At 36.4% G+C, this 72,089-nt stretch overlaps 2 protein-coding genes across 7 annotated transcripts; both read left to right on the top strand.

Moving 5' to 3' along the window:
- Positions 1 to 23,867: 23,867 nt before the first annotated feature.
- On the top strand, positions 23,868 to 42,810 carry LOC131165613 (large ribosomal subunit protein uL5c). The gene is made up of 3 exons (XM_058123556.1): positions 23,868 to 24,388; positions 25,222 to 25,422; positions 42,236 to 42,810. The coding sequence occupies exons 1-3, from the start codon at positions 24,134 to 24,136 to the stop codon at positions 42,575 to 42,577; spliced, it is 798 nt and encodes a 265-aa protein (XP_057979539.1). The 5' UTR covers positions 23,868 to 24,133; the 3' UTR covers positions 42,578 to 42,810.
- Positions 42,811 to 51,707: 8,897 nt separating this feature from the next.
- On the top strand, positions 51,708 to 68,791 carry LOC131165611 (sphingoid long-chain bases kinase 2, mitochondrial). 6 transcript variants are annotated; one of them, XM_058123551.1, is made up of 13 exons: positions 51,708 to 52,166; positions 52,270 to 52,346; positions 53,459 to 53,512; positions 53,618 to 53,677; positions 61,371 to 61,448; positions 61,568 to 61,614; positions 61,726 to 61,766; positions 61,905 to 61,989; positions 62,083 to 62,197; positions 62,556 to 62,678; positions 62,805 to 62,905; positions 68,116 to 68,273; positions 68,385 to 68,791. In XM_058123551.1, exons 1-12 carry the CDS (start codon positions 52,007 to 52,009, stop codon positions 68,243 to 68,245), a joined length of 1,071 nt encoding a protein of 356 aa, XP_057979534.1. In that variant the 5' UTR covers positions 51,708 to 52,006; the 3' UTR covers positions 68,246 to 68,273; positions 68,385 to 68,791. The 6 variants fall into 6 exon arrangements, with proteins under 6 accessions (XP_057979534.1, XP_057979533.1, XP_057979536.1 ...); XM_058123550.1 differs by having other exon boundaries at positions 51,732 to 52,166; positions 68,116 to 68,791; XM_058123553.1 differs by lacking the exon at positions 61,371 to 61,448 and having other exon boundaries at positions 51,751 to 52,166.
- Positions 68,792 to 72,089: the final 3,298 nt, after the last annotated feature.

Here is a 72,089-nt window from a genome sequence, read left to right as displayed (position 1 = left end):
GGTTTCTGTCAACCGTGCCTGGAGGGATTGCAGACTCCCCAGAAGACTGGGTTAAGGTGGCTGGTTTGATGAGGTAGTCACCAGCTCCGTGCCTAGGAGAGGTTGTAGTTTGGCCGAACTGAGGATTGGTAGAGTTATAGTTGACTTACCTGGTAGGCCAACTAGGATTAAGTCCCATCTACGGGCCACACAACCCTGTCATGAGGGGTTAAATCATGACGTACAATTTTTTAGGGTAAACATCTTAGTTATGTATATGTATATAGATTTACAAAATATCAGCAGATATAGTATGATATTAGAAGTATGAAAAAGTAGAAAACTCAGATATTACAGTTATATTTTAAACTAAGATAGATGCAAATTACACTGTGTATTGATTTACTAGCTTTTTCAGTTTCAGATATTATCAGTATAGTATTTACGAAACTCAGTCACCACACACTAGTAATAGCATATTTCCTCTTACTAAGTGTTGTCTCATCCCAGTGATTTAACATTTTTCAGGTGATCCAGTTAAGCAAGCAGATCAGGCTCGCAGATAGAGAGATCTTTTGTACTGCCTTATTTATAGGGTAAGTGCATTCAGGGGATTGTAGAGTAGATGATACTGGGGGTGATGTGTAAATACGTATGTATGGTTTGGAAACATTGAATTCTTGTATTGTAAATATAGGTATATGACTTTATGTTTTTTGCTACTTAGGTGTGTCAATTTGTACACAAGGATACCTTAGTGCCCATCGAGGGCCTAAGATGTTATAGCAGGTATTAGAGGGGTATCAGAGTAATTTATACATATAAAAAAAATGGTGTAATTTTTGGGTTGTACATCTCTATTGTGCTAAATACTTGAAAAAATATTTGATGAGACATTTAATTAGGATTTTTGAAGCTACTTTGATTTTTGCTCTATTGATTAAAATATCTTGAATCAAAGGTACCACTCTCACATACTCATATACACATCTTTGAGAATTGATATATATAACCTAACCAATCTCACTTGAGCCTTATATCCATATCATTTGTGAGTGCATATATTTGGATCATACTATTGTACAAATTTGCTTAGTGTAAGAAGCACTTTTCATTGTACGAAAAACTTATTTGATTGTATTCTAGGCGTGGCCTGAGGTGGGTATTCTCCGCCCCCTAAGGAGTGTTTGGGCCTTCTCCACCCCGTAAAGAGAGTTTGTAAAGGTTGGGGTCAGCCCTACTAATTTGACCCGGGGTATTCTCTTGCCTAGTAAGGAAAGGATGGTTGTAACCAGTGCCGCTCCACCTAATAAGTAAGCATTAGTGATAATCCTCAGGCTTGCAAGCTGAGGCGGGGACGTAGACACGTTTACCGAACCCCGATAACATATTCGGTGTCACTTTTACTTTTTGTGCTTTATATTCTGCTTCTTGCTTGATTTAATTCCTTTCCTGAATATACTACATATCTGATTGACACAAAATTGTAATTTGTTGAGAGATACTGGAACTATATTGCTTGTGCTGAGAATTGATTGATTTATCATTTCTGTAATTTCATATGTGTTTAGACTGTCCCTAGGTTGTGTATTACTGCTGTTGGCTTAATTAAACCTAGGAAGAAATTTTAAATTTCTAATTCACCCCCTCTTGGGAACACACCAATTCCAACATTTTATTTCTAAGAGATTTACCAAAGAAGCTATATATCTTAGAAGATTAATGGAAAAGTTTAGGGAAAAGAAAAAAAGAATTGCGTATGGTATTTATTGACTTAGAGAAAGCATATGATAAGGTACCTAGGGAAGTTCTATTGTGGGTTTTAGAAAAAAAAATGTGTATGTAATAGGTATACTGATGTCATTAAGGATACGTAAGATGGAGTAATGACTAGTTGTAATGACCCGAAGAATAATGGTATTTAAATAATAAAGAGGGTGGGAAATGGAAACAGAAATAGAAGGAGGCAGCAGACTTCGTCGACGAACACTTCGCGTTCGTCGACGACATTGCACTTTGGGAGTAATAACCAAGGAATTTAGATCAAGGACTCATTGACGAATACAGAGGATTTGTCGACGAGGATAACATAGGATCTCGTCGACGAGGGTGAGCTTCATCAACAAGGGTGAGCTTCATCGACGAGAAGATACCGAGAAGGGTTTTTGGGCAACTCCGAATTTTGTTGACGAATGGGAGAGTTCATCGACGAGGAGCCTTCTTGACCTCGTCGACAAGGTGATGTGGCTCGTCGACGAAGGCTAATGTATAAATAGCCCAAACTTCATTTTTAAGCATAATTTTTGGCGCAGAACTCTCTCTCTCTCCTCCCTTCGGTTCTCCACCCTTCACTCTTCGATTTCGGGTCAAATTTCTACCGGTTCGAGGATTTAAAGCCACCACGACGCTCCTGGCGAAGTTCTCTGCATATCTGCCGGAGTGGATCGTCGGTGGAACTCCGTTCATCCCTGAGTTGAGGTAAGGCTTTTTATTCAAAATTTGGTCTTTCCAAAGTTGAAGGAAATGATATACTCGAATAAATATCGAAATTTAGTTCTCCAAGTTATTGTTTTTAGCGAGTTAAACGGGGAACCCTACGAGTGCAAGACTAAAAATTTTAGGGGGTTTCTTTCAGTGTCAGGTAAGGGAATAAACTAAAATAGTTATTTTCCATGCAAATTATTATTATTATTTATTAGTAAATTAATTTTCAGGAAAGTATGTATTATATCTGTATATTACGAAATAAATGCACATTAATGTATATATATGTATGAGATGCCAGAAATTATGATTTTAGAATATAATGTATGGTTTTATACAGCAAATGTGTGACATGAATATTACTTTACGTGAAAAGTACTATGATATGACAATGTTATGAGTGAAGCATGTTTTCAAGAATATGAAATAATACAGTACAAAATGATGTTGAAAATACATGATAATTGATTTATTCTTCAGAATGATATGTATGAGATATTCAATGCAAGGCCGTGATTGATAGCTGGCGCAAGGCCGTGTTTTACGTATGATTTCAACACGAGGCCGTATTTATTAAATGTTCAGCACGAGGCCGTATTTATGAAATGTTCGGTGTAAGGCTGTATTTATGAAATGTTCGGCGCGAGGCTGTATTTATAAAATGTTTGGCGTGAGGCCGTGTTTATGAAATTATAGATAATGCTATCAATCCATTTATGTTAAACGCTATATTATCATGTATTATATGTTATCAGAACCTGAAGGTTAGTTTAGTTCAGTTTAGGAGCATGGTACTGTAGCTTATAGATTAAATATCCATGTTCAAATTGGTGCTAACCACCCCACGAGGGGGTGGGAGATGGATAGTCGATGTGGCTTTCAGTGTAGAGTTGTAGATGTCCACTTAGAAGTCCGGACCAAGGTATAGTGAGCCCATCGTACTTACAGACATCTTTTACTCGACAGTGGTCGACTAGCCATTGTCGGGTCTCGCCTTCGGGCTGCACAACCCGTCATGGGGGGTAATACATGACATCAACTAGTTATTCATCCTGGGTATGTTTTCAGTATTATTAGCTATACCAGACAGTTATGATTAGTATAATTTATTAGAAATATGAAAGTATACGTTTTTGCAGTTATTAAATGATGAATGATTTCTAGTATGAAGATTGTACTGTATATCTATATTATCATTAAGTATTCATGTTGGCACACAACTGTATTTAGTTTATTTTCCCTTACTAAGAAGTGTCTCACCCTCGAACATTAAATAATTTTTAGGAAACACGGAGAGACCAGCGGGTCAGGGCCACCGCTGAATGAGTTGAGCTTCCCTGCTAGAATGGTAAGTTCTGATATAAGATCAGGAGATTTTTGTTGTAAGATCCTAAGTTTATTTTGATATTTTGGAGATTGTATATATTTAAACACAGTATTGTGGAGATGTAGTAGACTCTGGTATTATGTAATTTATGGTTGATGAATGTGATTTACATTTACTGCTGCCTAGGTTCCGTTGTTTATGACAGGTGTCCCCGCTACTCACGGGTTCAGGCTGATTGTTTTATTTATTATGTTTTATTATATATTAAGATAAGTAGGTCATTACACTAGTGTAAAGACTATAGATGGAGAAACTAGAGAATTTATCAATCACTATTAGTGTATATCAAGGATTTGCTTAGAGCCCTTATCTTTTTGCTTTAGTGATGGACCAATTAATTAAGAGCATCCAAAATGAGGCTCCATGGTGTATGTTGTTTGCAAATGATATTGTATTGACGGATGAAACTAAGGGTGGAGTAGAGACTAAACTAGAATTATAAAGAAAAATTTTAAAATTTAAAGGCTTTAGGATAAGTAGAAATAAGACAAAATATATAAAATATAATTTCAGTAATAGTAGAAGGAATATTGGATACAAATTGAAACTTGATGATGAAGAAATAAATAGCACTTGTAGATTTTGATACCTTGGATCTATTATGAAAGTTGAAGGAGAAATTGAAGATGATGTAATCCATAGAGTTAAAGCTTGTTGGGTAAAATGGAGAAGTACTTCAAGTATACTTTGGGATCGTAAAATATCCTTAAAATTAAAAGGAAAGTTTTATAGGATGACTATAAGACCAGATATATTATATGGATCAGAATGTTGGGCAACAAAGAAACAAAATATCCAAAGAGTAAAAGGTGTAGTGATCCGAAGAATAATGGTATTTAAATAATAAAGAGGGAGGGAAATGGAAACAGAAATAGAAACAAAAGGAGGCAATGGGCTTCGTCGACGAATGCTTCGCATTCATTGACGATGTTGCACTTTGGGTGTAATAACCCAGGAATTTAATCAAGGACTCATCGACGAATACAGGGGATTTGTCGACGAGGATAACATAGGGTCTCATCGACGAAGGTATGTTTCGTCGACGAGAAGATACCGAGAGGCTGTTTTCTAAATTATGAAATTCATCAACGAGGATATGGTGTTCATCGACGAACCTTCTTCATGACCTTGTCGATGAGATGACGTAGCTCGTCGACGAAGGTAGCAGTATAAATAGTGTTAAACTCAATTTTATCGCAGAAAATTCACCAAAATTCTTTCCTTTCTTCTCCTCTACGGCTTTGCCTCCATTTCTCCTTCATTTCGGCCTCGTCGACTGCCAGATCGACGATCTAAGGCCACCACAACGCTCCTAGGGAAGTTCTTCCTAAGTCTGTCGGAGCGGATCATCGGTGGGACGAAGTTGGATTTTATCCCATATTCAAGGTAAGGTCTTTTTGTCAAAATTTGGTTTTTCAGCAGTTGTAAAAAATGCTGTAGACGTAGAAATAGTGACATTTTGTTCTAGAATATATGATTTTCAGGGTGTTGAGTGGGAAGCGCTGCGGTTGTAGGACCCGATGCCGTAGGGGATTTTAGCAAAATCAGATAAGGAAAATATGTTATGTTAAGCAATTCTATTATGATTCTGTACAAATTATATGTTTTAACAAATTATTATTCAGACCATATATACAGTTTTCGGAGCTTGATAATATTGATGTTTAGTTGTGTGGCATGAGTTTAATATTAGATCAGCACAGGGTTAATAAAATTTTCAGAATACCATGATTTTCAGTATATGTACAGAAACTTGTATTTTACAGTATTCTCTGAATATTATGATTACGAATCATAGAACCATAACATTCAGTTACTAGAGTTAATCAGATACTTCAGTTATTTAGGTATACAGATATTTCAGATATTCAGTTATTACAGTTTATTCAAATTGATTTATATAATGTTATGGTTATTTCAGTTGTTACAAAATCATATTAAAAGTAGTATTTTAGAAATATCAATTATTTATACATCGTATCAAACCTTGATGGACTATATTTAGCCAGCATAACACGGTACCGTAGCTATATTCAGTTCAGAGTGCAACCTCTATTCAGATAATAGGTGGTATTCAAAAGTCGATTACGCCTATGTTGTGGATAGGCTCCCCATCAGATATGGGTTGAGGGGGCCGATCTGACTGTCAGAGTTCAGTTGACTTACCCTGGTCGGCCAGCCAGGTTAGGTCCCGCCTTCGGGCCGCACAACCCTGTCATTAGGGGTTAAATCATGACTTTCAGTTATCCATCCAGGGAATTTTCTCAGTTATTATACATATACGTATGATCAGCTTTACAGAAAATAGTCTTACTTATAGATATTAGCAGTATTACGGAAATAATATTTAGGAAAATCAATTTATGTTAAGCATCCTAGGTATGATTTATTTTGCAGCAGGTTTATAGGTTTTATTCAATTGTGTTATTTCTGGTATTTTTCTAAATCAAAATTTTCAAGCATGTAGCTCACTTGCCACACACGAGCAATAGCATATTTCGTCTTACTGAGTGTCATCTCATCCTATTAAATTAATATTTTTCAGGTAATCCAGCTAGGCGAGTAGAACAGGCTCGCAGGTAGAGGGGCTACAGTGCTACCCTGCCAGTAGGGTGAGTGTATTTGGGAAAAAGGGGTATTTTTGTGTAGCCCCAGTTCAGTTATGTATTTATATTTTGGGAGTATTTAGCACTCTGGTATTGTATTGTACATGTATATGGTTGTGGATACTCGACTTTAGTTTCTCGCTGCTTAGGTTGATGGTTTTATATTAATTAGAAAATAACGGAGCAGTGGAATTCCATAGTATTTATTAGTAAAAGAAAAATTAGCAGGTCGTTACAAAAAGTTGTCGAGAAGAGAATGTTTAAATGGATGAGTGATATAACACTGAAAGATAAATTAAGGAATGAATATATTCACGGTAAGTTAGTTGTAATTCCTATAAAATATAAGATAAGGGAGAGACAACTCAGATAATTTTGACACTTGCAACGTACGCCACATAATGTGTTAGTGAGGAAGATTGAGTTTGTTACTGTAATGCGTCAATGAGGAAAAGTGAGTTAGTTACTGTGAAGAGCAGTAGAAGGGTAGTGATAGACTTTAAATAACTTAAAATGAGGTAATAAGTAAGAATTTAATAACTCTGAATTTGTCAAAAGAAATAATCCACGATCACATGTATTGGCGAAAAAGAATTCATATAGCCAACCCCATTTTGTGGGACTTAAGACTTGATTTTATTGTTGTTGTTGTATATAGTAAGTAGGTATAAATAAAATGAAATTATTGAAAAAATAAATTGAAATATAAGGACAACAATGTTTTAACCAAGTGATTCCCTTGATTTTTCATGGCATCCTCATAAGAAGTTCTTTACCTAAGTGCTACTACCCAAATGACCTTTCCTCCAGAAATCCCTGCACAAAGTATTATTCCAGATTAGCTAAAAACCCTTGCTATGACCCACCTCAGACCATATGCTAGTCGGATAAGCCACCACCTTACCTTTCCATCTTATCCCTTCTTAAACCCATATATCATCAATCCCTCGTATTTTGACATTAATACTATATGGTATAGTATCATTATGATTTCAGTACAAAATATAGGTTGTTATCAAGTTATTATTCAAATTATATATATGGTTTTCAGAGCTTGATTATAATAATATTTATTAGTGTGGCTTGAGTTGATTAAAGTACAGTACCGTATTTATACAAACTATGAATACCATGTTTACAGTTTATGAATAGAAATACCATGATATTTACATGCTTATAGAATAAAGGACTTTCAGTATACAGTATACTCAGAAAAATGTATTTCCAATAATTTCAGAATAATCAGTTTTTCAGTACCATAACGCCTCGATATTCAGTTATACAGAAATCAAATTTTCGGTCAGTTAATTTAGAATTTTAGATAAATTCTATGGGGTTATGGTTATTTCAGAAATCATGGTAAAACAGTATGTTAAAGATATCAGCTACCTATATAGCATCAGACCCTGATGGATCAAATTCAGCAGAGCACGGTACCGCAACTACAAACATTCAGTTCAGAGTGCAACCACTTTACTCAAATAGTAAGTGGTATGAGGTCGATCGTGCCCACATCGGGACAAACTCTCCATCAGATATGGATTGAGGGGGCCAATTATACTGTCAGAGTTTAATTAACTTACCCTGGTCAGCCAGCCAGGATAGGTCCCGCCTTCGGGTCGCACAACCCTGTCATGAGGGGTTAAATCATGACATACATCCATCTAGGGAAATTTTCTCAGATATTATAAGTATAAGTAGATTTCCAGAAATAGTAGCAGTATTATGAAAAGAAAATTTATATAGTTTTAATATATGTTATTTATACCAGCATTTACAATTTTAGTTATCCATGATATTATTTTTAAATCAAATTATTTATACAAAAATATAACTCAGTAGTCACACACTAGTAATAACATGTTTCGTCTTAGTGAGCGTCGTCTCACCCCAGTGTTGAATTACTTTTCAGGTGAAGTAATTAGGCGAGCAAATCAAGCTCGTAGGTAGAAGGGCTGTTAGTTTGCCCTAATAAGGGTGAGTAGTATTTTTGGGTAGTATTTTTGTATGCCTTGACTTTAGTAGGGAATAGTTTTGAGGAGAACAGTGATTTATGTATAATTTATGGGATATTTAGACGCTCTGGTATTGTAATTTATGTGGTTATGTTTATGTATGTAGCTTTCCGCTGTTTAAGTTAATATTTGATATTAAAATAGGGGAAAAGATTTTATTTTATTAGCAGGTCGTTACAATTTGGTATCAGAGCCTAGGCTGCTAGGTTCTATAGACTTTAGAGTACAACAGAAGCAATACCAGAGTATAGGGAAGAATTTGAGGTTTGTTCTGTAGTCAGGGTCAAGATTTTCCGTGGTGGTTTCTGTATTTTTCCTGGGGTGACGATTTCAAGAAAACCATAGTAAACTATCGTCGGGTCGTGTGTCTAGGTGGCAGAACTGGATTTTGAGTTAAGATTGGGGAGGGTAGTTAATTATAAATATTGGATTTGAGTAGAATAAAATAGATTAGGTATGTGCAGGAGATAAGATTCTTAAAGTGTGTTCTTTATTTTCAGGATAAACCTAGGAAGTAGTGGCACGAATGCTGGAGGAGACAAGCCGGGACCTTCTAGCATGGGTGCCAATACTGATGTCGTTCTGCGCAACGTCACCCAACAGGTGATGGCCAGGAGCTCTGGGGAGCGTGGCTATTCGATAGAGCAGTTTACGCGGATGAAGCCCCCATCTTTTACTGGAGGAGATGACCCGATTGTAGCTGAAAATTGGGTCAAAGATATTGAAGAGACATTGGTTGTGCTTCCTTGTACAAATGAATAGAAAGTCGTATTTGTGACACTTAAACCGATAGAGGAGGCGAAACGCTGGTCGAGATCAGCGCGACTGATAGAGGAGCAGAGGCTGGTTCCACTACCAGTGACATGGGACCGATTCAAGGAGCTGTTCTTCGAGTAATAGTTTTCTTCTGTCGTTCGGAGCGCGAAGGCAATAGAGTTTATGCATCTGGTACAGGGGCATATAACCGTATCTCAGTACTCGGCTCGGTATATCGAGTTGTCACATTTTGCCCCACATCTAGCACTGGATGAAGAGAAAAAGGTAAGGAAGTTTGAAGAGGGACTAAGGTAGAACTTGTTTGAGCAGGTGATTGGTTTTAGAGCTCAGATATTTACGGAGGTTGTGGATAGAGCTGCGATCATTGAGAGTGGTATTCAGAGGGGTTTAGAAGCTCAGAGTCAGAGGAAAAGGCCTGTGCCTTAGGGTTTTCAAGCTGGCTCTAGTAGGGGTTCATGGAGAGAAGGCCGTGATAGAGGAGATCAAAGGTAGAAGACTGGACTTCAAGAATACTAGGGTATGCAGACCTTTCCATTGTGCCAGACATGCGCGAGACGTCATTTGGGGGAGTGCCTGGCAGGGAGAGGTGTATGTTACCGTTGTGGGAGACCCGGCCATATGGCACGTGCATGCCCAAGGCCGCAGGACCAGGTTCCAGCTCCTAGGCCATATTGGGGAGGATATCAGACACCTCGTGGAGGCCAGCAAAGGAATGTAGCCCCATCACGAGTTTACGCTCTAACGCCGGTTGATGCTTAGGTTGCCGTGGATGTGGTGATAGGTACTTTAATATTTTATCATATCCAGTTATTATTTTATTTGACTTAGGTGCTACACATTCATTTGTCTCTGCATCCTACGTTAAATTATCTATAAGTGAGACTCAATTGTTAGATATGGAATTGTTAGTAGCTACACCGCCAGGGTTAGTGATACGGTGTCAGAGGGTGCTTAGAGGTTATCCAATAGAAATTCGGGGGAGAGTGCTACCAGCAGACCTGATTGTGTTTGAGATGTGTGGGTTTGATGTAATACTGGGTATGGTTGGAAATTAATCATGCCAGTATTGATTGTTCTCAAAAGGAAGTAATTTTCATACCCCCTGGTGAGTAAGAATTCAGGTTTGTTGGCTCTCGTGTACGTGTTCCATTGCAGATAGTATCAGCTATACAAGAGAGCAGACTACTTCGAGATGGAAATCAGGGGCTTGTGGCTTTTGTAAAGGAAGTGTTAGAGAATGAATCGAAGCTCGATAGTACCTCGATCGTACAAGAATTTCCATATGTTTTTCTAGAGGAGCTACCAGGGTTGCCTCCCAAACGCGAGGTAGATTTTTCCATAGATTTACCTCCAAGGACAGCACCGATCTCTAAGGTTCCCTACCATATAACTCCAATTGAATTAGGAGAGTTGAAGGATCAGTTGCAAGACGTGCTGAATAGGGGTTTTATACGACCCAGTGTATCGCTATGGGGAGCTCCAGTATTGTTTGTAAAGAAGAAAGACAGGTCATTGAGGATGTGTATTGATTACAGAGAAATCAACAAGGTTACTATTAAGAATAAATATCCTCTACCCCATATAGACGATTTGTTTTATCAACTCCAGGGTACACGAGTATATTCTAAGATCGATCTCAGATCAGGGTATCATCAAGTGAGAGTAAAGGCAGAGGACGTTGCAAAGACAGCCTTTAGGACCAGGTACGAGCACTATGAATTTCTCGTTATGCCTTTTGGTCTGACGAATGTCCCAACTATGTTCATGGACTTGATGAATAAAGTTTTTCACTAGTATCTAGATCAATTTGTAGTGGTTTTTATTAATGATATACTGGTATACTCGAAGAATTCTTAGGATCATGAGGGGCATTTGAGGCAGGTATTACAGACACTCACAGAAGAGAAGTTTTATGCCAAGTTTAGTAAGTGTGAGTTCTGGCTTGAGAAGGTTGCATATTTGGGCCATGTGATCTCAGGAGATGGTATTTCAGTAGATCCTAGCAAGATTGATGCGGTGGTGAATTGGGCCAGGCCGAGGAATGTGTAGGAAGTCAAGAGTTTCTTGGGGCTGGTAGGTTATTATCGTCGATTCGTTGAGGGATTTTCAGCTTTATTAGGACCTCTCACGCGTTTGACCAGGAAAAAATGCCAGATTTGTGTGGGATGAAGAATGCAAGTAGAACTTTATGGAATTAAAGCAGCGGCTCGTCACTGCACCAGTCTTGACGATTCCATCTGGAGGTGATGGTTATATTATCTACAGTGACGCATCTTTGAAAGGGCTCGATTGTGTACTGATGCAGCATGGTAGGGTGGTAGCCTATGCGTCCAGGCAGTTGAAAGAATATGAAAAGAACTACCCTACTCACGATCTGGAATTGGCTGCGGTTGTGCACGCATTGAAGATCTGGAGAGATTACTTATATGGTGAGAGGTGTGAGATATTTTCTGATCACAAGAGTCTAAAGTATTTCTTCACACAAAAAGAGTTGAATAGTCGTCAAAGGAGATGGTAAGAACTTATTAAGGATTACGATTGCATCATCAGTTGCCACCCAAGTAAAGCAAATGTGGTAGTTGATGCTTTGAGCCGTAAATCAGAGGGTACAATGCAGTTAGCAGTAGCAATTCAGCACCCGATTCAAATGGACTTGGAAAGGCTTGGTGTGGAGTTAGTTGAAGATGATCCTCAGATGTTTATTTCCAGTATGGTATACAACCTATATTGTATAAAAGAATTAAAGCTACTCAGAGAAATGATCCCGAATTAGTGGAGGTGGTAGCCAGAGTTCAGGATGGTTAGGAAGAGGAATTCAGCATTTTCGATGATGGGGCTCTCAGATTTCGCAGCACCAGATTATGCGTGCCTGTGGATGATAGCATCAGGAGAACAATTCTAGAAGAGGCACACAGATCTCTATACATAGTTCATTCTAGCAGTACGAAAATGTATAGGGATCTACGGGAGTATTTCTGGTGGAGCGGCATGAAAAGGGAAATAGCTGAATTTGTGCAGTAGTATTTGATGTGCCAGCACGTTAAAGCTGAGCACCAGAGGCCGGCTGGTCAGTTGCAGCCACTTTTCATTCCTGAGTGGAAGTGAGACCACGTGTCCATAGATTTTGTCACCAGAATGCCTTTTGGGTGATTGTTGATAGGCTGACAAAGACAGCTCATTTTCTGCCCATTAGAGTTAGCTATCCTATGAACAGGTTAGCGGAGATTTACATACAGAAGATTGTTTGACCCCATGGAGTGCCGGTATCCATAGTCTCAGACCGTGATCCACATTTTACATTGCCGTTCTAGAGGAGCTTGCAGGAGGCATTGGGGACTCAGTTAGCATTCAGCACCGCTTTCCATCCTCATACAGACGGTCAGATAGAGAGAACGATTCAGGTACTTGAGGATATGTTGCGGGCGTGTATATTGGATTTTGGGGGTAGCTGGACTCAGTGTATGTCATTGGTGGAATTTGCCTACAACAATAGCTATCAAGCTAGCATAGGCATGGCTCCTTATTAAGCACTTTATGGTAGGAAGTGTCGTTCCCCCTTATACTGGAGTGAGCTAGGTGAGAGGCGAGTTTTAGGACCAGAGATAGTCCAGCAGACGTACGATAAAGTTCAACTCATTCAAGATAGAATCAGTGCAGCACAGAGTCGGCAAAAAAGCTACGCGAATACTCGCCACCGGGAACTGGAATTTGAAGTGGGTGATCATATATTTTTGAAGATAGCACCACTGAAGGGTATCATGAGATTTGGAAAGAAGGATAAGTTGAGCCCTAGGTTTATTGGCCCCTTTGAGATACTTGAGAAAGTTGGGTCAGTGACCTATCGGTTAGCTCTACCACCATATTTATTCAAGATTCATGATGTGTTTCATGTCTCCATGTTAAGGAAATACGTCCCAGATCCTTCCCATATCATTAGCTATGCAAAATTGGAACTCAGTGGTGATCTAGCATACGAAGAAGCTCCGGTGCAAATCCTAGATAGAAAAGAACAGGAATTGCGTAGCAAAAGAATACCATTAGTAAAAGTCTTGTGGATGAATCACACGATAGAGGAAGCTTCGTGGGAACTTGAAGATGAAATCAGACAGAAATATCCCCATTTATTTAGTGAACATAGCGGTGATATATAGATTAGGGTAGTAGTAATTTTATTTTGTTTAGTATAGTGTAATTGTAATATAGTGTATAGGATAGGTAATATTTTAGTTCTGGGGGAAATTTTCTTTTATAGTTGTAATCTCCCAAAACTACCTATGTAACCACGGTATTCCTCCGCCATAAGTGAGGGCAGGTAATAAAATAAGTAAATTATTTTGTCTTTAAAGGATGATGAGTTATATGAATAGTAAATTTCGATGACGAAATTTTATAAGGAGGGGAGAATGTAACGACTCGAAAAATAATGGTATTTAAATAATAAAAGGGAGGAAAATGGAAACAGAAATAGAAGGAGGTAGCAGACTTCGTCGCCGACGTTGCATTTTGGATATAATAACCCAAGAATTTTCCTAAGGCCTCGTCGACGAACACAGGGGATTCGTCGACGAACACAGGGGATTCGTCGACGAGGGTACAAGTGGGTCTCGTCGACGAGGACATGTTTCGTCGATGAGAAGATACCGAGAGGTTGTTTTCTAAGCTCTGAATTTCATCGATGAGAAGGGGGTATTCGTCAACGAACATCCTTCATGACCTCGTCGACGAGATGACATGGCTCGTCGACGAAGGCTACAGTATAAATAGTGTGAAACACAGTTTTTATGCAGAAAAGTCTCCAGAAACTCTCTCTCTCTCTCTATCTCTCTCCCCCCTACGGTATCTCCTCCATCTCTCTTCGATTTTGGCCTCGTCATTCACCGGAACAATGATCTGTGGCCACCATGACGCTTCTGGCGAAGTTCTCTCCAAGTTTACCAAGGCGGATCCAATAGAAATTCAGGGTAAGGCCTTTTATTCTGTTTTTGGCCTTCTGCCAGTTGTAAGAAATGATGGAGACAAAGAAATAATGAGATTCTATTCTGACGAATGTTGTTTTCAGGGTGTTGAATAGGAAGTCGTATGGGTGTTGGACCAGTATACAATAGGGGCTTTCCAGTAGTTAGGTAAGGGGAACATGTTATGCTAGCAAACTTCATTATGATTTCAGTACAAATATAGGTTGTTATCAAGTTATTATTCAAATCATATATACGGTTTTCAAAGCTTGATTATAATAATATTTATTAGTGTGGCTTGAGTTGATTAGAGTACAGTACCATATTTATACAAACTATGAATATCATGTTTACAATTTATGAATAGAAATACCATGATATTTACATGCTTATAGAATAAAGGACTTTCAGAATAATCAGTTTTTCAGTACCATAACGCCCCGATATTTAGTTATACAGATAACAGTTCAGTTATATAGAAATCAGATTTTCAATCAGTTAATTTAGAATTTCAGATAAATTCTATGAGGTTATGGTTATTTCAGAAATCATGGTAAAACAGTATGTTAAAGATATCAGCTACCTATATAGTATTAGACCTTGATGGATCAAATTCAGCAAAGCACAGTACCGTAGCTACAGACATTCAGTTCAGAGTACAACCACTTTACTCAGACAATAAGTGGTATGAGGTCGATCGTGCCCACGTCGAGATAGGCTCTCCATTAGATATGGATTGAGGGGGTTGATTAGACTGTCGGAGTTTAGTTGACTTACCCTAGTCGGCCAGCTAGGATAGGTCCCGCCTTCAGGCCATATAACCCTCTCATGAGGGGTTAAATCATGACATACAGTCATCCACGAAAATTTTCTCAGATATTATAAGTATAAGTAGATTTTCAGAAATAGTAGTAGTATTATGAAAAGTAAATTTATATAGTTTTAATGTATGTTATTTATACCAGCATTTACAATTTCAGTTATCCATGATATTATTTTTAAATCAGATTATTTATACAGAAATATAACTCAGTAGCCACACACTAGTAATAGCATGTTTCGTCTTACTGAGTATCGTCTCACCCAAGTGTTGAATTATTTTTCAAGTGAAACAGCTAGGCGAGCGGATCAGGCTCACAGGTAGAAGGGCTGTTAGTCTGCCCTATTAAAGGTGAGTAGTATTTTTTAGTAGTATTTTTGTATGCCCTTACTTCAGTAGGGAATAATTTTGAGGAGAACAGTGATTTATGTATAATTTATGGGATATTTAGATGCTCTCGTTGTGACGATTCGAATAATAATGATATTTAAATAATAAATAGGAAGGGAAATGGAAACAGTAATAGAAGGAGGCAGCAGACTTCGTCGATGACATTGCACTTTGGGATTATTAATCGAGGGAATTCATCAGGTTCTCGTCGACGAACACAGGGGATTCATCGACGAGGGTACAAGAGGGCCTCTTCGATGAAGACAAGTTTCGTTGACGAAAATATACCGAGAGAGGATTTTGGAGAAATTTAAAATTCATCTATGAAGGTGTAGGTTCGTCGACGAACTTTCTACAGGACTCATTGATGAGGTGACGTGTTTCGTCGACAAATCTAGCCCTATAAATAGTAAAACTAGGATTTTTAATGCAGATATTTCGAAAAAACTCACTCTCTCTCTCCCTACTGTTTTTCTCTCCTCTCTCTTCGATTTCGGCTCCGTCGTTCATTGAATCGATGATCTGAGGCCACCACGACGCTCCTGGGGAAGTTCTCTCCAAATCTACCAGAGCGGATCGTTGGTGGAAGCAAGTTGGAATTCATCCCTGAGTTAAGGTAAGGTTTTTTGTTCGAAATATGGTCTTTCCATAGTTGAAGGAAATGATGTACTCGAATAAATACTGAAGTTTAGTTCTGTGAGTTATCATTTTCAGGGTACTGCTTAGGGTTTCCTACGGGTGTAAGACCAGTATTATAGAGGGGCTTTTCAATTGCCAGGTAAGGGGATAAATTAAAACAGTTACCTTTCGTTGAAATTATTATTATTTAATAGTAGAATAATTTTCAGAAAGCATGCGACTATATATGAATATAATTGAGAAAATGTAAGTTTGATAAAATATTGCAATTGTACAGGAAATGTGTTTTTAGAACAGAATTTATGGTTTCATTTAATTCGTGTGGTATGAATATTATTTTATGTATATATTATACCATGTTAAGTTAGACTTACAATATAAAGTATGTTGATAGATATTTTCAAGAATAACATGATAAACACAGTAAATTATGATTTCAGAATATATGATATGTTCGGCGCAAGGTCGTAATTGATGATTGGCGTGAGGCCGTATTTACTCATGTTATTCAGCGCGAGGCCGTATTTATTCATGTTTTCGGCGCGAGGCCGTAATTATTATGTTGATATAAGATTCAGAAAATCCTATTATTTGATTTATGATAAATAGTATATGTTTATGTACTATATGTTATCCAAACCCGGATGTTAGTTTAGTTCAGTTTCAAAAGTACGGTACCATAGCCTATAGATCAGATATTTATGATCAGATTGGTGCTAACCACCCCACGAGGGGTGGGGATGGATAGTCAATGTGACTTTCAGTGTAGAGTGTAGACGTCCACCTAGTAGTCCGGACCAGGGTGCGGCTAGGCCCATCGTACTTACATACATTTTTGAATTGGCAGTGATCGACTAGCCATTGTCAGGTCCCACCTTCGGGCTGCACAACCCGTCATGTGGGATAATACATAACATCAACTAGCTATACATCCTGGGCAGTTTTCAGTATTATAGATTATATCAGATAACATATGATTAGTATGATTACTTGAAAGTATGGAATTATATGTTTATTTAATCATATTATGATTTATGTTTATGGTATGTGAAATATATGGTATATGTATTACAACATTAAATATTCTTGTTGCCACACAACTGATTTTAATTTATCTACCCTTACTGAGAGGTGTCTCACCCCGCATAATAAATGATTTTTTTCAGGAAACCCGGAGGAACTGGTGGGTCAGGGTCACCGTTGAGTGAGTTGAGCTTCCCTACTAGAAGGGTAAGTTCTGATCTAGGATCAGGATATTTTTGTTGTGAGATCCTAGATTTATTTTGGTATTTTTGGGAGATTGTATATAAGCACAGGTATTTGGTAATGTAGCTAACTCTGGTGTTTGGATTTTATGATTACGAAAATGTGATTTAAATTTACTACTGCTTAGGTTTTCGCTGTGTTTGACAAGTGTCTCCGAAACCCACAGGTTCGAGTTGACCATTTTATTTATTATGTTTCACTTTATATTAAGATAAGCAGGTCGTTACACTGGTATTGTAATTTATGTGGTTATGTTTATGTATGTGGCTTTCCGCTGTTTAGGTTAATGTTTGATATTAAAATAGGGGAAAAGATTTTATTTTATTAGCATGTCGTTACACTTACAATGGTTCGACCCACTCCCCATATGGAGAAAGAAGCTGACCAATCTCATGGGAAATCACAATCTTTGGATACTTGATCCTCAAATCACATCAACAGTCTACAGTGTCTTTATCCTTCATAGACCATATTTCTACAATCCAGCCAGGAATCTTCCATGGTCACAAAACTGTGCATACGAATGGGACACTCTTTATGATTTTCCTAGCTCATGGCCAAATTACAAGTTTCCTTTGCTAAAGTTCCTTTGTGAGATGAATGATTTCAAGTTTTGCACCGAGATCCTTCATGCTATTCCAGATATCATACCTCCACCCAAGCCACCATCCTACAAAGATCTTTTGCAGGACTCTTAGGATCTAATGGAAACTGATGACCCCTTCATCACACCCACTTATTACCACCATGTTCAAGGAGAGATAACTGATGAAGACTATGTCAACTTGAATTTGTCTCCTTCTCATCACATGTAGCACGCCACTATAGCTTGTCACCGTAGCACGTCAACTGTAGCTAGTCACTGTAGCAGTCACTGTAGCTTGTCACTATAGCACGTCAATTGTAGCTTGTCACTATTGCACGTTAGCTATTGTTTGTCTTTGTGACAGACAGTTGTTCATATGCTTTTTAGCTTTGTTCATCTATAAAAGGGGCCATCTTCCCATTTGTAAGGCAGAACATGTTTGTAGAAAATAAAAATCCTCTGAGTGTGTGTTTCTTTATGGCTTTCTAAATCTCCTCTTTCCCTAAAACTATTTGTTCGAAGAGCTTTTGTGTCTCACCTCTATGAACTTGTAATTTTGTTTTGGCTTTCAAGTATGCTCTGTGCTTACCTCTAAGGAGGATCCTACACATCAGAAAGATTGTACGATCCCTATTGATCCCCTTTGAGAAACATTGGATGTTGACCCAAGGTCTTCGTTTGAATCCATTTGAAGGATAGTTTTGGAGAAAGGGCTCTTGACAATGTTTATCTAAGAGGGATCAAGGGGCCTCCAACTTTGTGTGGTATCAAAGCCAAGTTCTTGCTTGTAGTACAGGAAATTTAGATCAAAGAGGCGATTACAAAAGAACGAGGTACAAATAGTATATAGGGAAATTTTTAACCATGGACTCTCTTTCACAAAGCTCTGAGATAACCCCAGTAAGACTTTCTTCTTCCATATCTCTTCCTTTTATTAAAAAAACTACCTTTTCCAAGATAACTAACCTTGTTGAATATTCTTATATTCCTAGTTCAGCCCAGATTTAGGAAACTTCACTTCCTCTTGTAAATCCCTATAATATTTTCCGAAGAAAAAATTCCCTTGCCAATCAAGTTCATACTCTTCTTATATCACATAACAGACCCCATGTTAAAGAATATGTCCAAGCCACTGTTCTTGATAAATGTCTCATTCTAGCTTCTTCCAAAGAACAATATGTTGATCTTGAGCTTGATCAAGACCTGATCAACCATTGGATCGGGGAAGGTTACACTCATCTTCATTTTGGAGCAGTACGACTTCTTCTCACTCTTCATTGCAGAAAGAGACTTCCTGCTACAGTCAGGATTACCCTTCTTAATACCACTTACACTCAGTATGAGCATGCGACTATTGGTACTTCCCTTACCACACTTCAAGCCGGTAGTGTTTGCCTCAATTTCTTCCCAAATTTCAATCTTCCTCTAAGAGATAAAAATATGAGGAATTGCATCAAGGTCCAGCTACAAATCACAGGTGCTTCGCAAGTAGCCGTTTCACACATGGCTACTCTTCATCATCAATTAATATACAGACTCCAAAATCATGCTGTTGATCTTCCCCTACCAGGACAATTTGAAGATACAATACTTATTACTGCTTTAAGAGAAGAAGATGTGCCTACCATTCTTCAGATTCCAAGAAAAATTCCTAGAAAAGAACTGAAATAGCTTATTCCTTTAGAATGGATCACCAGTTATGAACAACTTCATTAACAAACAATGCCAGTCCATTTATTAGATTCTAAGTTTGAAAGGCTCCCAGATGGGACTGTGAAAACAGTCTTCAAGTCAGTAGAGGTTGCTTCCTATAGCACTCCACCAGTTTTTCAATCCTTAATGATAAAACCTATCACTTTTGAAGGAGATATTTCTTTAAGCGGCGTTGAGACAGATTGAACACCTGTCTATACTAACAAGATTGAGGGACATTTTATCTGGGACGTAGACCCTTCTATATATGATCTAGATTGTGATTGCCATAAATCCTCACACAAGTATGAAACCCGAGCCTCTTGCGGACCTTCTACTTCTTACAGAAGGCCTAATGACCCGGATAGCCCCTAGATAGGACTTCGAAGTCCATCTACTAAGCCTAAACCTCTCTGGATTTATGAAAGAGCTTTTGAAATTTTTAAGAAAGAAGGCTTGCTTTCTCCAAAACAAGATTCGGTCCCAAACTCCAAGTTCAATCAAAACCCTTGTTCTAAATCCCAGCCTATTCCTTGCCTCATGACTTCCCCTTATGATAAGCATTTCCCACCTTTGAAACCAAGAACACACCTAGAGTCTAACCTTCACTCTAGGCCGTTTATCCAACCCACTAAGGTCCAACTAGATGGCTCTATAAAGTTACCTTCATAGGCAAAACAAGTCTTAAACTTGTAGACCCAGAATGTCAGATCTCATAATACAACTCTATCTGCTATCGACCACAAAATTGATAAGCCTATCTCTCATGGTACACTAATTGACCAACGCATTGGTCACACTGATTCTAGACTTGATGCTATGTATTCAGATCTAAAAAGAAAGATTGATTGTCTTGATACCTAACTCCATCACTACATCAGTTCAGGATACTATGGATCAAAGTTTGATGAAAAGGAGGCAGAAATCAAAAGGCTCAAAGCACATTTATCTCGAATGGAACAAGACATCCACCCATCACCTTCTCCACCTGCATATATCTCTAAAGCTTTTCCCTATACTCCCTCATATTCCCTTTTTACATCACTGTCTCCACCATCTTCATCTTCCTATTTACTAGACTATTCCAAACACTTCAAGTCAACTATTGAATTCTTCAGAAAGCATTCTCTCATCTAACCAAAGCCTACACCATCAAAACCACCAGCCTTGGTTAATCCTTCCTCTTATAAACCCATTCACATTCATCAAAAGCTCAAATCACATTTTATACCACCTGACCAGCCACTATTATTGCTTGCTGATAAAGTTCTTTTCATCCCTGAAATATCCTTTAATGATGATGATAGTAATGCTTCTGATGAAACATTGTCAGCCGTAGAAAATCTGCCAACCTCTGATTAAGAGATTACAGACCTTACACAAATGCTTATGGCTACTCCTTCTGACCCAGGATCATTTAGACACAAGAATTTGATGAAGAAACTGACACCAAAACTCCTATTGTGGAAGAACCTATAGAAGCTGATTCAACCACTAGGCAATCTATTCCACAAAACCCCACAAATGGTTCCTGGTTCTCTTTTGAAGGCCTCTCTCCAACTAAATGGAGAGATCGAATTGGAGAATTTGGTGCATGGATTGATCTTCAACTTTCTAAACCAGGAAATAATCTGGAAACAATACTTGTTGAGTTTGTATCTAGATTTACCATATCATTAAGAGATTGGTTTCAAAGCCTTGGACATTATAGATAGCTCCAATTTATAAAATCTCAGACTCCTTCTCATGCTTTGGGAACTCTATATCGAGAATTTATTGGAGATCCAGATGCTTATGCTAATGAAGTGAGACAAGAATATTTCGAAATGAGATGCTACTCATTAAAAAGGAAAGTTCTTGATCTTAATTTTCACTATCAAAGAATGTCCAGACGATATTATCTTCTTGGAGGGTTTAATGATGAAAATCTCAGACAGGTTTACATCAATTCTTTACCAGAAAACATTCAGCCTGAACTCCAAAGAAAAATCTCCTCTCTCGGATGATCACTTAAGGAAATTTCTATTGGAGAGATTCATCAGCTGGCCCTAGCCTCTTTAGAGAAGCTATGTGATACGCATCAACTCTTCTTAAAAATGATGAAACAAAATCATATGTTCACTAAATAGTGTAAAAAGCCATATTTGCAGATCAAATGCAAAAAGAAAGATTGCATATGCAGTCCAAAGAAGAAGAAGCATTTCGAGGAATATCATAGTTTTGATAAATCAAAGAATTCCAGAAAGAATTTGGAAAATAAAAAAGATTCAGATTTTTCAAAAAGAGATCCAAGCAGGGACACCATAAATCCCCTCGATGCTTTATTTGTAAAAGGAAAGGCCATTATGCTAAGCAATGTCTTGAAAATAGAGCAAAATCTGCAAAACAGGCCCAACAACTGTAGACTGAAGATACAGAAGCTGATATTGAATCCATTCTTTCAGAACAAGAAGAAATGACTGAGGATACAATCATTGTCATTACTGATTCAGAAGACTCTGACTTAGAGAATTCTTATTCGGAGGAAATATTCAATGTTCAACCACTCTTCTCTTCATAACAAATACAAATAAGTCCTCATGTCTAAATCCAGCCTCTTCCTGAAAAATATGGCAAACCCATATTTGTTGTTACATACATTGATACTAGTTCTTATAAAACCATGATTAATCCCAAAGTGCTTCCTTCAGATTGTTGGTCATCCCACACTCAGTTTTTAAGAGCTGCAAATGATCAAATTTTTACTATCGCTTTGGTTTCTAAAAGAAAAATATGGATTAAACTTCTTCCTAACTGCATTATTTGGACCCATGTCATTAGAAGTGCCCTTTCTCAAAAAGATGTTCTTCTAGGATGGGATGTCTATTGTCTTTCCAAATCCCTGAGAATTCTTCCTACAGGAATCAGGTGCAAAAGAGAATTTAAACCTTTCACTCCTTTAACAAAAATTTATGCTCTTTCTCACTCCTCTCCAAATATTCAGACCATCCAAAAACAGCTATTGAAATTATGTGCTGAAAGTCATGATCAATTTCTTCATGATCACCCTCTATAGAAAAAGCCAAACTTTTTTATCCATATTTCCTTCAAGTTAAATGAAGATGTCAGCCCGACTAAAGTTTCTCATCCTGGAATGTCCCCTTCGAATCTTAAACTTGCAAAAGAAGAATGTTAGTCTTTATTAAAAAAAGGGCTTATTGAATCAACTAGTTCTTCTTGGGCCTGCCAGACATTTTATGTTGAAAAAAGATCAGAAATGATCAGAGGAAAGAAAATATTAGTCATTGACTACAAGCCCTTTAACACCTTCATAAGGGAAGACAAATATCCCATTCCAAAAGCTAGAACACAGTTTGTTCATCTTGCTGAAACAACAATATTCTCAAAATTTGATCTAAAAGATGCATTTTGGCAACTTGGGATTCATCCAGATGACAGATACAAAATCGCCTTCTGCATTCCAAATGAATAGTTTCAATGGACTGTGTTACCCTTTGGATTGAAAATAACTCCTTCCTTATTCCAAAAGGCGATGACCTGAATCTTTAATCTGATCCTTCACAACACTCTCACTCTACATTGATGATAGCTTATTATTTTCTAAATCCCAAGAAGATCACTACCATCTTCTCCAATTGTTCCAACAACTTGCTACACAATACGAGATCATGCTCTCTGAAAAGAAAAGCACTATTGGACAAAATGAAATTGATTTTATGGGAATGAAGATATCTCATAGAACCATTCGCCCAGGACTCCATCTCACTGAGGAATTATTACATTTCCTTGATGGTCATTTTTCGGTAAAACAGATCCAACAATTTCTTGGAATCATTAATTATGTCAGAAATTTTATTCCTCACAAAAGTCATTACACTAGTGCCCTGACAAAACTCTTGAAGAAAAAACCACCACCATGGGGCCCATACTAGAAAAGAGCTGTCCAATATCTCAAAAAGGCTGTAGATAATCCACCGCCCTTAACTATTCCATCCTCAAGGGATCTTATCCTACAAATAGATGTTTGTGATCATTATTGGGGGCAATTTTACTTGAAAAGGAGGACAAAAAAAGGGCCTATTGCGGGCATGCTAGTGGAGAATTCAAGGAATCACAAAAACATTACCATAATGTCTTCAAAGAAATACTCGCTATAAAAAGTAAGATTTAGAAATTTGACTTCTATGTCAGGACGAAACACTTTACTGTTGAAATGGATAACTTATGATCTTTAAGTTAAAACATAAGGTCCTTCCAGATTCACAATTCTCAAGATGAAAGAATGATTTTCCAAATATGATTTCTCGATAAAGAATTTAAAAGGCATCCACAATGTTCTATCTCATATGTTCTCTAGCCCTAGGAAAAATTCTTCCATTCCCTTGATTTTATTATTTGTTTTAAATTTTTTTTTATCCTCCAATTGCCATACAATTAAACAGAAAATATACTGGATGCTTCAGTAAATAAAGCGACCATATCCACACCCCTCGTGACTGTTCTGGACCGCCACCAGAGATAACGAAGGCCACCATCCATGGCGTCTCCCGCGCTTTTACAGTCAACAGCTTCGCCATTTCACGGCCAGTCGCCGGTGACCTCCGTGCCGTTGTGGGCACGATTTCCGCATGAAAGCCCCAGGGGCGGACTCAGGTTCGCAGTGAAGGCTGCGACTGGGGTTGTTTTGGTGGAGAAATCTGAAGCAGAGAAGACCAATCGACTGAAGACCATGTATCTTGAAAAGATTGTTCCTTTACTGAAAGAAGAGTTCTCGTACCAGAACATTCACGAGGTAACAGTGGCCCCCTTCTATTTTTTTGTTAGCATTTCGAAAACACTCTTCTCGATTCTGATTGCAAAAAGTGGTGCACATTTTGCTTTTGGACAGCAAGAAAAGTAATTTTTTCAATTGCCAGGCGACAAATGCCTTTGGATGTGATTTCTGCTCCTTTTATTTTAACTCTTGGCTTTCATTTTGATTTTTTTTTTTTTAGCTTACTTTATGTTTGTTTCGATGGAAAGTATTTTTGGGTTTATTTTAGGTCATCAAATTTGGATTATGAATTTTGGGTCTTTGAGGTTCTGAGATAGCAATAATCTTTGCTCAACCGAGCTTACTTCAAGTATGCAGAAAACTTTCTTCCTACAGAAAAATTGCAACTTCAGGTTTAAAGAATGAGTTTTTTCTGAAGAATACTTAAAGAGATACGACGCAATCTTCCCTAATTGCATGTTCAAATATATTCCAGGTTTGAGGATGATTTTTTTTTTCTCCTGAAGAAAACTTAAAGATATGATAAAATGTTCCTCAATTGCATGTTCCAATATCCAAATTGATAAATGGAACTATATTATTATTATTATTATTATTATTTTTGAGGTCCAGAAAAGAAAATTTCCTGGGAGCCATTTTCCTGCAAACTAATTAGAGCTTGGTGTAATTTTTCTTTTTTCTTTTTGGTTTTGTTGTTGTTGGTTCTTTTTTTTTTTTTTTGTTTTAGTCTCAGTTCGATCCTCTGTTTTTTGTTATCTGTTAGTCAGTAGTTACATTACCAATCTAGACAATTTAAGTTTTAATTTTTTATTTAATTTCTTTTTTCAAATTTGTATGTGGACATTGGGTAGGTGCCGAAAATCGAAAAGGTTGTGGTGAACTGTGGTATAGGAGATGCTTCACAAAATGCAAAAGGTTTGGAAGCAGCAATGAATGATTTGGCACTTGTTACAGGGCAAAGACCTATAAAGACACGAGCTAAAAATGCTATTGCTGCCTTCAAACTCAGGGAAGGTCAACCAGTTGGGATTGCTGTCACACTCAGAGGAAAAGTGAGCATTTTTCACCCTCAATGTTGCGTCATTTTTTAAAGTACTCTTCAAATTTTTCCATGACCTCTTTAAACAAGAATATTAAACCTTGAAGGTGTTTGTGCTTTGTGATGTCCAATGTTTGCCCTTGAAGGGTCATTTAGGTAAACTTAAGGCTTTCTTGGTTAGATAGTAGGGTTTGAGTCTTGAGGTTATGACTTTCCAATTGGGATAAAATCTTGATATTTAAGTGGAGAATGGTATAAGAGCAAGCCCATTATCGAGCGGGTTAGTTGAGTGCTTTGAGGGCCTTGGGCACTGTCATATAAAAAAAAATAGTGATTAAGAGTCTAAATGTTGTAACACATATTTTCCTTCTAAACATGAACATAGGAATGGTTTTTTGATAGCATTAATATGTGTATTGTAACCTGATTACTTTATGATCCATTTATCATGTTTTGCCTTGTTGCAATCGAAGTACTGCTTAAGAATGAAATAACATTTCTTCTGCCTTGTTCCAATGCCACTAGCAATACTTAATGACTGTTATTACAACACTATTAGGTTATGTTTGGTTCATGGAATACCTATTCCTAGAAATAGAATAGAATACAATGAGAATATAATGAAAGTTATTTAGTGATGTAATAATTTAGAAAGAAGTCACTTATGCAAGAGTTTAGGTTATTTTGTTGAATATGGAATAGGACATATGTAGACATTCCCATGATAAAATATAGTTATTCCTTGTTATAAATTCATAAAAAAATTTGCATTGTTATTTGCTTAATGGTAATAACACATTTTTGATGTGAATGATCAAGTTCTTATATTATAACCACTTCATTTTTTTTTTTGGGGGGATAAAAGACAATTTTATTAAAGCAATAAGCAAAGTACAAAATTGAGGACAAGGGGTCCTCTTTGGATAAAAAAAAGATACAAAAAAACTATAAGCTACTAAAGGAACTAGGATAACAATACAAGTATTAACTTCAAGAGCGTTGCCCTCCAATCTTTTGTGAGGCCGAAAAACAGTAATACCCTAAAAAATCAAGAGTGTACACCCAAAAGGATGCAAGGAAAGTCACTCTATTCCAAAGTAACAGTGGGCAAGTCAACTTTTAAAAATCCTAGCATCTCTCTTAATCCACTGGTTCCAAAGGATGAGCGAAGATAGTCGCAAACCAGAGCGATCTTCCGTTTCTATTCTGTCCATAACCCTAGAAATTGACCAGTAACAAGTATTCCACCTTTCTCGGGGCCACCCACTATTCCCTAGAAGAGAGAAAAGGGCATTTCAGAGCTTCGATGCTACCCTGCAATGCACAAAAAGATGGACATTTGATTTGTTGCCTGCATAGCACATGAAGCATATGTTAGGACTGAGAGATTTATGAGGCCTTCTCCTTTGAAGCAAATTCTACGTGTTAATCCTTTTCAAGATCAAGGTCCAACCCAAAGCTCAAATCTTCATAGGGACCTTAGCCCTCCAAAGAATGTGGTTCCAAGGAAAAAGGTTGGGGGAGGGAAGTTTTAAAAGGTAGGATAATTTAGAAATGAATGTGGATGGGATCACCGCTCACACCCTTCTGTACACATGGATGGTAGGAACATGATGGTCCAATAAAGAAAGAAGACTAGTGAGCTCTCTGACCTCTCTTTCATTAAGATTCCTGAAAAACTGGAAATCCCAAGAAAAGAATTAGAAGAAATGATGAAGTTGATGGGAGCATTATGAAGCAAAGAAAGCTTGAACAAACAAGGAAATTTTAACTCCAACGAAGACTCCCCCACCCACATGTCCTCCAAAAAGTGGACTTTTTCCATTACCCACTTTAAATCAAATAAGAGGAAAGAAGATACAAGCTACCACACGTGAGACGTAATGCCACAGCCTCTCGTGTCCTAGCTGTTTTATGTAATCCCATACTTGCTATTAATCACCTTATGCCATAGGGAGTCAACTTTCGGAGGGAGCCTTCAAAACCATTTGCCTATAAGGGACATGTTTTGGGTACCACATTTCTAATGCCCAAACCACCTTACAAACTTAAGTCTGCTAACCACATTGTTTGATTTGCGGGGTACTATTCTTTCGAACCATTACATTGAACCCAAGGGAGCGAAAATTGGTACCCATTTTGAAGTGTTTCAGTCCTACAAGGAAGCGCTAGTGTGAGACCAAACAACGACACCTCTTTGTGTTGCTCATAATACTAGCTACTAGCTCAGTTGGACATACCTCGTTAAGGGAGGGGAGCAAGTATTCTTTGTCCTCAACCAAAATCATCTTCAAAAAGGACGTTTTGAAGAGGTTCTTGGTAGCTTGCAGAAGGATTAGGCCTCATTTGGGAGTGGAGGCCTTGATCAAAACAGCAACAAATAGGTTGTCCCATTGGAGAAAGATGATTTGGAGGATGAAGAAGAGGATTTGAGCCCTATTTCATCAGATTATAAAGGACTCCTTATTGATAGCTTCCGCAAGAAAGATGAGTTTATGGACCACTGATGCACAGATCTTGAGAGTCCCACTACTGTAGTTCCATCTTTTGACAGAGCTTACAACTCTTCCTTCAAAGGAGATGTGGGTTTAGACCAGGTTCATCTTCCCAAGAGTCTAAGCCCTAAACCCTCCCTTAACCCATACTGCCTCTGTCGAACACTTGGAGTCCCCTACAGTGCCAAACTCATTCACAATTCACCCACATTTCGACATGAGACATGAGGCTCTAGAAGATATGTAGGCCAGGCATGTTGTTAATGATTGTAACCGACCTATTGTGTTGGAATCTAAAAAGAGCTAGATGCATAAGTTGCTGGAGTATATAGTTTTGTTGAGTTGTATATTATGAATATGGAATCTAGGATACTTATCAAATTATTGAATGAATGACTGTTGAGTGTTCTAGTGATAAGAAGTTGTTTTTCACTTATTATGTTTGTTATTGTTAATTTAAGAATTTTGAGATTTATAGTCAGCTAACCATTAGTTTTTCTAATACACGTACCTATAACAACAACAACAACAAAACCAAGCCTTAAGTTCCACTAGGTGGGGTTGGCTACATGAATCCTTTTTCACAAATTTGTGTGATCATGAACAATTTCTTTCTACAAATTTAGGGCTATTAAATCCTTACTCACTATCTCATTCCAAGTTGTCCCGTACCCCTTCTACTACCCCTCACAACAACTAACTCACTCTTTCTCGTTGGCGCACTATGTGGGTGCCTAAACCATTTGAGTTGTCCCTCCTTTATCTTATCTTCTACAAGAGTTTATGCTTAACTTATTGCGAATAATTTATCTTTCAATCGTATACCATTCATCCATCTAAGCATTCTCATCTCGCCAACTTTCACTTTTTGGATATGTTGTTTCTTAGTTGCACAACATTCTGATCCATATAGCATAGTTGGTCTTATAGTCATCCTATAAAACCTTTTTATTTATTTATTTATTTATATTTTTTTTAATTTTTAATTTTAATTTTTAAGGGTATTCGACAATCACAAAGCACACTTGAACATTTCTCCATTTTATCCAACTTGCTTTAACTCTATGCATTACATTCTCTTTAATTTTTCCTTAAGCTTGCATAATAGATCTAAGGTATCGAAATCTACTAGTGTTATATATTTCTACATCATCAAATTTAACTTTGTCTCCAATATTCCTTTCACTATTATTGAAATTACATTTCATATATTCTGTCTTATTTTTACTTATCCTAAAGCCTCTAGATTCTAAAGCTTCTCTCCATAATTCTAACTTAGCCTCTACTCCACCCCTAGTTTCATCAATCAATGCAATATCATTTGCAAACAACATTCACCATGAAACCTCATTTTGGATACTCCTAGTCAGTTGATCCATCACCAAAGCAAAAAGATAAGGGCTCAAAGCAGATCCTTAATGTACACCTATTGTGATTGGAAATTCTCTAGTCTCTCCACCTATAGTCCTTACACGAGTCATTACACCATCGTACATATCCTTAATGACACTAGTATACCTACTACATACACCATTTTTTTCTAAAACCCACCATAGAACTTCTCTATGTACCATGGTTCGAAATCACGGTCGCGGGTAATGTTGCGAAACGGTCGCGGGAGACGCGGGTGTTACGTAACGAGAAGCGGGCGTAACGGTCATGAATTTTTTTCACGCATGCACAACCATGCCAAAATTGAAAAATAAGCATGAAATCCATTAATACATGATTTTTAATGAATTTTGAAGGCTTTCATTCAACCTACAAATGCTTTTTAATAGGCATTATGATTTTTGTATTAATTTTAGTGCGCTGTTTACAAAAAAAAGCATATTTTTTATAGTTTACATTACTTTAATGAGTAAAAAGATGTAGAAATGTAAGAATCAATTAATTAAAGTCATAAAGTTACTAAAAATGAATCAATACTCAATAGACTTAATACTCAATATACACATTACACATACATGAATTTAAAAAGTGATTAATATCAAATATCAATAAATAGTTGAAAATACATGAATACACTATTACAAATTTATAACATAACACATGTCACCACCAAAAAGAATGACGTGGAGGGTCTTCATAATTTGCATCTGTATTTTGAGATTGGGATGGGAAATTATCTCCCCATCCTTGTGGAAATTCATAGTTGAATGAACCCAAGTTTGCATCATTTTGTTGTTGCTCTTGAAAATGTACTGGTGATGAAAATTCTCTTGAATAATGTCTATAAGTTGGGGCAGGGGCTGGCTTTGGGTAGTGTGTAGAAGAAGACTCACTAGATCCTGAGATTCCTGATCCACTGGGATAAAAATGTGAGTCACGAGATGCATAATATGGATATGCTGGATGAGATCCATATGATTGTGATGATGAACCATCTAAACCAAAGTCGCCAAAACTACGAACCACACCATATGAATCTTCAGTAGAATCACTAGGGTCACCACGAGCACTCCTTCTCCTAGGTTGTGAAGATTGGTTCCCTAGAGGAATACCCAAGTCATAATTTTCAGGTATGTCATGTAGTCCATAAGGATCAGGAGGATATATATCCCTTGCAAATGATGTCCATGTATCATATCCATAATTATATTCTACACCGCCGCCTCCACCACCACCACTGCCACCCCCCCAACCCCAGCTCCAGCACCACTATTACCATCATCATCACTTGGTGGGCTCAAACCAAGATTGTCATCACTTTGTGTACGTTCAGGGCTTGAACTTGAATCATCATGCGCGTTTATTGGTGGTTGATCACCTCCTTCTGTAGTACCACCAACTTCTTCATTTAATCAATTTGAATTGTCCTGACCGTCGAGTAGTGGTGTCTCTCTCTCCTCTAACCATTGACTTAAAGGATCATCTTCTTCGAAAATGTAGTCCAAATTGATAGGATTGAAACCCTTTTCAATTTCTCGTTGGCTTCTTCTCATTGTACGTCTTAACTTTAACCTCATGTTGTAATGTACGAAAATAAGTTTTTGTAGTCTCATGTACTTTAATCTATTTCTTGTTTTCGTATGGATGAGGCTAAAGGTGCTCCAATTACACTCACAGTTCGAAGCTGATGTGGTCTGGCTAAGAACTCTAATTGCTATTCTTTGGAGCTCAGGAGCACACAAGCCATAATGAATCCACCATTCAGTTGCATGAATAATTAAAAAGAGTTTTATGTTAGTATAACGTATATTTCAAAAGTCAAATTTGAACACAAAGAGAGAAAATAGAGTCATTCTCCATTATTTAGCTATATAGCCATATTTACTAGGATTTGTTTGTTTCACTGCCCTTTGAGCCAACGGGGTTCCAAAAGTCTCCTGCCTATCTCGATATAGCAACAACTAAAAAAGAATGATTGTGAAATATAATTAATTAATTAGATGTATTAATAATTATTCTTGAAAGTATTACAGAATAGTAGAACAATTCATTATTCAATTTAATGGAACCAATACTTACTTGATTAATAGCTTGAATTTGAGTATATATACTGGGTACCAACTTGGTTATCACTTTTTTAACTCCATCCATGACTTCTCTAGCAACTTCAGGAGAGGATGAGGCACCATAAAGAAATTGTGGGTTCAAAAAATACTCTACAATTAAATTTAGAAACATATTAATCAATAGTTTTCTAATGCAACTATGCGTAATTTAAAAGTTAAAATAATGAGAAATTGTGTTTGATTTACACTTACCAACAGCGTGCAAATCTTGGTGCAACTGAAAACTCCACCGGTTGTCAATAATTTTCCAATAGTCTTTGTAAAACCGGCAATCTTTTTGAATGGCCAATTTCGCCCTATCAATTGTCTCGTATATGAAGTCCATGGTTGGTTTTTCATTACCATCAACCAATTTAAGAACTTTCACCAAGGGTTCTTGTACTTTAATTATATCAGAGGCCTTTTGCCAAAACTCTTTGCCTAAGATAATTTTCTTTGAATCATATGCTGGGCCTGATTTTGCCATTCCAAACCTTGAGTTTTTCCAAGCATTAGATGTAAACATTTCCCTTAGTGTTTGTTTATGCCTGACAATAGTCTCCAAAGTAATGAAATTTGTGGCAAATCGAGTGATGGCAGGGCGAAGTAACTCTCTATTATTTGTGAATTTCTTCATGAAATTCACTGTCCATGTGTGGTTGTAAATAAATGAGGTTATCGTTCTTGCATCTTCTAAGACCTTCTTCACGTTACTTTTCTTACCAATATCTTCAAGAATAAGGTCTATGCAATGAGCTGCACATGCTGTCCAATAGAGATTGGGCCTCTTCTGCATTAATAATTTTCCTCCTGCCTTCATTGCAGCTTCATTATCAGTCACTACTTGGACAACATTCTCCTCTCCAATTTCTTCAATCACCTCGTCCATTAATCTGAAATGAAATTATAGATTTAATAATTACTACTATTTAATTAAAAACATGCAAGTCCATAATACTATTTGCATATACAATTAAAATTAGAAAATTACCTGAAATAATATTCAGCTGTTCTGCTTGGTACATCAGAGGCATCAACTGATTTATGAATCACGGTGCCTCTATCCCAATAAACTAAAAAGTTTATAATGTGTTTTCTAGTTGGTCCTGACCAACCATCACACATAAGTGTTACACCTCTCTCTTTCCAAATTCCAGCAAAAGAAGTTATATAATTTTTCATTTCTTGATACTCTTGCTCTAAATAAATTTCAGATATCTCATAGGGTGATGGACCCTTCACCTCCTTTCCAACCTCTGCAGCAATATCAAGCATAGACTGCATAAATGGAGAGTCAGCTACATTAGCTGGAATCCGATTATAAATTAGGAATTTTCCAACTGCTTTTCCTAATTTACTTTTTAAACCTTTCAGTAATTTTGTGTTGATTTTTGGTTGTTTCACACTCTTGCTTCTTTCTAAAATAGGATCCATTGCCTTTAGTCTAGCTTCAGGGGCATCAGGATTGATCCATTGTCGTCCACTACCTCCAGCTTCTCGACCACTATAAGATCGAGCTCCTGCTCTATTGAAACCACTGGTAGCACCACTGCCAGAGCCACCCCCCTCTTCATAAATATTACCCCTTTCAGTTGTTCTTGCTTGAAATCTTTGTCTCTCTTCCCATTGTTGTTGTGATCGTATGCTTTCTTGTCAAGCAAATCTCATACTTTCTTCTTCCAAGTCTTCTTCATCGCTCAAATTCTCAAAATCTCCTCTAATTTGGGCTTCTGCTTCTTCTTGCCTTTTTTGTTTATCTCTTTTCTTCTCAGCATACTATTGTAGATGTTTCATCATTTGTTCTCTTACATGTGTGGTCACATTTGAGCATCTAGCTACTTGACCCTTTTTATGTGCCAAGTGTTGTTTCAAGCGTGTAATGCCCCCTTTGATTATCTTCTCACATAACTTACACATAATAACATGTCTATTACCGTCCACCGTTGTACCAAAATGCCATCCAATATCCTCACTAGGTAAGTTTTCATTTCCTCTATCACGTGATATATTGATAGACTTAATTTGATGATCTCTACACAAAACATAAAGAAAATACAAAGTTACAACCCTTCTACAATGACAGGAATAATATAATTAGTAATTTAGTAAATATTAAATAATAAGTACTAAATAGTCCTAATTTTAAATACTTATTATGTAAAAATAAAATATAATATTTGATTAAAAAAAATAAGTAATGTTTATTATTTTTATATTTAAATAAACAAAATTATAAAATATTAGATATTTTATTATAAAAAAAATATATTCCTTTATCTTTAAAAAGATATTTTCATTATTTTTTATAACTTGATTTTATTTTCATTTATAACTATAAGAAATTAACATTATAATTTTAAAGGTAAAAAAGACTTTTGCTCTACTTTCATATACATCACAGCATCACTAATAGAGATCCATACATTACAAATTGACTATTTAACTTTTTAAGCATTTCCTCAGTATATGGATTAAAATAAAATTTTTCTACAAATTCCGGTAGTAATTAGTAAAAATTAGATTTATTAATGTATTAACTATTAGGTTAATTTTTTTTTTAATAAGTTATCAATTTTTACTTTATTTGATAATTGAAAACAAAAAATAGATATTAACATTTATTTTACCTAATTTTAAATTTAAGGTCAAAATGATGTTTTAAAACTTAAAAAATATTAATAAATAGGGTCACCCTACTCAAGAAATGGCAAGTAGATACACATGTAACATAAAATGGGTGACAGATGTTATTTAATTTTTTTTTCTTTTATAATATGAATATTATTTAATATTTTTTCAATAGATGGGAGTGAATATGATATCTTCTTTATCAAAATGACCACTTTGTCCTGCTGACATAAATAGTATGTTAGCCAATTGGTGCCATGAATTAATTTTATTTCTATAAGTTTGGCAAATCCTAAGACTAAATATTATAATAATTGTGCAGAGTATTCCTTGGAATTCTTTAAGAATGGTGAAAAATAGAGCTCAATTAAGTCTAGATAATATAAAATGCCATCACATGGATGTCTTGTGTACATACATAATTTTAATGCTTTGTTTACCGATGGTGAATGCAGTAGTGGATATTCAAATATTATTATAAAAAAGGCTTCAATTATTATTGGTAAATATTAATTATTTACTAACCTTAAAAAATATTAATTATTTACTATTAATAATTGCTTCCTATGTCATGGAATTAGATATTCATAATTATCTTTCAAAAAATATAAGACAATTAAAATATTTATAAATTAAGAAAATTTTATTTTACATAATTATTAATGATTTCTAATTTTTTACTCTATTAAATGACTTTTTTTTTTTAATTCAATTTAACAAACATATTTTACAACAAAATATAATTTTAAGAAAAAAAAACATAATGATAAGATAAGTGCTGTGGGTGTTTAGTGTTGAGTGTCTCATATGCTGGGGAGTCGAGTGAGACCGAGAGAGGGGAGGAAACTCGGAGGAGCCTCGAAGGAGCGAAGGTTGCGAAGCACAAACGGTAACGATGACTCCAAGCTCCGAAGCTGAAATCGAGAGGCTGACTGGTGGCAACTGCGATGACTGGCGGAGGAAGGTGCCGACGGACTATCGGCGACTCGCAGAGGCGGCGGAGCTGCTGCAAACCTGTCGCCGGTGACTCGCCAAGCTGCTGCAACTGCAAGTTTGCAATTCCCGAGTCCTGGAAGGCTGCGAAGTGTGAAGATGAGTAGATCTGCTCGGTGTGCTCACTCTCAGGCTTCGAAGAAGTGAAGCATTCTTATTGCTTCGGCGAACAAATTTTCAAGGTCATTTTTTTAGTTTCCATTTTACCCTTTGAATGGCAGATGGGTGTGGGGACTGGGGAGAGGGGGAAAGCAGCGCTGCTGCCTGCAGCAGAAAGCCTTCAGGGAATCTGCGAGCTGTCGGCCATGTAACGGTCCGTAACGGACCGTTACGACGTGTAACACTGGGGGTATCGGCTGTTACGTGCCGTTACGGTTGTGAATTTTTTCCGAACCGCATTATCGTCCCGTATCGGTTTCGGAGCCTCCGATTTCCGTTATGTATCGGTCATTACGCTACGTAACGGCTGTTATTTAAAACCATGCTATGTACTCTATCATATGCTTTCTCTAAATCAATAAATACCATATGCAAATCCCTTTTCATTTCCCTAAACTTTTCCATTAATATTCTTAAAAGATGTATAGCTTCTGTGGTAGATCTTCCGGGCATAAAACCAAATTCATTTTCTGAGACCTTTTTAGCCTTAATCTTTGTTCAACTACCCTTTCTCACAATTTTATCATATGACTCATAAGTTTAATTCCACGATAGTTATTACAATTTTGAATGTCTTTTTTATTTTTGTATATAGGTATTGAAGTGTTTTTTCTCCATTCATCTGGTATTTTCTTAGTTTTTTATAATTGTGTTAAATAAATTAATTAACCATATAATTTTGTTATCACCTAAGCATTTCCAAACTTCAATTGGGATGTTATTCGATCCTATAGCTTTTCCATTTTTCATCTTTTTTAGTGAAAACTTACTTCATTAACTCTAATCTTGCGAATAAATCTCATATTTTTAGTCTTTTCCTCATTTGTCAATTTTAAATTTAAGCCTTCTATTTGGTTTTCATTAAATAGCTTACTAAAGTAACTTCGTTATCTTTCTTTTATGTCTTCTTCCATAATCAAGATAATATCATCCTCACTTTTTATACATTTTACAATACCTAAGTCCTTACTTTTTCTTTCTCTAACTCTACAAGTTTAAATATATCTCTTTCCTCTTCTTTTGTATCTTAACTATCATACCAATTATTAAATGATCTATGTTTAGCTTCACTGACAGCCTTTTTTGCGTCTTTTCTTGCCTCTTTATATTTTTCAAAGTTATCCATGTTTCTAAATTTTTGCCATTTTTTATACCAAATTCTTTTTGTCTTTATGACTTTTTGAACTTTTTGATCCCACCACCAATTTTCTTTGCTATTTGAGAATCTTCTTTTTAACTCACTTAAAATCTTTTTTGCTGTTTTTTAAATAGAGCTAGCTATTCTACTCGAAAGAGTGTTTGTGTATACACCATCCTCTATAGTCCAATTACCATCTTTGATCATTTTATCTTTAAGTTTTATTATATTTTCTCCATTTGGGTTCCACCATCTAGTTCTCTTACACTGATTTATTTATTCTTTCTCTTCCATTTTTTAATACATATATCTAACACTAAAACTCTATGTTGTGTGGTTAAGCTTTCTCCTAAGATAACTTTACAATCCTTACATGATAAACGATCTACCCTCCTAGTTAAAAAAAAATCTACTTGACTTTTATTTTGTCCACTTTTGAAGGTTATTAAGTGTTCTTCTCTCTTCTTAAAGCAAGTATTCATTGTAAAAAAATCATTTGACATAGCAAAGTCTAAGATCATCTCCCTAGACTCATTTTTGTCTCCATATCCATATCCTCTATGTATCCTTTCATAACCTTTATTAGCCCTTCCGATGTGTACATTTAGATCTACTCCTATGAATATTTTTTTCAGTTCCTAATATGCCTTGTATAATACTATCCGTATCTTCCCAAAATTGCCTCTTAAGATTTTCTGATGAGCCTACTTGAGGAGCAGAAACACTAATGATATTTATTATCTCTTGGCCTAAGACCATCTTGATTTTTATAATTCTATCCCTTACTCTATTTACATCTACAATGCAATCTTTTAAGTTTTTGTCTACAATAATTCCTTCCCCATTCTTATGTTTTTCTTTCTAGCGTACCAAAGTTCAAATCTTGATTTATCTATTTCTCTAGCTTTCTCTCCCACCCACGTAGTTTCTTGAAGGGAAATTATATTAATTTTTCTTCTGATCATTATGTCCACAATTTCCATGCTTTTACCTGTAAGTATCCCTATATTCCAAGTTGCTAATCTAATCCTAATCTCCTAAACTAACTTCTTTACCCGCCCACTTCTAAAATGATGCGAGAAGCCTCGCATATTGGACAACGTACCCGGGCGCAAACACGTCGCGTCACTTCGAAACAATGACCTAGCCAACCCTTGCCCACTTTTCTTTACACCTGGGTGGTATAAATGCAATGCATCACTTGTAGGGGACGCCCCAACGAATACTTGATAAGGATTCATATCATAGTGATTTGACAAGTTTTACGTTGGCTGTTAGCTACTTAACGCAAGCCTCTTCCTTTATCCGGGCTTGGGACCAGCTGTGTATGGAAAGATTAGGATATTAAGTGCATCATAGGCGGAGTTAATACATGTACCTATAGAACTAGTATTTTTTTTTTTTTTTGATGACCCGGAGCCCCAACCTGGACAAGCCCTTCGAACCCACCCAGGCGGCAACAAACTGGTGGATGAAAACATTGCTGCCCGCCCATTGACGCATACTTGGTACTTCACTAGGCGAACCACAAATGGGGAATTGAACTTGGGACCTTGGGGTCACTAAAGCCCAACTTCGCCCTTACCACTTGAGCAAACCCAGCTGGGCCAGTAGCACTAGTATTTTAGGGGTTTGGAATTTTGCAAGTTGGATTCAAGGCTTCAAAATCAGCATGCAAACCTTAGGCAGGCTTGGGCAGGTGTTTTAGTTGCCTGGATTGAGCAAGCCTCCCGACCTCAATTCAAGCAAAAATTTAGCTAGGTTGTAGGGCATTCCGAACTTGAACCTGACAGACCAATAGACATACTGATGCATGTGTTCACACAAACACACATAGAGGTGGTTGTAAGTTTATGCTATATAACAGAAAAATTATAAGCTCTTCTTGTAAGTCAAATATAAACTGGTCTTAGATTGTTTTTCCATGAAATGAGCCCATGTGTGTGGAGAATTGGAGATCTTTCTGTGCATTTTTGACATGCCGCTTGCTTTTTGGACTCCATTTGCTCCAAATATGATTGCTTCATTGTCTCCTCCTTTTTCCTCTTCTGCGCTTGCATTGCTATCCACTTTCAATACTTCGCGTTCGCCATCTTACAAACACAAAGACTCAATTTAAGCATTTGACTTAGAGACGTATTATTGACTGAATATGAGGCATTATCTATTTAGGAAATGAAGGGGGGCATGTGTAAATATTTTCTTTGATGAGAGCTTGACTTCTTCTCATTCTGTACCAGGCAGCATAGTTACCAGAAAACGCTAGCACCCTAGTAAGCCACAAATTGGTTCGAACTTTCTGCAATGTGGTACAGTTTTCGTTTTGGAACACTAAATCTAACAGTCCAAAGTTTTTAATTCAATGTTTCTCATGTAACGTCTTTTTTTAGTTGAAAGTGGGAATAATTGCATTATCATTCTACTTTCAGTTATTATTGATTACTGATCTATTTCACTGAAGAAAAATCTCTTCTAGATTTAGGAGTACCTTAATATCCTCTAAAAAATATACAAGATCTATTACATATTTTTGACCAATATATGTGTCTAAATATACCCTAATGTTCCACATTTTAATAGCAAGTGCTATTTGTGATCCCATTCCCATTCCACAAACCAAAGGTTACACATTCTAGGCAACATTTTTCCAGAGTAATGCTTCTTGTGTATTCTTGTCTTCAATGTTATCAATGCAATGTACAAGAATTGATGTCCAAAACATGCACAATGAGAGTTGCACAAAACAGTAATTCCTGTAACTCTGTCCTACCTGTACAACCTAATCCAAGTTAACCTGAGCTTAACTTGGGCGGGGTTAGGGATGGTCTGAGGATGGCTGCAGAGGTTTTGAGCTCTAGGGGAAAGTGAGGTTCCTTATTCATAAACTCTTTTTGTTGGGGAAAAATTTTCTTGTAGCTAGAAAACAAAGGATTTCTTGTCTTGTACACTCGCATAGTCAACAGCATCATAAGATGACATCTACAATTGTGTGGTTTTCACCATCCGACTTGAGGAATCTTTTATTGAAGAATTTGTCTTGTACACTTGCAGAGTCAAGTCCTAATTTGCAGTTTTGACAAGGACAGACGCTTTGTTTTCAAACAAGCACTTCTAATGCTTATTACCAACCACATTTTTCCCTTCTAGCAAAATTTTTGTGTAGAGGACATGGTATGGCCCCATGGTAATGGGCTCATCCCTTTGTGCATTTGAGCAAGGTTTGAGCCTCACCATCTCCTCCCCAAATTTCCTAGCAATATATATATGTGTGCATGTGTGTGTGTGTGTGCTTGTGTGAGTGTGTGTCCATGTGTGTGTATGCTTCTGAACAGAATTAAACACTTTTGAATCCCTTCCCAAGCCATAATCATTTAAAGCTAAGTGCATTTTCAAATTGTTTTAAGTTTTTTGATTGCTAATGAGAAGGAATGCAGCTACTGGCTCATTGGGTGTGTTAGAAAACCTGGTTGAAGAATCAAGTCAGAAAAGGAATCACACAATTAGTAACACAATCCTTTCAGCTTAGCTTGGTTGATCTCTTGACACAATAGAAAACAATGAAGAAACATAATGAGCCAAGAAAAATATTTCTCCTGTGTTAAATTCCAGCTTGAGTAGAGAGAGCATTGAACTGAAGAAATCTGTTGAAGACTATTGCCATGTTGCTTTAAATCACTTCTCATATTTTTCTTCTCCCTCTTCCTCTTCTTCCTACTTTAGTGCTTTCAAGGTTCGGGCTTTTGACAAGCAAAAATCTGGCTGAAAAAGCATGGAGGGAGCTTATGCAGGTTCAGAAGTGATGGCTTCTAGTTTTTCTTCCATTAAATGTGGCAGCTGATGGGCTGTTAGCTTTTGTAATGTCTTGAAGCTGTACATTTTGGCTGTCGAAACACAACACTAGAGACAGGAAGTGGTGGCTTGGGCTCATCAACTCTCCACTACTTGTCTCTTTTTTCCGCGGGCTAGCTCTGATGACTACCCTTTTTGCCTCTTCCCCGTACAATCCCACTGATGGTTTTGTACTCTTTCATGAAAGCTCGCAAATAAATTCATCCTTCTGCTTTAGCTGCAAGGCATGATCATTCTTCATTTTCTCTCTTTCTGCGTCTTAAGGCTTTCACTGTTTGTCAAAGCACTTTGACTGTTTCATCTGCTCCTCTTCTCCTGGATTCTGGGGCAAAACAACTCCTAAAGAAAAAAGAGGACCTGGGTTTTCATTTCTCATTTGATAGGGGAGAAGATGGAGGAGGAGATGAGAGAGCTAACATAAGAAGGTGCAGGAGAGGAGCTTGCAATCATGGATTGTGCTTGTGCTCCAAGTAGTTTTTCTGTTGCTGTCATGTCAATTGTCCTCTCAATTCACAAATCTCTTTCTGTAGTTCAAGTAATAGCTTGGCCTGATCAGTTTCGGATTCTGGCTGCTTTAGCATTTCCTTATTTGCCTCAGATGCCTTGGTCTGGATCTATTTGGCTCAATCAAACCAATGAAGGGTATTTTGAGTTTCGCTGAACGAGAGATTGCTTGGATTGATATTGGCAATCATTACAGTATTACAAGCTCCCCCGACCCGAATAAAATCCTTGAGAAGTTGGCTGAGCTTTGAATTTTGGTAGGGTATGTGCTTCTTGCCCTCCACCAGGCCTTTGACGCAGGTAGGGATTGTTTTGTGTTGGCACTTCCAACTGAGCCAAGTGTACTATGATCAGTTGCAATAGCTCTCTCTGAACACCAGTTCTGCTGTGTTTGTGGAATATTCTGTTAGAGTGGTAGAATCAGGAAATGAGGCATCCAAAATAAAATGTCACCGCAAAGCCTTTTCAGCTGCAGATAGTCATTCTCGGTAGTAAACTTGGTTAGATAAATGTCTTAACAGTTGACAATTCTAACAAGGTACTGCGACCTGGCATTTTCTTCTTGGCCATAGGCGGAAGCCTCTCAAGCACAAGAATCTTACTGTGTATGCTGTCTTTCCCTGGAACCATCACTGATTCTTGCACAATTTTAGCTCCTACACATCCTCATTCCAATTGTGGTGCCAAACACATCAAGGAGAGCCTTCTCCACTGCAGTGGATGCGGCTGGCTTTTTTGGACTTAATTGGATTGAGCCTTGGTATGGAAACTTACTAAATGAGAACTTTCAAATTCAGGGAAACCCCGGAATTAATAAAAATGGGCAATCCTGAGCCAAATCCTGTTTTCCGAAAACAAGCTAAGGGATTATTTTCTTTGTGTGACGGTAAAAAAAACATGCTTTTTTGGAGAGAGATACTATTTCACCAATCAAGTCGCAGGTATCTAACATATTCATACCTAACGTTTTTCCACGAAGTGGTGACGAAACGTATATCGGTGATCTGATCTGGACTGACATTCTCCTTGGCATTGGTGGTGGGTGGCAGAGGGAATATGAAAGTTCTTGTAACCATTGGATTAGGCATTGTGGTCTCCTTCATCACATGATTTGCGTGTGATTGTATCTCTTCCCTTTTACATGCCATTTCATCATATTATTGAAATAATAAAATTATTTTTTGACATGATAGATCTTTGAAGCACCCAACCAATCCACTGGGATAACAGACTTGCCTTTCTATCCTTCCCCACTTAAATACCAGATTTGATTCTTCAACTGGAAAGCTGCAGCCCAAAGGCTCGAACAATTGATCTTTCAATTGGAAAGCTGCAGCCATAAGACTCGAACAACTATCCTTGGAGAGCGTTGACTTTGCCAAGCAAAAATCAGGGGTGGAAATATCAGTACACTCTCACAAGCCTTTGATCTAACATATTATAAAGCATGTGTCTTATGCTGTTTACACAACCAGTGAAGGGATCATGTCTAGCTTGAATCATATGGTTTTATTTATAGAACCAGTCTTATGCTTTATGCTGCTTGTAAATTGATTCTGGCAGATGATGTACTCGTTTTTGGACCGGCTGATCAACTTGGGGTTTCCAAGGACAAGGGACTTTCAAGGTGTAAACCCAAACAGCTTTGATGGAAATGGGAATTACAGTGTTGGAATGCGGGAGCAGAGTGTATTTCCTGAGGTCATGTTTGATGCTCTTGGTAAGCCAAGGGGAATGGATGTCTGCATAACAACAACAGCTAAAACAGATAAAGAAGCCCAGAGGCTGCTCGCTCTCATGGGTATGCCCTTCAAAGAGGGTAGAGGTCCTACAGTTGTGGTACGCAGGAAGAAGCTGAGGTCTCACCATTTTGACTCAAAATCAAAGGTAAGGGGAAGAAAGTAGGAGATTTTCTTTCCTGAAAGTCTAGGAGTGTCTTGTACCTTTATTGCTGCTATGTTATTCTCTGTGAGTACGTACCTTATTTTTGCACATATCCTTGAAATGAAAGGGTAATTATGTCCAACAAAACTGTTTTCGTTTTGTATTGTTTTTCTGGGCATTACTTACTAAGGATGTACATTGTTGAGGAGTTTTGAATAAATTCAGGCCTAATTTTGGCTCATGTTTATTGACAAGCAACTAGCTCAACTGCTGCATGGCCTAGTTAAGGTCCATTCTATTAACGATTGATTGTTGTGGATTGTGATTTGTGATGTGAGACGTGCTTTATTGCCTAGCTACGATATGAGACATTGTATTACCACTAATCAATGGTTTATTTTTTATCTAATCTTTCAAAAATCTAGCACAATCTCTCTCCCCCCCCCCTTCTTCTCCTTAAAAAAAGAACACGAGACGAAGAGGGATGCACTGCTTTTTTTTTACTTCCACCCCTTGTATTTTGCACCAGAAGAAACCCTAGATACCATTATAGAGGTTGATTATATGGGATGAATAGTCATTTCTTCTTTTCCACTTTCAATAATAAAATCAAGCTAGCTCTACCCACGCGTTTGAAAACTTCAAACACCAATAATGGGTTTGGCCCATAACCATCCCCATCTTGTCTCACAATCATTGATGGTGAGCACAAGATATTGACACCGAAATATAATTTATATGTTGTACTGATTAGTCTTTCAAACAAAAGAAGTTAATTTAGCAAACAAAAGTTTTTTTTTCATTACCTAAAAACTTCATGAAAGATATAATATAAGCCGTGCAACCTTACTTCACATAGAAATTGTGTCTTCCATGGAGTTTTTATGTGATGTAAAAAAATCTTTGTTTGCCAAGTCAACTTTTTTATTTGGAAGACTAATCAGTCCAACATATAAATTATATTTTTGTGTCAAAGTCTTGTGCTGACCACCAATGATTGTGTATTGATAAATATTCATATTAATGTACACCTAAAACAATTTCTACGTGAAATAAGGTTGCAGTCTAATATATTATGTCTCCATGGAGTTTCTACATGATGTGAAAAATTTTTGTTTGCTAAATGTTGTAAATGAAATAAAGAGAGAAAAATATAGAAAAGATTAAAGTAAAGAAATTTGGAGTTATATAAATTCAGCAGTCTAGTTCTTGAGGAACTAGATGTTGCTAATTATTGTTATTTTTTTAATTCATTTTTGTAAAATATGTCCTTATATAGACAAAGATTATATTGGCATCCCAAAGGTCAATTCCATAATGAACAAACCATTATGTGGGCATATTAAAAGTTATAACTTATATTCAAGATAGTCATCAGCATTTATAATATACACGTTTTACAACACTTCCCCTTGGATGACTATACACTATGAATATGACTCGTTAAAACCTTTTGTTGGAATTTGTGTATTGCCAAGAGGGGGTGAATTGGGTATTTCAAAAAATTTCTTCTTAAGTTCAATTCAATTTGCAACCAGTATAACTCAACTTAGGGTCTGTTTAAGCAAATACTAAAAACTAAATAATATAAGACTAAGCATATAAATAAAACAAATACGGTAGACTCAGTATTTCTCAACCATTTACAATAATAAAAACATAAACATTCAAGTGTAGAAAATAAATTGTGAAAATTAAAATTAGGCACAAGAAATGTTATTGGGATTTGGCCAAACTTGCCTACGTCCCCGCCTCAAGCTAACAAGTAAGAGGATTCTACTAGTTGCTCACTTACGGGTGGAGTGATACCGTTTACAACCTCTCTCTCCTTATTGGGTAAGGGAATACCTCAGGTTCATATTAATAGGGCTGACCTTAACCTTTACAACACCTTAACAGGATGGTGCATGTAATTCTCTTAACCAGATCTGAACCAGTTCAGTGTTCTCCTAACCAGGTCTGAGCAATTCGGGACTCTTCACAAGGTGAGTCTCCCTTTCCCGACAACCCGTCAGGAATACAACCAATAAAATATTTGTGTACAAATAAATTACTTCTAACAAAAGTTGATGTGTACACCAATAAGTACAAATATACTCATGTATGATATGAAATCAAGGTCAGTGTGAGAATGTGATTTTGTCAAAAATAACTTATGCAATCTTTGAGTTAGATGTATATGATAAAGCACTTCAAAGATGCAAACCTTAATAAAAAAATTTTCTCCCAAAAATATTTTCCAAATGAAGTGTAGGAGAACTTAGAATTTTGCACTCAAATCAATTTATGCCCAAATAATAATAAATGATCTTTGATAAAAAAAAAAAAAATGCAAAGTATACTTCAAAGATCTTCAAGTTCTCAAGAGCAATCTCCAGAAATATTTTTCAAAATGAAGTATAGGAGATTTTAGAGTTATGCCAAAAAATGAACTCTTACAATAAAGGCAAGATAAGTTTTATAAATCTTGCAATAGAAATGCAAAAGATTTACAATTTAGAAAAATATTTCTCCCAAGATATTTATCAAAGAAATATGTGGAGAAACTCAACTTATACTCTCAAGGAATGATTTAAAAAATATAAGAGCAAATGAGAGTAAATGACAATTGTTGTGAGAAATGAATGCCCAAATAAATTTGTTCTTGCAAAGATTTTCAATGTAATGAGTGTGGGAGAGTATAAAGGAATGAAAAAATCAAAAATATTTTCAGAGGATTTTCAATCTAATTTCATGTTTAAAAATGAGTAATGGAGGGGTATGTATAGAGTCTGAGGGAATTTTGATAGTTAAGGACATATTAGGTATTTTACAAAATATTTAATTAAAATTTAACCCTGATTACCGCGGTGAACATATGTGAACCCGAGAGGTTCGGTGGCCCGATGCACAATACTGGTCGCTCGAACAAACACACAAGCTTTTGAAATTTTAGTTGGGTTCGGTTGGCTGAGCACAGTACCGGTTGGTTGAGCCAAGACAATTTTCCTCACCTTCGTGAGTTTGGGAGCCTAATGCTTGGTTCGGTTTGCCGAACTATAAAGGCCGGGCGCCCGAGATCATTTATGGACTGGAGGTTCGGTCAGCTAGGGCAAGTAAAAAGGGACTCCATTAAGGTTTAGTCGACCGTTGGTGTTCAGTTCAAACAAGGGACGGTCGCCTGAGTAAAGTCAAAATGTTCACTCTTTACAAGTTCGGTCGACCGAGCCATTTTTGACACTCTAAGGGCGGTCGCCCGAGGCTATTCAAAGTTCAAGTTTAAGTCCTGATTTTGTTTAAAAATCACACCTTTTCACATAGGTATAACTTTTGAGCTATAGGGGATTTGTCATGAAGTGCTTGGGGACTTAAGGTCAGTCTATGACCTAGGCTTCTTAATTGAGCCAAAAATCTAGTGTCGGTCGATCGAAGTTTGTCTATGATCTTTTGATTTCCCTACGGTCTGTCTATGGTCATCATTGAGCTTTCATGCATAACATGCATGCCATGCATTATTACAGACCTAATTAAAAGAAAAATACATTACAAATTAAAAATATAAGTCTTCTTCTTCATCTTTGCTTTACTACCTTCTTGGAATACGCCAGATGATGTGAGCTTTTAAGTTCTATTTTGGCTTCTATTTTTCCTTTCCTTATGTGTGCTAAAATTTAAGCCTACTCACATACTAAATACACACATAAGTAACATGTGCTTTGACAACATCAAAATAGGGATTAGACTAAAAAAGTTACAATTTCACTAAGGAAAACCCTGTGGGACAAAACCTTAACGAAGGAAAAAGAGTATAGTATTCATACTTCCCCAAAAATTACAATCAATTAAGAAATGTCCTTAAGTTGTCGCATTCCAATGTTATGTACATGTTTTTTGAAAATTGAAGTTGGTAATGCTTTTGTGAATAGATCTGCTGAGTTTTCACTTGAACGAATTTTGCAAATGTCAACATCTCCTTTCTTCAGAAGTTCATGAGTGTAAAATAACTTTGGTGAAATATGTTTAATTCTATCACCTTTTATGTACCTATATTTGATTTGTGTAATACATGCTGCATTGTCCTCATACAATATTGTTGGCTTGTCATTCTCCAGTGATAATCCATTTTTCCCTTTAATGTATTGGATTATTGTTCTTAACCATACACATTCACGACTTGCTTCGTGAACTATCAATATTTCTGAATGGTTTGAAGAAGTAGCGGTGATCGTTTGCTTTATAGATTGCCATGAGATAGCAATATCACCACATGTAAAGATATAACCTGTTTGTGATTGAGCTTTGTGAGGATAAGAAAGAAATCTAACATCAGCATATCCTTTCAACACATACTTTACTCCCTTTGGGTAAAACAAACCCATATTAGATGTGCCGCGGAGATAACGAAGAACATGTTTTACTTTATTCCAATGTCTCTGAGTTGGTGTAGAACTAAACCTTGCCAACAAATTTACCGCAAAAGCTATATCTAGTTTAGTGCAATTTGTAAGATACAAGAGTGCTCCTATTACACTAAGATAGGGTACTTCAGGACCAATGATTTCTTTATCATCTTCTTGAGGACGAAAAAGATCATTTTTCACATCAAGTGAATGAACAACCATCAGGGAGCTTAATGGATAAGATTTATCCATATAAAATTGTTTCAAGATTTTTTCTACATAAGATGATTAATGAATAAGAATTCCACTTGTTAAATGTTCAACTTGAAAACCAAGACAAAATTTTGTCTTCCCAAGATCCTTCATTTCAAATTCTTTCATTAAATAGTCAGCAGTCGTTGAGATCTCTTCTGGAGTTCCTACTATGTTTATGTCATCGACATAAACTGTGACTATAGCAAATCCAGAATTTATCTTCTTGATAAAAACACAAGGATAGATAAGATTATTTCATATCCAATTTTCAACAAATATTCACTTAGATGATTGTACCATATTCATCAAGATTGCTTCAATCCATACAAGGATCTTTGTAATTTAACAGAATATATTTGTCGTTGTTTTGGATTATATGCTTCAAGAATTTTAAATCCTTTAGGGATTTTCATATATATGTCATTATCCAATGAGCCATACAAGTAAGCTGTCACTACGTCCATAAGACGAATGTCAAGTCCTTCAGAAACCGTTAAACTAATCAGAAATATGAAAGTAATTGCATCCATAACATGGGAATAGATCTCATCATAATCTATACCAGACCTTTGTGATAAACCTTGTGCTACAAGACGGGCATTGTATCTCACAATTTCATTCATTTCATTTCTTTTACGTATAAAAACCCATTTATACCCAATATGTTTGACATTCTCAGGTGTTTGGACTACTAGTCCAAATACCTTATGTTTGTCTAACGAGTCTAGCTCAGCCTGTATTGCTTCTTTCCATTTTGGCTAATCATTTTGATATCGACATTCTTCTACAGTTTAATTATCATTAATAATTTTTGAAGCAATCGCATATGCAAACACATTGTTAACAACAACTTCATTTCTTCTCCACACATTTTCAAATTTTAATGAGATCTCATAATTTTCTGGTATCGATTGTTGATCTATATTTCTTTTAACCTCTTCTTGAGTGTTAATGACCTCTTTTGGAGTGTCACTTTTATTCATTTCCTTTTTCTTTTGAGGAACAATATCCTTTGCACCAGTTGGTTTACCACGCTTCTGGCACATTTTAGATTCATTAGATGCTATTCTCATTGGGTGTTCTTCAGGAACAATCAATTTAGCAGGAATATTTGCGACCGAAACATGTGATTGAGTGACCCTTTTGGTGTCTGTAAAAACATCTAGCAATTGATTTGCAGCATTCTGCAAATGAATTATTCTTTGAACTTCAAGTTCACATTGATTTGTGCGTGTATCAAGATTAGACAAAGTTAGTGTGTTCTAACAAATTTCTTATGTTTTTAATCCTTTACCTTTTCCTTCCCATAATGACGGGAAAATTGATTCATCAAATTGACAATCTAGAAATCTTGCTCTAAAAAGATCACCTGTTAGTGGTTCAAGATATCTAATGATAGAAGGAGAATCAAACCAACATAAATACCAAGCCGACGCTGTGGTCCCATCTTACTTCTTTGCGCAGGTGCAGTAGGAACATATACCGCACAACCAAAATTCTAAAATGAGATATATTAGGCTGGTGGTCAAACACAAGCTGTGAAGGTGAAACCTTGTGATATGCAGTTGGTCTAATAGCATGACCCCAAGTAGATACAAGAAGAGCTTTGATCGCATAAGCATAGGTCTAGCAATAAATTGTAAATGCTTAATGAAGGATTTCGCTAAACCATTTTGTGTATGAACATGTGCAATAGAATGTTCAACATTTATTTCTATTGATATGCAATAGTCATAAAATGCTTCTGAAGAAAATTCACCTACATTATCTAAACGGACAGTCTGAATGGAATGATCAAGAAAACTTGAACTTAACTTTATTATTTGAGCAAGAAATTTAGCAAAAGAAATATTACGAGTTGAAAGTAGACAAACATGTGTCCATCAAGTGGAAGCATAAATTAAAACCATGAGATATCGAAATGATCCGCAAGATGGATGGATTGGATCACAAATATCTCCTTGTATTCTTTGTAGAAAAGATGGATATTCGAAAGGTAATTTAGATGGAAAAGGTCTAACAAGTAGTTTTCCTTAAGCACAAGAAATACAAAAATAATCACCAGGTAAAAGAACTTTTTGATCCTTTAATGAATGTCCATGTGTATTTTCAATGATTCGTCGTAACATAGTTGAACCAGAATGGCCAAGACAATCATGCCAAAGTATAAAACTTCTAGGCTTGGAGTACTTCCGATGCATAAAATTTGATTCAACCATCCTTAGTTTTGTGAAATATAGGTTAGATGAAAAACGTGAAAATTTTTCTAATATGATCTTATGGTTTGAAACTGTAGATGTAATTAAAAGATATTTTATATCTCCTTCATTTTTGGTTTCAACATGATATTCATTGCGACGTATATCTTTAAAATTTAGTATATTTCTTCGGGATCTACTAGAATACAACGCATTATCAATATACAATTTTGTTCCATTTGGAAACATAATGTGAATTCTTCCAGAGCCCTTTATTACATTTGCAAAGTCAGATATTGTATTAACATTAATTTCAGCTAATGTTAATTGTAAGAAATATTTTTTTTAACATGAAGAATTGTGAGTCGTGCCACTGTCTCTATCAAACACATGTCATTCTCCATTTTATCAAGTTCATTTTGTATGACCTAGTAAATGAAAAATAAAATTTAAGAATTAAGAAAGATAACAAAATATTACCAAGCATATTATATGTAAACTTTCTTTATTTTTTGCCCATTTTGTTTGAGTCTTTTCAGCACATTTGCTTTCAAATTTTGAAGGATGATAATCACGGGTCCAACAATTTTTCCTACCACGACCCTTTTACCACCACGACCTCATCCACGACCTTGAGAAAAAGTTACATTCACTTCAGGGAATGATGTTAAGCCACTTGGACGAGATTGATGTTTTTTCAACAAAAACTCATTATTTTGTTCAGCCACCAGTTAACAAGAAATTACCTCAGAATATTTTGTAAATTTACGCTCTCGATATTGCTGCTGCTGAAGTACATTTGAGGCATGAAAAGTCGAATATGTTTTTTTCTAACATATCATCATCAGTAATTTTTTCTCCACATAACTTCAATTGAGAGCTAATTTTAAACAAGATTGAATTATATTTACTTACAATTTTAAAATATTGCAATTGCTGGTGTATTAAATCATATCGAGCTTTTGGAAGAATTACCCTTTTTTGGTATTTATATCTCTCCTTCAAGTTGTACCAAAGGATTAATGAGTCCTTAATAGTAAGGTACTCAATTTTCAATTCTTCGTGTAAATGGTGTCGAAGGAAAATCATTGCCTTTGCGTGATCTTGCTGGAATGCTTGATTTCCTTCTTCAATTGTACTACCAAGATTTATAGCATTAAGGTGAATTTTAGCATCAAGTACCCATGGTAAATTATTTCTTTCAGAAATATCAAGGGCAACGAATTCAAGTTTTGTGAGGTTTGACATCATAAAGTTACTTTGAAAAACAAATAAAAATTCAAAGTTAGGTAAATATTAAAATGGAAATGTTATTCTCCCATATATTCCAACATAAAAACATTTAGGGACATATACTTAAGATAAGAGATATAGTTAAAACTAAAGTTCTATAGATAACAAATGTTAAAAAAAATAAAATAAGATTCTTATCTTGGAATAATACCAACGAAATTTAAAAGATTCTGCTATACCATTAGAGATTTGATCGTGCTGATAACGTGTTGTAAATGAAATAAAGAGAGAAAAATATAGAAAAGATTAAATTAAAGAAATTTAGAGTTATAAAAATTCAGTTGTTTCTTCAGAAACTAGATGTTGTTAATTATTATTATTTTTTTAATTCATTTTGGTTGTAAAACATGTCCTTATATACGTAAAGATTATATTGGCATTCCAAAAGTCAATCCCATAACGAACCATTATGTGGGCATACCAAAAGTCATAACCTATTTTTAAGATAGTCATCCACATTTATAATATACACGTTTTACAATACTAAATTAATTTTTTCTGTTGGGAGGACTAAACAGTCCAATGTATAAATTATTTGTTCCATATCATTATATGTTTTTACTTATACAGTAAGAGTACTAAATTATGATACGTTACACTTGTTTTATAAATGGTCAATTTCTATAAAATAAGAGCATCCCCAAAAAATTGTGCAAAGATATAATACTTTTATGAAAAAAGTAAATGTATAAAAATTTATATTATTTCATTTAATATGCAATATGATAAGAACAAAATATTCTCTTATGAAATTTGAGAATAATTTTTTTTTTGTGCACGCTATATTTTGGTGCCATAAAAAGAATTTTGTATTGTCATTTAGAATAAATAATGCACATCTTTTTATTAATAAGCTATTAAAACTGATATTATGATAATTTTATTTTGAGAAATAAATATTTCATGCACTTATAACCTAAACATTTCAACCATGAAATAGTTGTGAAAATATTGATATTGTATTTTTTCTAACTTTAATATGACAAAAAATATCAATTTAATTTGGATCACTTGCAATATTATATTAAGATGATGACTCTTTGCTTCGTTGTCACTCCGATGGATTTGACTGTATTCATCCGTGCAAACGCAACATCAACAATGTGAAAACTGAGAGAGGTGGGGAATCGGAGAAGAAATTAGCGGAAGAGTCGAACAAGAAATCACCTCCATCTCCATGTCAAGGGGCCCGCAATATAAGAAAAATCGTCCTTTACTGGTTCATTTCTGAAAAATTTTCTCACTGCGAAGTGCAAAACCCTTAATTTTTTTGAGAGGGCTATCCTTCTTGAAGCCAAAGCTGCAGTCATAAATTGTGTATGTAAATGATATATCACGTAGGCATAGCTGCTGCATCAATGGCGACGCCCTCCGTCTTCAGGGCAGAGCAACCCTTGGCTCCCGATCTCTCTCATGAGAGCTCCATTTTCAGAGGCGCTCCGGCCTCTCACCGCCGCGATCTCGTGTTCGTCGTCAACCCCAGAGGTTCCTCTCCCCGCCCCCCTCCCCCCTCTGAATTTATCTGCGTGTCGGTGGGTAGTCCATCTGTGTTTGTCCTTTTAGTTGGATTTTGCGGCTCTGTGAGCAGGTGCTAATGGTAGGACGGTAAAGGAATGGAAGAAGCTACTGCCATATCTGAGGTCTCAACTCGGTGGAGATTGTAATGTGAGTTGCCGTCTGGCCATTTCTGCTTATTCTTGCTGTTTTGCTGTTCGTTTATACAATTTTTAGGATTTTAAATAATGGGAGCACTTTACATTCTCGTTATCTAGTAAGATTCTTGGCTGGAATTTTGATTGGGCATCCTAGAGCATGATGATATCTCCTCCATTTTATTTATTTATTTGAAAATCTTCATCGTCTTTAGTTTGTTGCTGTTGTTTTGATTCCAATTAAGGGCCGGCATTAGCTGTTAAAATTTTAGTTTACGTGTTCTTGAATATGCATTTCCCTTTTTGGATTAAGTTATGCTGCATTTGATTGCTCATGGAAAAACGAAAGTATTGGTTGACTTGTATTGTGGTTACAATGCTGAAAGATTCAGCCTTGTCCTACTTCATAGAAACCACTAACAATATATTTGAATTATAATATTAATAATATAATAAATATGAACAACTGAAACAAAATAACTTGTCCAGCTGTTAAGACATGAGAAAAGAAAAAAATTATGGCTTTTTTTTTTTTGTGATTGAAGCTCTAATGAACTATAAGTTATTTGTTGACCTGAACTCCTGCCAATTCCTCAATACTAGTTCTAAAATTTCATCATATCTTCTTGGTATTTTGCTTTCTTAGGTGCAACGGTAAAGTTGTCGTCGTGTGACCTGGAGGTCACAGGGTCGAGGCATGGAAACAGCCTCTTGCTAAAACGCAAGGCAAGGCTACATATATAGACCTATCATGGTCCGCCTCTTCCCCAAAACCTGCATACACGGGAGCTTTGTGCACTGGGCTGCCCTTTTTAATACTTCAGGAATTTTGAAAGTACCTAGGCTAGGATCACATATTGAGTTTGATTTGAGTTGTGTACTCTAATTTTATAGCTGACAAATAAGTGGGTAATTAGTAATAACCTCACCCACTCACCACTCAATCCTCACTGCCAAAGAAGGGAAAAATAAGGAGAACATTGTTTGCTGGATTTAAGGAGATTTCTTTTCTTTCTATGAATCATTCTTGATCCAATGATCTGCTTTGGCTTGTGTTATGAGTGTGTGTAGATATGCTTGTTTGGATTTATTCATTAAGTGAAGTTTTCTCTACCTTGTGACCAGATATGCGAATCTTTTACTTCAGGTCCTTCTCATGCAATTGACATAACAAGGGAGGTAGGTATCTCAAGCTTTTGTAGTTCGAGCTTGAACTTAACCTTGCATTGTTCTTGGAAAGATTATAGTATCAGATATGTTTCCTGCTGGGCCAATGGTATGTAGGCTATACGTGAGGGCGCTGATGCTGTGATTGCTGTTGGAGGTGATGGAACTCTTCACGAGGTGAACTTTATTCTCCTTTTGAATGGAATTTAATCTGCTGATGGCAATTGAAGGATTCAGACGTATTTTTCTCCCCCTGTTATGTGCAAGTTTCTTCTAGATCAGTGAAAGTGTGAAACTATTAGTATCTCCAAAGTCAATTTGTCTCATATAGATAAATTCTCAGAGTATATGCATATCATATTGGAAAAGCATAATAATCTCTGGCTGTTGAGGGAATTTCTTATTTTTATTATTATTATTATTATTTAGAAAAAAATTCCCAAGTAAAAAATAAGAATATGAAGGAAACAAATCTGTTCATCAAATATGTAGTCGAGGAAAGGCTCTTATGTTCTATTTGTCCTCTTTGCCCTAAGTGAATCCTCCCTCACACCCCCTCCCCCACGCACACACATACATGGGGCCTTGAAGCTCTACTCATTTAGGAAATTTAAGAAATTGGAAAATTTAAATTTTATTTTATCTATTTTAATTTTCTGTACTTCTGGGAATAAAATATGATTGTTAACTTTTGGAAAGCAAATTCTTGGACTTTCTTATTTATTTTGGGTTGTAACCAATTTTGAATTCGATACTAGAATTGGAATTAAAATTTGAGAAATTAGGGTTTTACTCCTTTGTGCTCCAGATTTGTTCTTGGTATTAGAGCCAGCAGGCCCCCCACCATTGCTGCACCAGCTTCCCGACCATTGATGCCATCAATTTATGTCAATTCAAACCACCCAACTTATCCAATCTCCAACCCCAACTGAACCCTCAAAACATCTCCAAAATAGCTCCCAGATTTTTTATCAGACCAAAACTTGCAGTGCCCACAAATTTTTTTCAAATCAAACAATCAATTGACCCTCAGCCAATGTCCCAAGATTTGTCAATGATGCCATGGCATTGACATCATCACAACAACCAAAGCCTTATCGGCATCTCCATTATCAACTACACCTTGCCATTGTTAGGCCTAGAAGCTGTTGTTGTTGTCCATCTCCATTCTCCAACATCATTGGCCCCTTATCATTGACTTGCAATTGAAACTGCAACCAACATTGTTTAAATTGCGGAGTGATGCCAACTGCTTACCCTTCGTTTTCTGCTGTAAGTGGAGGAAGCAAAGGGATTATAAGTTGTTCCCATAGTAGTTAGAGGCGCAAGGCACGAGGTGAAGGCGTGCGCCTCACGAAGGTGAGGCACACAATTATTAAAATAGTGTACAATGCCTATTTGGGGTAATTGATATATGAACATATGAATATCTAGTAATATTAGAATTTAAAATGCCAAAACATTCAATACCAAAATTGGGAATTTAATGAAATTGCCAGGACGAAGGCCAAAAGCGTCAATAATTAAACATAGTTCAACATCCAGAAGCCATTTAAAATTTAAGACCTGATATCCTAAATGCAAAAACAATGTATAATATATTTCAGAAAAATGTATATCATTAGTATACTGCATTAAATGAAAGATCCTGCATAATTAAAAAAAGTAGCTAAATTTAGAAAAAAATGTTATATATTAGTTATAAACTTGCATTAAATGAAACTACATAATTAATTACATGTAATATTAGAAGAAGAAGCAGCAGGCAGCAGAAAAGAACTGAAAAATAAGAAGCAGAAGAAAAACTGAAGAAGACGAACTGAAGAAGAAGAAGAGCTGCAGAAGAAGAAGAAGAAGAAGAGGAAGAAGAAGAAGCAGAGCTGCAGAAGAAGAAGAAGAAGAAGAAGAAGAAGAAGAAGAAGACTTATTAGTTTGAACTTTGAAGCAGATGAAGCAGATGAACTCATGAAGGCTTGAAGGCTTGAAGACGAGCTCGTGAAGAGCTCTTGTTGGTTCGAAATGTCCACGACAAACTCACGAAGCTCCTGGCGTACTCGCAAAGGGCTCCTGTTGGTTCGAAGGATCGAAGACGAACTCGCGACTGCAGGTTCGAAGGATCAAAGACGAACTCACGACTGCTAGTTCGAAGGGTCGACGATGAACTCACAAAGCTCCTGACGAAATCGCGAAGATGATGTGACAAACTCACAGCTGGTTTGAAGGCTGGAACTTGCGAGGGCTCCTGCTGGTCTGAAACGAAGTCGCGAAGGGTCGTGCTTCTTCGAAATGTCGAATACAAACTCACGGTCCTGGTTCGAAGCTCGAAGATGAGGTCGCGAAGGCTTCTGGCTGGTTGGAAGGCTCGCAGACGAACTCATGCTGCTGGTTCGAAGGATTGCGAAGGCTCCTGCTGGTTCGAATGTGCAAGACGAAGGGTCGTGGGGCTTCGAAGGGCCAAAAGGGGCTAGGGCTCCTGTTCGTTCGAGTCGAATGAGGGCTATGGCTCTGGCTGTGGCTATTTCTCTCGGTTAAAAGACTAAAAATTTACAAGGTGTGACTCACTGCGCCTCGTCTCGCCTCGCATCGTCTCTTGCAGGTCTCCTCGCCCTGCATGGTTTGAGGTGTAAGCCTCTTCACCTCACTGCGCCTTGCGCCTGAGGCGCACTTTTAATTACTATGGTTGTTCCTGTTCGACCTCGTTCATTTCCCATACCTCAATCTCTCCCTTACTGATAGACACGAGTACACGACCCCCTGATCCACTCTGCTTGTCTGATCCACTTACATAAGTATATTTAATAATCCTATACATTTGGTCCATATTCATTTGTTTAACTAAACCTTAAACCCTTTCTGAAGAAAATTCCCTCAACCCTTTAGATTTTCCCAGCTCAATCCATAGAGCCTGGACAATTGATATGCTTCACGGTCTTATCCCAGCTAGATCTGGCAGTTTGAGGATCTGCTGGTTGTTGTTCCTCAGCCTGGGCAGTCAAGGGCTTTTGGTTGCTGCTTCTGGTTTTGTTTTTTATTATCTGTTTCTGGTTTTCTTTTCCTGTTGTTTCTTTTTCTGGTTGTCCCGGACCTCTGGTTTGTGGGACTTCTGTTGTGGTTTCTTTTGTGTTGTCTTTATCTATCTTGCCAACCCCCAAAAAATAAAAGGTCCTAGACTCCAAACTCTCAGGTATTGCCACCTCCTCTCTATTGATCCTTATCCATGTAACCTATGCCCTGCTAACCAAGAAAAATGGTGCCCAAACTGTCAATTTGAACCCATTCAGAGGCATGTCACAGACCTAGAAGGTTGGTGAGATCACATGTAAAGTTTGGACACGACATAAGGGAAGGGATGGGGAAATTGTATATGGCCCATGAACAGAATGCAAGGAAAATTGCAGATCTGAACAACAAATGAATGCTGTCATGGCTTGTTTGGATACCATGGTAAAGCAAAAAGAATTGTGGATGCTAGTGCTGTGTCTAGTTCTGCTAAACTTGCAGCCAAGTGAATGTCAGAAATGACTCCAAATATTTTTGAATATGCTTGTAGGCCAGATTATGCATTAAAGTTCTTTGATGTTATTTCACAGGAGGAGGAGAAGTGAATTGTATGACCAGATCGATCAATTAGAAAATTTTTTATTGATAGAGGTGTCAAGAGCTACTATTTGTCTTAAGAGGGATCAATGATGGGGTGGGGGTAGAATGAAAGGCATTACGTTTCAAAATTTGTTCCTATTAAATATGGTTGGCAAAGTGAACTCTATGCTTTGTTCTCTCACATAGCACAGGAGTTTTTTATGCAAAAAATTTATGAACTTGTTCCAAGATGCAAATTTAAATAGAACGTACAGCGACAGATTATCAGATACATTGGCAGACTATGATCATAATAAAAATGAAGAACCATCACTTTAAGCCTATTGATGAAGCTGTTTCTTAATTGGTCTGCATCATCCTTCTTGGTGTGTCCATGCATAGGCATTGGACTTCCTTTTCGAAGTGGGAATCACTTGTTGACCTAGATCAACAGCCGAAGATGAGATCTTGTGCTGATCTTTCAACTCATAGTCCTATGGAAGGCTATATTTCTCCTGCCACCACTGTTTATCTCAGTTGCCAGAAACCACTAATACCCTAGCCAACCAGGTATTGGTATAGACGTTCCAAAACATGGTACATTTTTCTTCTGATGTGCTAAATGTAAAGATCCAAAGTTTTAGTTCAATAATTTTCAGTTAACATAACTTTTTATTTGGTAAAATTTGGAAATCATCACATTTTAATTCTACTTTTGTCGATCTATTCCATGATAGAAAATCTCTTCTAGATTTAAAAACAGCTCAACATCCTCTCCAAAATATCAAGTGCAATTACACATTTTTCACTAATATATCTAATTAAGTATGCCCCTAATGCTCCACAATTTAGAGCATGTGCTGTACTATGATCCTATTCCTGTTCCACGAACCAAAATGTTCCATGTTCTAGGTAACATTACTTTATCTCCATTAGGGCAATGTATTTACCATGATTGTTCGCATTCAGTTTCAGCAGCAAGGTTTTTGCCCTTGTTCCTCATTCAATGATACCAAGATGTCGCCGTGGGTTTTTCGCTTCTCGTCACCCAAAAGTCAGCCCAAGCTGTGAGGCACCACTCAAGCTCGCTTTACTCCAAGAAGATCAAAATCTTCTTGGCCCTTTGGTACTTTGTGATTTCTGAGGAGTTCGATGTTTCCTACTTTGAGAACCAGAGAGAGTTCAGTTGAAGTTAATTTGATTTTTCAGTAAGTTGTTAGGTAGGTAGGCAGGCAGGGAGGGAAGTTAATCTGTTTTCAATTTTGTTAATTTGGAGATAGTGTGACTTTGTGTGCTGATGTGGATTTGCGCTCTTGGGATTCAGTTCTAGGTTTGTGGCTACATTAATAATTGTAAGCTTGTAACATGTTGCTAAAGAGGCTGTAGCATTTTAAATATTACATGATTTATGATAGTCTTGAGAAATCAATGAGTGTGAAATCTTGTTTATGGCATTATGGGTTATATTCAAGATTTTTATTTTCAATTTTGGATAAAAAAAATAAAATAATGGATGCTAATAGTAAAACATGGATTTCTTATTGGTGGCACTTTTGAAGCTATTAATAGACATAATAATGCAATATTTGGAAATATGGTATTGTATATATAATACATCAGTGACTAGTATGTTTTATTGTGGTGTATAAGGCGCAATATCTGTAATACAATAATCTTATTGAACATATTCAATTAATATAAATAAAATTCTTAAATTAGTGAATATTAGTTGTCATGCAAATACATCTATGATCTATCTTTGACATAAAAAGGTTGAATAAATTGTTGTAGTTAATATTTAAATTCAATTTTGCATAAAAATTTAAATTTTAGAAGTGTGAAAGTTGTCATTTTCATATCCTTCATGTAAGTCTTTATTTTCAATTAAATTGAAGATCTATTAAAAAATTTTGGGTCTGTTTGGTATAGGTTTTGTTAAAAATTTTTTGTTTTCATTTCTGCACAGTGAAAAAGTAGATTATGAAAATTCATTTATTTATGTTGCTAGTTTTCTATTTTTTTGTCGGTTTTGTGCTGTTTGCGGAAAAGTAGAAAACCAGATTTTATGGTTTTTTTGTTGTTTTGGCAACTTATTTCCAAAATATTTTAGTATCAAGTATTAACTTTTTGGATTAAATCATTCATTTTATAAATAATTTTTAATTAAAATAAAAATAAAATGATCTTAAGAGTTTAAAATTTGATGAAAATAAAAATTTCCATAAATTTTTTTAAAATTAAAATTTAATAATAAATTTCATTTACAAAATATTTTTACTAATTTCCATTTGTCTTGTGCAATAAGACTATTCTTGTAAAGTGAATCCTGAAATATAATAATTAAGTCAAATGATTTTAATAATTTTTATTTTAATTATGGTATCATTGTTTCGTATTATTTTATACTTTTTTTATTTTCTCATATTTTTAAATTTGCTATATGATTCAAGGGAAAAAATGAGCATCTGTTTAATCAAGTTTTAATATGTTTTAGTTGTGAAAATATTAACCAAACATGTTGCTTGTTTTCAGTTTTTAAGTTTTCGTTTCTAATTTTTCATTTTCGTAATTTTTGATAGTGATACCGAACGGCCCCTTCAAATTTGCGCTTTGAATCTCAAATTTCATTTCAAGAAAAATTTTGTTCCATAGTCATAAAAAAAAAAAAGAAAAGAAAAGAAAAAAGAATTGCTGAAATTTTGAGATTTTGGTGAATTTATGAATTGTGAAAATCCATTGGAAATTTTGTAAGACAGAAATTGACTACCATGGTTGAAAGCTGAAATTTGGGTAGTTTTGTGGAAATTTAAAATTATGGTTGCATTCTTGGTCTTTGTCCTAGATGCTAGAACTTGCATTGAGTATTGTTTCAAGTTCTTGTTCTTCAAGCCCTGCTTCATCTAATCAACATTGTTGTTTGAGATTGAACTCTTTCATGTGGGAGAGTGATGTGAAACATTGTGGACACAGGGCCATTGGCTAACCAAGAAGCCACACATACCATTTATGAAATTTGAACATTTTAATATTTTTTAGTACTTTTATTGCGAAAACTTCTCTTTATTTTTGGAAAGTAATTTTAGGACTTTCTTTTTTTTTGGATTATGCACCGGGTATCCACGCGTCCGTTTTACGGTCCACGTGACTAATCCTGCGCCCCTTGAAGTTGACCCCACGACTCCAAAGGGAGGGTAAATTCAGGAGTCCAGGGGAGGGTTTGAACACATGACCTCGTGAAAGGCACTCTTGCAACCCGCACTACCACCTGAACCACACCCTGGGGGTTAATTCTAGGACTTTCTTATTTGTATTGGGATTTGACCAATTTTAGGATTCAGTTTTGGAATTGGAATTGAAAGTGAGAATTTAGGGTTTTACTCCTGCTCTGGATTTGTGTCTATCATCACACTGTTATGTGCATGCTTTCACTCTAAAATTGCTAGAGTATTAGCAGGTGAGCTCTATGGAAACATAGTTTTAATTTATAAAGTTTACTAATGACCAAAACTTCGGCAACTTTTGATTTAAGCCTTTGGTCCATGTCTGAACCAATATAAATTTAAGCCTCGTCGTGTCTGTTGAATTGGGGATCTCAAGTGGAATTGACAAACCAAATTTATATTCAGCCTTTTGGCATAGTTTTTGAATTTGAGATTTTGACTTTGTGCCAAATTCCACTGAATTGAGTTGTAAAAACTTATTTACAACTTATAAGGGGGATGGTTAAGAATTAGAATTCTGCACAACAACCACCACTGTCTGGTGTCAATCACTACCCGCCACCATTGCCCACCACTGCTGGTTGTGAGCACTGTGGGTGAGCATTGTTGATTATGTCAGCTGCTCTCACTGACTACAACTGTCAGTAGCCACCACAATTGGCCCCTATCACCTCTGGCCTCCGTTGATCACCACTATTGATGACCACTATCAACCAATATTGCTGGCAAACACTCCAACTGCTGTCGCTGCTCATCAGTGACCATTTCCCTTGACTACCACCTTTTTTTATGTACCAGCCACCACTTCCTAATTGCCCATCATCTGCCCTACATGAGTGAAGAAGAAAATTTGGCATTACAATTCTGGAGTTTGTTGTGCAAACCACTCAAATTAGCATTCATGCTCAATTCCAATTCTGACTTAATTGGAACTAGACTTGCATTCTAAACTCAGTTCCTATTCTGTGAGTTAATGGACCCATGTGAAATTTAGAATCAAGAATTACTGTCTTTATCAGTAGTACTTGATGTATATACTATCTTTCATCCAGTTTGGCTTGGATTAGCAGGTTGTTAATGGCTTCTTCTGGGCTGGAAAACCTGTTAACCATCATGATGAAAAGGTTATTCATTCAACTGCACTTGGTGTAAGTCTTCTCACAATGCTACTATTGTTCTAATTTAAAATAATCTCATGGGTTTACCTTTAGTCTTTATTGCTGAGCTCAGTTTGTCTTAGTGAATATGTAATGCAACTTTCCTACAGCTTATTCCCTTGGGGACTGGATCTGATTTTGCCAGAACCTTTGGCTGGTTAGTCGGTGCTACTCTGATCTGGTTTCTTTTGGTACGAATTTTTGAAGATATTTGATGTGTGCTGCAGATAATTGACTGTCATTTTCTTTTTGTCTTTTTCTGTAACAGGAAAAATGACCCTCATGAAGCCATTGAACGCATAGTCAGAGGTTATTTTCCCTGAACTATTTTTTCTCTTATGTCATGTTCAGTTGAATTCGTCAGCAGAAACTTCCGAATGTAGAGAAACTATAGATTTTTGCTTAGTCCAATGTTCACTTATGACATCTGATAAAGCTGTCTTGCAGGGCTGAGATCACGGATTGATGTTGGTGCTATTACTGGAGAAAGTGGCGAAACTCATTACTTCATCAATGTTGCTGATATTCATTTGTAAAGTGAACTTGGATATTTCATGACTGAGCTTGATCTGAAGCATTTGGTTGTCTTAATAATCTTGTTTCTACATTCTGTGGTATTTTTCAGGAGTGCAAAGGCTGGTTATTATGCTGCAAGATACAAGAAATTTGGAAACTTGTGTTACGTTATTGGTGCTTTGCAGGCCTTCATGGGTCACCAGAACCGGGACCTTAGGATCAAGGTCACTATATCTTGATAATTTTCAAGCATAGTAGTTTGATATCTGCACATTTTATGATGTAATTTCCATTCATCATGATGGTTCTGGTGTATTTGTTTGTCCTTTCTTTTTTATTTTTTAGCAAAAAAAAGAAGAGCATCTGTAAGAGGGTGGGCCTTGGATCAACAGTAAGGTTACTCCTTTGTGACCGTTTGGTCACAGGTTTGAGTCCAAGGAAACAGCCTCTCTGCATAAAAAAGGGGTAAGGCTACGTACACTGTGCCGGCCCTCCCCTTACTTTCGCAATGCGGCCCAGGGATGTCTTTTTTTAAGAGCATATGTATCTGTTCATTCACTTAATACCTCATTGTAAATCTAGGTCAACGATGGTGAGTGGGAAACATGTCCTCAAGTAACAGCCCTTTGCATTGGCAATGCAAAATTCTTTGGTGGGGGCATGAAGATAACCCCAAATGCTAATCCTGGCAGTGGAAATTTTGAGGTGAAATGATATTCTTGTGCTGTCCTCCTAAGTAAATTTTCTAACAATATTTAATATGACACTCTGGCACCTTGCTGTAAATTTGTCTACCATTTTCAATTTTTTTTTTTTTTTCTGGCTCTGCAGGTTGTGATTCTTCAAGACTTCAAATGGTATGACTTTGTCCTAAAACTACACAAGCTGTACAAGGGGACACATTTATCGGTGCAAAATGTAACTTCAAGAAGGTATATTCTTTCTGTGTGGCTTGATGTATGCTGTTCACAGTAGTGTTATCTGGTGGTTCAATGTGCTTACTCTTCTTTGATAATTTGTGATCAATGTTGGCTTTTGAGATACTCAAACTACTAGTCTTTAAAAGCCAATATATGAAATGAGAATGCCGAAGTGGATGAATGGTGTAACATTAGCCCCCCATTTGATTTGTCGAAATAGGGCTGGAATCAAAATTCTGATCCTGATTCCTATTCCCATGTTTGGTTTGCACTTTGCAGAAATGAGGGTGGAATCGCTTTCCTGCGGGAATGGTGATTCCTCTTATAGGCAGGAATCGAAATTGCATTCTTGATTCTTTATTTTAAAGATAATTATAATCTACATTGAATCATAAATTTTCAAAACACAAGTTGATTTTCTTTTAACTGTACCATTTCCGATGAAGATAATAATAATAATAATAACAATAATAATAATCAAACAGCTACAACAAAAAATAGTAATAATATTAATTATCATAAATATAATAAAAATAATAGCAACAGAGTAATAAGAATAATAATTGTTAGAGGTTATTTATGTCTTTTAGTAGTATTATTATTGTGTTAATATGTTAATTAGCGAGAGTTAGTAAGGGAATTATTGTCATTAGAATCTATTTAATTTTTATTATAAATAGAGTAAGAGACCTATCTTCAAGTTAGGTCAATCGTTTTAATCAAAATCTTAACGTGGTATTAGAGCGTGATCCAACTTGAACCCTATTCCTCTTAGCCGTCACTAGAAAAGCCATTCCCGCAGCTGTCCTTCCTAGGTCCACCTCCAACCCTCATTATTTCACAATACCAACCATATACACAAAAACAGAACCCTCCGAAGCCTAACCCCACAAAACCCTGTCGCTAGAGGAGCTCCCATGCGCTGCCACGTGCCAGCCAAATGCCGGCAATGCTGACCCCCGTGCTGGTGTGTGAGTGAATTTCCGGCCACCTTTTTCTTTTTGCTTTTTCCTCTGCCATGTTTTGGTTCCTTCTCTAGACAATATTATAAAGCTATGGGGTCTGTTTTTTTCTTAAAAATCCAACCTTTTTCAACCATGCACTTGCGGTACTTCATTAATCTTTGTTCAGGGTTTGTGAAGGCTTCTTTGTGAGTTGTTTGGAGCAGTGGCAGCATTTGTATGTCCAGTTGTGAGGCTGTGGTAGTGCTATATCCGTCGTTGATTGCTCTTCTTGTTTGACATTGGTGTGGCTGCTGATTTGTGAGGTGTTGGGATGGAATATATGAATCCCAAAAATTTGTTTCCTACATTGCTGCCACAGATAACGACTCAAAAGTTGGATGGAAAGAACCATGTTCAATGGTTTAAAGCTGTTCGGGTTTATTTAGCCGGATTAGGAAAGTCTGACCACGTGCTCCAATTTGATCCCTCTGATGAGAAAAGAAAAGAAGTGTGGGTTCAAGAAGATGCCTTGATTGTTTTCCCTTTATGGAATTTGATGGAGCCACAAATTGCATGGGATGTGTATGCATCTAGATATGTGCAAGGAGATTTGGGATTATGTCAAACTTCTATACTCTAGTAACATTGCACATACGTATGATTTATCTTAGGAGTACTTCAGTTACAACAAGGAAATATGAGTATTGCCGATTATTTTGGAGAGATGAAGCATGTTCATGAGAAGCTTAATGTCGTGCAACCTATAACTGCCGATGTTCGTGAGATGCAGAAGTAGAGGGAGCAGATAACCATCCTTCGTGTTCTAGTGGGCTTGAGGCCCGAATTTGAGGCAAACTGGTCCTAGATACTTAGTAGTGCTAAGCTGCCATCATTTTCTGATGTTTATTCTTGTGTTCTTTTTGCTTCCTTAAGCACTCATTCTTCTGCTCTTGCATCTGGCTTTGAGAGGACAACCTTTGCTACACAGGCTGATTCTAGTTTTCTACCGTACAACTGCAAAAGTTATCAAGGTGGATCGAGCGGTCGTGGTGGTAGAGATGGACGAGGTAGAGGTACTTCTCACAAGTGCACTCACTGTGGATGAAGTAATCATACCATTGAGAATGTTGGGATCTCCACGGTAGATCTTTATGTGTTGCCAATGCAGCCACCACTGACTTCACACCTTCGGGGGCAGCCAATGTGGCCACGACCGACTCCTCACCTTTGTGGCCGAGTGGGGGGAAACGTACTATATCCAAGTTAGAGGAAGAGTATTCCAAGTTCCAGTAGTATCAAGCATCACAACAAGCTTCTCTTCCCATTGCATCTCTTGCCCAAATAGGTAATCCCATCGTATGTCTGTCATCCAGTACTTCTTGTCCTTTTCCTTGGGTCACATGCCACTGATCATATCACAGGTGTACCTAGCTTCTTCTCCACTCTTCAATATCCTGCAAATTTACCTTGTGTTACTCTTGTTAATGGATCCACCATTGCAGTCAAGGGAATTGGGATTGTAAATCCCACTTCTTCTATTTCTCTTCGGTTTTGTATATTTCCAAATTTCCTTTCAATCTTATGTCCATTAGCAAGTTTACTAAATCCTGATTCTGTGAGTATTCAGGATTTGAAGATGAGGAAGACAATTGGTGGAGGGCGTGAAGCTTGTGGACTCTTATCACTTTGAGCCCTTATCTCCTTCTATTGCCTACACTGTTGCTGCCATACCATTCCAAATTCATTGTCGCCTTGGTCATCCTTCATTAGAAAAGTTAAAATATCATGTTCCTAGTTTGAGTTTTGTGTCTAGTCTTGATTGTGAGTCTTGTTAGTTGGAAGAACACCGTTGTGTCCCTTTCACTTCCCGAGTCAATAAACAGGCTCAAGCCATTTTATTTTAATTCATTTTGATGTTTGGGGTCCTAGTAGGGTTGTATCCAAGTTGGGTTTCCGGTATTTTGTAACTTTCGTGGATGATTATTCAAGAATGACTTGGTTATAGTTAATAAAGATCGTTCTGAGTTATTTCATGTATTTTGTGCCTTTTGTTATGAAATAAAGACTCAATTTGGTTTGCCAGTTTGAATACTTCGAAGTGATAATGCTAAAGAGTATTTCGGTGCACAATTCATTGCTTAATGAATCATCACTTAACAAAATGGGGTTGCAGAGAGGAAAAATAGACATATTCTTGAAATCACTCTCACACCTTATTTTACCAAATGCATGTACTTAAAGTGTTTTGGAGTGATGTTGTACTTATTGCTTGTTATCTGATCAACATGACTCCATCCTATATTCTTAATGGTAAAATTTCTTACTCCATTCTCTTTCCTAGTTCACCTTTGTTCTCTCTCCCACCTCGTATATTTTGGTGATTGTTGTTATAGTCTTGTGCTACATTGTTTCTTCGTTTCTATTGATGTTACCTTGAGTCTACACCTAACTACGCCCAATCCCTGAGTGCTTCTGAGCTCAATGAGTCTTTTCCTTTGCCTTATCTTCTAGATTCTACTTTGCTGCCCTTGCCCAACCAACCATCTGAATCTCCATGTAGTTTGAGTCCTTCTCATCGTCCTGATCATCCTAATTTGCAGGTGTATTCACGACGGCAGCTCCAAGGAAGAGAGTCCCCTTTAGCTTCTACTACCACGCCTTTGGTTTCCTTGTCTGATGATCATACTCCCCATGATGTTGATCCTCCTATTGCTGTTCAGAAAGGTAAACAACATGTACTCAACATTCCATTTCCAACTATGTTTGTATGACTCCTTATCATCCTCTTATTATTGTTTTGTTACTGCTCTATCGTCTACTACTCTTCCTAAATCTGTTTTGGAACTTAGCCCATTTTGGGTGGAGGAATGCTATGGTTGAAATGATGAAGGCTTTATATGACAATGACACTTAGGACTTGGTACCTCTTCCTCCTGACAAGTATGTGGTTGGTTGTCGTTGGGTTTACACTGTGAAAGTCAACCCTAATGGTTTTATGGCTCGTCTAGAGGCTTGTCTTGTTGCTAAGGGATATATTCAGGTATATGATTTGGATTATTCTGATATTTTTGTCCAGTTGCCAAATTTACACCTGTTCATCTCCTTGGCCACTACTTGTCACTGGCCTTTACATCAGTTAGATATGAAGAATGCCTTCTAGCATGGTGGCCTTGAGGAGGAGGTTTATATAAAGCAACCACTTGAGTTTGTTGCTTAGGGGGAGTTAGGCTTAGTGTGTTGGCTCAAGAAGGTTCTATATGGTTTAAAATAGTCTCCTAAAGCATGGTTTGGTTGTTTCAGTGCTGTAGTACCTAAGTTTGGTCTTCAACGGTGTGCTGTGGATCATTCTGTGTTTTACCGTCATACTTCATCGGGTAGGATCCTTTTTGTTGTTTATGTGAATGATATTCTTATTATATGTGATGATGATAAAGGTATTCTGAGTCAACTTTTTTTACATACTAAGTTTCAAACTAAAGATTTGGGACCGTTGAAATACTTATTGGGTATAGAAGTGTCTAGATCTCGTATGAGAAATGTTTTGTCGCAAAGGAAGTATGTTTTGAATTTGTTGGATGAAACTAATAATGACAATAATGGCAACAACAATAATGAATCTGTTGGATGAAACTAATAATGACAATAATGACAACAACAATAATATTTGTTATTATAAATATAATAAAAATAATAATAACAAGTGAGATAATAATAAAAAATAAAAATAATAATTATTATATTTTAGGGATAATAATTGTTATAAAAACAATAAAATAGTAATAATAACAACAATAATGAAAAAAATAATAGTAGTTACACTAATAATACTTACTATTATAAAAACAGCAAGTGTATTCTCCTGCTTATTTATGCTGAACAACAATAATGAAAAAAATAATAGTAGTTACACTAATAATACTTACTATTATAAAAACAGCAAGCATATTCTCCTGCTTATTTATGCTGAATTAAGCAGGCATCCTGTGAAGTGGCTTCCCTTTCTAGCAACTGACCATGAGGTTTCTCCATCAATACACTGGCATCTCAACTTGCTGGAATTAGGAATTTGGCCTCCTGCTCATAATTTGTTATTGTTCATTGCTTTCCAATGTGCATTTCTATAAAATTCAAATTAACAGAAGGGACATCCTCAAAACCGAAATGAATGGAGAATAAAGATTCATTTTGCCCAAAAAAGTTGTGATAAAAGCTTTGCTGTTGTTAGAGATGGGTTTTGATGTCTTTTTGCCATTTAAGTTTGTTTTTTCATCTTCGCAGTGTACATTCTATTGAAGTGGAGGAAATTGGAGGCTGTGGCAGCATCTATGTTCAGTCTGACGGGGAACATTTGGGGCACCTTCCAAGGAAGTTCCATATTTTACCTGCCGCTATTGAGATGATTTGCTGATACGAGCTCCCTTAAACATCTACTAACTGTACATGTTTCTTCTACTCATTGTTGAAAGTGATGCATTGATGCGTCTCCCCGTCACCAGTTTTTGGACTTCTTGTGGCTGACTTGGTTTTGGTGGGTGTTCCTGCAACAGGGGAAGCTAAATGACAATGATGCAGCAGCAGTTGCACAGCAGGGGAAATTGGCATGCGTGTATGTGAATGTCAGGGTTGAGAAATAATTTCATGAATGGTGCTATAGCAAATATCTGAGACGTTTTAATGCAACAGATGTTGCAAATTAGAAGCCAGCCTGCAGGGTTCCTCTATGGTTGTAAGCGAATAGTCGTTTGATGCTTTAAGCAGAAATCCTTCATAAATCCACAAATTTGAGTTTACTAATCTATAACTTTGTTTCTTACAAATTTTGGATTGCAATGCTTTGGGTATTGTAACTGTAATTTAGAATTTCTTTATTTTGGCAGGAGATTATTTATTAACTTACAATGGAATCTTGTGCAAGTTTCTCAATATATTGGATGAAGGGAATGTGTTGGTTTGATTGAGTGGATTTTATACTTGACCAAGTGAATCTTTGGTTTTGTTTTTTGTTTTTTCTTTGTTTTGTTTTGTTTTATTTTTTGTGTATGCACTTTTGGTCCCCTCTTGTGCGATGTAGGCTGGAAGTGTTGGAATGCTTTGGCAATTCCATTTAGTGTTAGCAGGCAAGAGTTTGTTAAACACAACCTGCCCACTGGTCCAATTGAAAACCCAGCGACTGAGACCAAATGTCGAGACCCAGACTGAATGCTAGACCCAGGCAACCCTGGGTATTTTACATTCCAGACTTCTTGATTGTATTTTGCTTTCTCAATCTAGATTTAGCAATTTTGTCCATTGAGTTGCAAACAAATAGGGCAAACATAGTCCTAGCCTGGTAGACGCTATTTTCCCCAGTGGCCTCTTCCCTCTATGGACCTTTTCCTTCTCCTGGTTTTCCAATATCCCTGATGTTCAATCCGCATCCTTGTGCCACCACCACCCCCATGGTCATGAAGCATAGAGGTTCTTATGACTTTAACTTCAAGCTTTATTCAAGTTCTTCCAATACTCAGATCTTGAACTTATGAAAGCATTTGAGTCCTGAAACTTTTACTCAAAACAAACAAGTTAAGTACCCTTGATTTGTTATCATTAAAATAAGATTCTAAGTTTTGTTACACAGCTTTAGTGATTCAAGACAGAAAAATTCAACTATTCAAGTCACAAATTTGATGTAAAGGCAAAGGAATTTCTTTTTTCAGCATGGTTGGTTGTTAAAAATAATATTTTATAGCATCCATTGTGATTGTACTTTGCACTCTTCTTTGTCACTATACTTAGTGCAGCTGAGTCAATTTGAATTTGAATTTATTTAAACCCATTTGAGAGTTCTTATTTAGGAATGCACTTTACTTTGTTTTTTTTTTTTTTTAGTAATGACTTGAGGTGGGGGTGTCGGAGGATGCAAACACTATGCAAGGGGCTTCCCAACCTCAACCTTCAAATCCAAGCATAACAGGTGAGAGTGGTACTAATCATCCCACTTAATCTAATCAAAAAATGAGGAAGAGAATGAGACCTAGATATGAAGTGTGAGATCATTTCACTAAATTTGTGATTGAGTTTTGTGAAACTAAGGGTAAGTGTCATTATTTTCATAAAATAATGGTGTGGGCACACTTAGTTATCGTATGGTTAGATGTCCTCAAAATCCATATTTTGAAGAAACAAAATAGCCACAACTAATTATCAACTAGCCTAAAAAAATGTAGAAGGATCAGAGTTGGAAGTTTGACCAAGAAACAATTTGAAAGGCATTATCTTAATATACTATTTTTGTTTTATAATCTAGGAAATAATATAGTATCTCCATTTTCCATTGTCTCAAGTTGTATTTAGAACTTCCAAAATAGAATATTAGTCTATAGTATGATTGAGATTGAGGTGCAAACTTTATAAACACTAGATATATATTTGCATTTGTAACTTTGTATGCCAAATATTTAAAACAAATCTAGTTGTTTTGAAATTCATGCGGGTGCCTATTTGTTTTAGTTACTCATTTTTATGGTTAAATTGATGCTTGAAAACATGCAACAATGAACGTTTTTAAAAATTAATATTGCTACAAAAAAACTTACAATAAAAACTATGATCCTTCTAACTGTTAAAAGATCATGCCTTCACTACTCAATTGTTCAGTGCATCCTAATATGTTTTCACACAATTGACAATTATGTAAGACAAGCCTAACTCATCCTGTAATATTATCCACCAACTTTTTCCATTCTTAAGTCAGTTATTAAAAGTGGAACCACCCGCTACGCATCTAGACAACAAGCAGAGAGATCTGTGTAGGGAGTTGTCCCTCTATAATTTGTCCTTGTAGTCCTCTTCTATCTATACTAATAAAAAGAGTTAGAAGTGAAAATTTGAACCAAATGATGAGTTGCATTTCTGAAAAGTAAGGTGTACTCTCAAGGGGGGGTGAATTGAGTTTTTAAAATTTTCTTTGAAAACTCTTTGTTTTACAAGTTCTTTTAGTTAAGTGTTAACCCTAACCAACTTTCTTTTCAACAGTCACACAAACACAATGATCAATAATCCTTTGAACTTTAACCAACAATCTTTCCATCTTTTATGTTAACGACCAACTTAATTAAATTCTTAGAATCAATGAATAATGATAATATCAAGATGATTTTTAGATGATCAAATAAATCAAGCTTACAACTTTCCTTTAACAGAATAATGAATCTCAGCACAATAACTTTGACTTGTGATATTCAACTTATAATAATTCAAATAAGCTTTTCTTTTCTGATCATAACAAAGTTAAACTTTTCTCCAAATTAATCTTAGCTTTAACATTCAGCACTTCAAAATTTTAATCTAATGCTTCAATTTGTAACCAAATTCCAAAATCAATAATTCTCCTCAACTTTGAACAATGATAGCTTTAATGTATGATTTCAATGATTCAATCTAAAGTGTTTCTTGTAGAATAAATAATTCAATCACTCAAGATTTATCTCAGTTGTGCATTTAACAATTCAAATTTCAAAGCTTTATAAAAAACTCAATCAACCAATCAATATAGTTCTTTTGATCAGTGTTCCAGCAATTCCCAATGAACAATCAGCTCTCAGCAATTAATTAAACATACACACAGTTAATATATTTATAGTAAATTAAAGAGAGTAGGGAGAAGAGCTGTAGACCATATTTTTACAAGGTTCGGCCTGAAGCCTACGTCCTTACCTCAAGAAACTGCTGTGAGGATTCCAACTTTCTTTATTAAGCCAAAGTTATAACCTCTCTCCTTCTTAGGTGGAGTTCCCTCTCTAACGAGAATCCCTTCTCACTAAGCAACGATTTAATCCTCTGAATCGTCAAAAAAATCTCTCTCAAACAAGAGTACCCCTTCTTGCTAGTCCAATGATTCAACAATCCTAAACCGTCAAAAAACAACAAGAGAAACAATTTGTGTACAAGCAACACTCTCAACAAGAGCACATTAGTACAATTGAAAATCACAATATACTTCGATCAAAATCAATATAGAAAGATGAAGCTCAGTTGATTGTTACCGGATTTATGATTTAGAATTAAAAATGTAAAAAGATCAAAAAAACCTTGGCTTTGTCAGAAATAGCACAACAATGGGTTCAGAAAATTTCAGCAATAGACTCTTGAATTTGTATTCTGTATATGCTTGCTAGTTGTTATTTAATTCATGTGAATAACATGTATTTGTAGAGTTGAAAAATAATTTTTCGTGCAGTCCAAGTTACTTGGAGTATTTACCAAGTTTTCTC

The sequence above is a fragment of the Malania oleifera genome, chromosome 10 (assembly GCF_029873635.1).
Source record: "Malania oleifera isolate guangnan ecotype guangnan chromosome 10, ASM2987363v1, whole genome shotgun sequence".
NCBI classification, from domain to species: domain Eukaryota; kingdom Viridiplantae; phylum Streptophyta; class Magnoliopsida; order Santalales; family Ximeniaceae; genus Malania; species Malania oleifera.
The sequence above is the reverse complement of the archived record's forward strand: the minus strand, read 5'-3'. Positions and strand labels throughout refer to the sequence as shown.

What these genes read in the sequence shown, in the direction of transcription:
- LOC131165611 (XM_058123551.1), top strand. Translation starts at nt 52,007, where the DNA reads ATGATATATCACGTAGGCATAGCTGCTGCATCAATGGCGACGCCCTCC. An exon ending in AACTCGGTGGAGATTGTAAT is followed by an intron (nt 52,347 to 53,458) that starts GTGAGTTGCCGT and finishes CCTTGTGACCAG; the next exon opens with ATATGCGAATCTTTTACTTC. An exon ending in CTGGCAGTGGAAATTTTGAG is followed by an intron (nt 62,679 to 62,804) that starts GTGAAATGATAT and finishes CTGGCTCTGCAG; the next exon opens with GTTGTGATTCTTCAAGACTT.
- LOC131165613 (XM_058123556.1), top strand. Translation starts at nt 24,134, where the DNA reads ATGGCGTCTCCCGCGCTTTTACAGTCAACAGCTTCGCCATTTCACGGC. An exon ending in CGTACCAGAACATTCACGAG is followed by an intron (nt 24,389 to 25,221) that starts GTAACAGTGGCC and finishes GACATTGGGTAG; the next exon opens with GTGCCGAAAATCGAAAAGGT. An exon ending in CTGTCACACTCAGAGGAAAA is followed by an intron (nt 25,423 to 42,235) that starts GTGAGCATTTTT and finishes TGATTCTGGCAG; the next exon opens with ATGATGTACTCGTTTTTGGA.